General features: G+C 46.2%; 1 protein-coding gene across 5 annotated transcripts; it reads left to right on the top strand.

Moving 5' to 3' along the window:
- Positions 1 to 28,888: 28,888 nt before the first annotated feature.
- Positions 28,889 to 71,368, top strand: LOC142586882 (uncharacterized). Of its 5 annotated transcripts, none has more exons than XM_075697762.1 (5): positions 28,889 to 29,083; positions 46,672 to 46,805; positions 46,864 to 46,937; positions 63,104 to 63,134; positions 71,203 to 71,368. In XM_075697762.1, the coding sequence occupies exons 1-5, from the start codon at positions 28,973 to 28,975 to the stop codon at positions 71,219 to 71,221; spliced, it is 369 nt and encodes a 122-aa protein (XP_075553877.1). In that variant the 5' UTR covers positions 28,889 to 28,972; the 3' UTR covers positions 71,222 to 71,368. The 5 variants fall into 5 exon arrangements, 1 of the variants encoding a protein (XP_075553877.1); XR_012829274.1 differs by lacking the exon at positions 63,104 to 63,134 and adding an exon at positions 63,167 to 63,250 and having other exon boundaries at positions 28,898 to 29,083; XR_012829276.1 differs by lacking the exons at positions 46,672 to 46,805; positions 63,104 to 63,134 and adding an exon at positions 63,167 to 63,250 and having other exon boundaries at positions 28,892 to 29,083.
- Positions 71,369 to 72,089: the final 721 nt, after the last annotated feature.

Here is a 72,089-nt window from a genome sequence, read left to right as displayed (position 1 = left end):
AAGGATTACGGGCGCAATGTGCTTACTAAGTAAGCTAACGCGGCACCATTTTCCCTTCCACTTACTCGGGAAGTTAAGTTTATCCAATGGAACTAAACCTGTGATTGTTAGCCAGCGCTACCACTGATGGCCTCATCCTTTCTTGCCACAGGCGTCATGTGTACGTGGCCTTCTTGGCTGAAGGCAACTGTTGATTAAACCTACACAAGCTACCTGAAGGCAATAATTTTGCCGGATTTGATGCTTCGCTGTTTAATGAACTAGAAGGAAGGAAACGGAGGTTCCAAGGTTTATGAGTCCGTCTTTTTTTTTGTTCGTTCCCGTGATCTGGCTAATAAAAATGGGGGGCTGCAACTGATGCGGCTAGCACTGCGAAATCCCCCAGTGAACAGCCACGGTGTTGGAAGGACGGAGTGGATATACCCTTAAATCGAGCTTGCCTCATTCGAAAACTGAGTAGACCCTGGCTCGAAGCCGACGTGGCCCACTCCTAGAATTTACCTGCCCACTAGCAAAATTAACCTTGCCCAATTTGAAAAATGAGTTGACCTACGCTCTAAACAGAACTAGCTCACTTCCGAAATTCATTTGGTCCATCGCAAAGCTATGCAAAGGGGGAAGACAGCTGGGGAGGATCAGGTAACAGCAGACTTCTTGAAGGATGGTGGGCAGATTGTTCTAGAAAAACTGGCCACCCTCTATACCCAGTGCCTCATAACTTCGAGCCTACCGGAATCTTGGAAGAACGCTAACATAATCCTAATCCATAAGAAAGGGGACGCCAAATACTTGTAAAATTATAGACCGATCAGCTTACTGTCCATTGCCTACAAGTATTTACTAAGGTAATCGCAAAGAGAATCAAGACCAGCATAGACTTCTCTGAACCAAATGACCGTGCAGGTTTTCGTAAAGGCTACTCAACAATAGACCATCTTCTCACTATCAATCAAATGATACAGAAATGTGCGGAATATAGCCAACCCTTATACGCAGCTTTCATTGATTACGTGAAAGCGTTTGATTTAGTCGAAACCTAAGCAGTCATGCAGGCATTACGAAATAAGGGTGTAGACGATCTGTATGTAAAAATACTGAAAGATAACAATAGCGGCTCCACAGCCACCGTAGTCCTCCATAAAGAGAGCCACAACATCCGAATAAGAAGGGCGTTAGGCACAGAGATACGTTCTCTCCAATGCAATTCGCAGCGTGTGTACAGGAGGTGTTCAGAGACCTGGATTGGGAAGAATTGGGGATAAGAGTTAATGGAGAATACTTTAGTAACTTGTGATTCACTGATGACACTGTCTTGATCAGTAATTCGTGGGAACAATTGGAATGCATGCTGACTGACCTGGAGAGGCAAAGCAGCAGGGTAGGTCTAAAAATTAATCAGCAGAAAACTAAAGTAATGTTTAACAGTCTCGGAAGAGAACAGCAGTTTACGATAGGTAGAAAGGCACTGGAAGTTGTAAGGGAATACACCTACTAAGGACAGGTAGTGACCGCAGATCCGGACCATGAGACTGAAATAATCAGAAGAATCAGAATGGGCTGGGGTGCGTTTGGAAGGCATTCTCTGATTATGAACAGCAGGTTGCCACTATCCCTCAACAGAAAAGTGTATAACAGCTGTGCCTTACCAGTACTCACCTACGGGGCAGTAACCTGGAGGCTTACGATAAAGGGTCCTACTTAAATTGAGGACGACGCACCGAGCAATGGAACGAAGAATGATAGGTGTAACGTTAAGGGATCAGAAAAGACCAGATTGGGGTGTGGGAACAAACGCGAGTTAATGACATCTTAGTTGAAATAAAGAAAAATAAATCGACATCAGCAGGACGTGTAATGAGGAGGGAAGATAAGCGATGGTCATTAAAGGTTACAAACTGTATTCCAAGGGAAGGGAAGCGTAGCAAGGGACGGCAGAAAGTTAGGACGGCGGAGGAGATTAAGAAGTTTGCAGGGACAACATGGCCACAATCGGTACATGACTGGGGTAGTGGGAGAAGTATGGGAGAGGTCTTTGCCCTGCAGTGAGCGGAAGCAGGCTGCTGCTGCTGATGATGATGATGACTTGAGCAGCAGGTCAGATTTTTCACGACTGCCGACTGTGTTCGCCGCTGTCGCCGATCTTTAACAGTAGCCTATTTCTGAGGGCACACGTGCTCCCAATAAAAACGCTATTTGTGTCATTCCCAGTTTTGGTGCTTTCTTCACCATCACTACTACGCGACAATGTGAGCATACAATGAAAAAAAATGCAGCAGAACTCGTGTCGCGATGACATTGCACGGTGATGTGAATTGCATACGAAATACGGCAACAGAATATATTCCTGAAGTCCCTTTTGTATAACAGGCGAGGTGGTAACTGTGACAATGTTTCATTTGCTTCCTTGCAAATGTGATCAACATCTCATTTACCCTTGAGGCTTTGATTAGCGCTAATTTTGTCTCCACACTGCGCGGTGGCATAGCGGCTATTCTGGTCGCGGGGTCAAATCCCGGCCGTGGCAACCACATTTCTATAGTGGCGGCTTGCAAGACGATCGTGCCCCGTGCATTAGGTGCGCGGTAAAAATCCCCTGGTGATAACATTTAATCCTACTACAGCGCGTCTCGTAATGAACTCGTGGTTTGGCACCTAGAACCCAAGAATTTCACTCAGTGATTACTTTGTACATGGTCCACGCGAGAAGACAAAGATTCTTACTTTATCATCACAGAAACATTGTCATTTCCTGTTAGCCATCACTTACAGCCAAATAGCTTGTTTTGCGTCATGACAAAAATGCTTGGATGGCATTAGACCCAATTATGGGGACAGTTTCAGAATATACAGACGCGAATGGCTAGCACTGTCATCACACGATATCGCCGATACTACACTAAGGTCTTTCTGAACTTTGCTACAGTTTTCAACATGACACTCATAATGATCCAATCAGAACATATTCGTATTGTAAGATAGCTTAGTACTGCCTTGTCTTTATTTCTTGTTGTTTCTTTTTTTTCTAGGCAGTGATAGTACCGAGCTGCGAGTGTGGAACTCGTCCATTCAGACTGGCCCATCGAAACTATGTGAAAAACACTACGGAAGCATCGCAAGTCACAAACATATAATTTACAAACCCTACTGCCAGCAAATATTTTCGAAAAATCCTCCACCTCAGCAGGCGCACCAGCAGGTGCACGGAAAAGCGAAACTGCCTATTAAAGGAGCAAAAGCTTCGGGATAGCTCTTGCTTAAAATTGAATAATGATTTTGGTGTTGGAAAATAGAAAGAACATATTAAAATTTTTGAGCGCACAGAAGATGTGCATTGAAATTAGATACCGCTTGCAGTTGGCTAGGAGCAAAAGGGAGAAGCAAATAGCTTTAACGAAGAATAAAAAATAAACACATGCCGCATGATCTTCCTCTTGATGCCTGGGAGGGACGCGCAGTCTGTGGTTCGCCAAGTAAGAGCGGTGATATCAGTAAATTATTGCTTCCTTAAGCTTTCATTGGAGCGTAAACATCTACAGCAAGAGACATTGCTCCCTGAAAGTGAATGGCCATGAGTTTCGCTACAGTATCTTACTATATGAATGACTGCGCCATACAAATATAGTAGCCATGCGACAGACAGAAGCTTTGCTGTTTGTACGGTTCAGCTCTGTGCGCTACTATCACCGACGCCTTGGCCAGAAACTATTTCAGCACCGCAAGGACAACATACTGTATAGTGCCTCAATTAGAGTCCATCATGTTTATGGGAGCCTGAAAAATGTATGGTCCCTGTTCGCGCAATAGGTTTTACATGATTGTTCGCAAGGGTCAAGTGGAAGCCGTTGCTGCGTACACTCTTAGCGAAGGCATGTGGTGAATGGCTAACAGCCCTTTTGTGGAAAAGTATTTGAGAAGTGAACATGCATTCACGCAAAAAGCACTTGCATAAGAGATCCATAAGATCCACATACATAATATCCACAACAGATCCACATACATAAGCCATCTACACAAGAGATCCTTTACATACTTACCGAGTATGACCCAACCTGTCAGCATTACACTAACCATGGGGTGGCTCAGGGTGGAGTACTGAGCGCGATGCTCTTCAATCTAACATTCATTGGATTCGCCGACGTCCTTTTACGCACCGTTAGGCTGTCAATCTATGCTGACTACATTTGTATTTGGACGTCGGGTGTGACTTGAGAGCACCTCCGCGCACGGCTTCAGAAGGCAGCCACTTTAACATCATCCTACCTTCAACGAGATGTATTTCATATATAATGCGAAAATATGCAGTAGTGGCATTTACCAGGAAACCGATGTCTCCGTACACGATATCCGCCGACGGACAGCTGATCTCATACAACAGATGTCACCGATTTTGGAAGGTGGTCGTTGACAGAAATCTCTTCTGGACCTCTCATGGGAATTATGTAAAAGAACGCCCGATAGGAATTTGCCACAAGTTTAGGTTGCTAGCAGGAGAGACCTGGGGAGCGCCAACTGTACTCTATGCTCCAACGGTACAATGTCCTCTTTGCTGGATTCCTGCGCTACAGCCTACCGGTCATCTACAACATCTGCAGAAATAAACTAAGTATCATCCAAAGTATCCAAGCCCCATCCCTCAACATGTACCTTGGTCTACCACGAAGTGCGTTAACGACTGAAGTTATTCTAGTCGCTCAAAATTAAAGATTCGAATGCACGTTACCATTGAAACAATCCGTGTGCACATAAGACACTTCGCTCGAACCCATACCCAGCGCATCGCAAGTTTCCCAGTACAAAAGCCCTATAGGACATTCAGTGCAACGGTCTTCGTGCATCGTACTTCTCTCAGGCCAGGTTCCCCGCCTTTGGCAAAACCTTCGATTCCTCCATGGTGTGTGAGCCGTACTCAATTAAACGTTACAATTCCAGGAGGTTAGAAAAAGTCGGACTTTCTAGCATCCTCTTAAGCAACTTACTTTACTCTATTAGTACGAGAACTACAGCGACTGTACATACCTCTATACAGACGGCTCAACTACATCAACCAGTTACGGTGGCGCTGTAGTTACAGCAACAATGGGAATAACCCAGCTTTTCAAGACTTCCCATATCACCCCAGCTACAGCCGCAGAGCTCGCGGCTCTCCGCGACACGCTTCATTTCATAAAGCGGAAAGTCCTCGAAAATGGACGGTCTTCTGCGATTCAAGGTCGGCCTTGCAATGTGCGCAGTCGTTTCTTCGACATGGTACTCGCGATCATCTCACGTGGGTAATCTTGGAAGTTGTCCACCCCATGAGAGAAAAAGGGCGTGATATCTTATTTCAATGGATGCCAGGACATTACGGTATCTTTGGAAATAATGACGCAGATAAGGCAACTCGGCCGTCAAAGACCGCTGCGTCGCCGTTCCTCTTTCAAGGATGGGCGCTGCGAGACAACTTCGCGTTCTAGCACACACGCTCTCCTTAGTAGAGTGGAATGCCGCACATACAAGGCGCACCTTCACTTCACTAAAAGAGTTTTAATAAACCCTTCACTTCAACACAGACCTCCGGCCGGACTGCACCGACGCGAAGCGTCTCTTTTGTGTCGGTTGTGGCTAGGAGTTGCCTTCACGAAAGCTTACTCACCACTAATGGAATGGCTGATAGCCCTGCGTTACTGTTTGCGGAAGCTAGAAGAACATTGGCCACTTATTGCGCCACGGTCCTCCGTTTAAAGCACAAAGACAATTTTCGTCCAACAGATTGAGGAAAAACAATGATCGTACTCCAAATCAACACACAGTACTAGAGCACCGTCCCCACCGATCATCGGCTCAGAAGGCAGTGAAGGCCCTTTTGTGCTTCCTGAGAACGTCTGGTTTGCACGAGTGGTTTTGACTCAATGACAGTGTGTGCACGTCTCTTTACCCTTTCTCTCTTCCTTCTCTCTCTCTTCCCCTTATCTCGTCACCCAGCGTAGGGTAGCCAACAAGACTCTTGACTGGTTAATATCCCTGCCTTCCTTATATCCCTCTATCACTCCCCTCAATGACACTACCCCTGTGATTGTTGTTGGTGATGTAATAGTGAATGTGTAAATGTGAACCAAAAAGGTAGTGGTTTACGCGTTTTGTGCTGCAAACATATCGCTTGCGATGCCACGCCGATGCGGTTCAACCGACCACCCAACAGCGTGCATGTATCAATGTGACATTACCAAATAACGTGGCTGCAGTTGCGAGTAGGTCGATCAGTGTATATCACAGCGATCACAAAGCCATTGTGTCCGTCGTTACGAAGGCACAGTAAGTGATGCAACTACGTCTCTACCACAAGTTTTCTTATCACAACGTTGACAGCTGTGCTGGCCATCCACCTTCGCAGGGCGGTATAGCTTGGAAATTTTCCTTTTTTATTATATTCTTTCTTCCTTTTTTGGTTACGGCTTTGACGTGGTGACGTGACTTCATCACTCTTTCCTTAAGGCGAACAATAATTCGTTATTCTTATCAAGCTACTATCACATTGTGGGAATTATGAAAGCATATTTTCCCGCGCGTCTACGTGGGCTACGGAAGCGAGGAGAGTATAAGTTTCACTTTCACTTTCAGTTTCAGTTTATTATTCTTTAAATACAATGCATTGGAAAGATACAATATACAGACGAGGGTCCCAAAGTCCAAGACTGCAAAGGGACCCTCGGTTAATAATACCAATGTAGACATGTATTAAAGAAGAGCAACCTAACTAAAACAAACGAACACAATCGCGAAAATACAACATAGAGAAATAATATAAATGAAAACAAATTCTATTTATATAAGCCTGTAGTGCAAAAAAAACTGTCAGTACATACAACTGACAAATATAGTGTAATGAATTACGTAAACATAGTTACACATGTACAACATCTTAAGAGCATGACTAAATGCATGAAAGGATCAAGATTTAATGCTAACGGGCAAAATCATTCCACAGTTTTATAGCAGCGAATGATGATGTCATTCTTCCAAAGTTAGAATGAACCGTAGGTTGGAGAAAATTATAGTTACGTGCAAACCTGGTATTATTGTTATTGAGAAGGTGCCTGGAATCAATGAATTGGTATGAAAGCTGTTTAGTAAGTAATTTATAAAACAGAATTATTAGGTGATACTTGAACAATTTCGTTCAAATCATGAATTTAGGTTTTGAAGGAGTGATAAGTAATTGATTGGACGAACACCAAGCAGCAATATGGTCAAGCTCATTGTTTAGTTTAAGGATTAAGGTTCTTAAAGAATTGTTATGCAACGGGATAGTAATGTCGTCTGCGTATAGTACACAATGTGCCGACTTAAGACAAGTGGGTAAATCATTAATATAAATAGAAAATATTATGGGACCTAATATGGAGCCTTGTGGTACACCTTGGTTAATAACTTTAGTGTCAGAATAAGCACCTCCAAAAAAACTGTTTATTCTCTATCATATAGGTAACTTTTCAGCAGTTTTAGTACTGGACCGGTAATTCCCAGGGCTTCTAGCTTAGTAAAAAAGAATGTTATGATTAATTGTATCAAAAGCGTTAGTGAAGTCCAAAAATACCGAACCAACAATGTAGCCCGTATCAATCGAGTGACGAATGTAGTCGGTTAGGGATATTAAAGCCAAGTTAGTCGAACTGCCAGCGCGAAAACCACATTGAGAAGATTGCAACAAATAAATTTTTAAAGTAATTATTTAAGCGCTTACAAAATAACTTCCCAACAACTTTACTAATCGACGGTAGAATAGAAATAGGACGATAGTTAAACACCTCCGTTTTAGCACCTTTCTTGTGTATAGGAATAATCTTAGCCCTTTTAGGAGAAATGGAAAAAATACCACATTTAAAAATATTAGTAATTATATTACAAAGTGTATCACAAATAAGCGTTGCAACAAGTTAGATGAAATACAGAAATATTATCTAAGCCAGGGCTAGAATTCTTTAGAGTTAATACCATGGGACATACCTCACACCCAGTTACGGGAAAGAGAAAGAAAGCATGATTGCTGCCATTAATGAGATAAGTAGTAGTCATAGGACGACTCCTGTGTATATTGTAGAAGTAGTCATTGAACCTATTCGCTATGCTAGAAGAACTAGTATGAGCTTTATTGTTGTAGTTTATTTTATCAGCAGTATTACCGGACTTAGGTAAGTTCATGAATGCATTAAGAAGTTGCCCTTGTTTTTTGGAATTGTTCTTGTGTTTAGCAAATTCATTTTCGTAATACTGTTGTTTAGACTTCTTTAGCAAGTTATTCAGAATGTTACAATAATTTCATAGCGTGCCGCTAAGCGTAACATAAAAGGTTTCTTTTTAGGCTTTTTCTATGGGTTATCTTTTTTTCTCATACTAGTCAGTAGACGTCTCGTTGCCCAAGGGGTACCGGGAAACTTAATATTTTTCTTGCATCGGACGGTAGTGGTGTTAGCGCGAACAGCCTGTAGAAAGATAGAAAAAAAATTTTCAAGAGCTTGATCGGGATCGTGCAGGGAGTTAATTGCAGACCAATCATTATTTGTTATAGTGGTAACAAAACTGTCTCGGTCAATCTTGGAGGAAAAGTAGCAAGGTTCGGACTGAAGTATTTTGGCCTGAAAGGAGACGAATAATGGGAAATGGTCTGTGATCTCCGTATCTATGACACCAGGGTTTGGAGTGTGTGCGATGTTAGTTAGAGCATGGTCAAGAAGTGAGTTGGTACCATGAGTAGAACACCTAGTAGGAGAGATAATGAATGATTTCCGTCCGAAACGAACACGACAGTCTGTATAGGCTGTTACACTTCCGTTGCCGACGTCAAGTAAATTGATGATAATATCACCGACAATTAGCACTTGCTTATGTTCAAGAGAATTTTTTTTCAACTATGAACCGAAGCTTTGGGTCCGACGACAGGGCAACCTTCGTAGACGCGGCTGAATACCCAGACAGAAATAGCTATGTAGCAGTAATCGTAGATCACACAAAGAAACCCCTCACAAGCGTATCAATTAATACCAAACATTCCGAGACAGCAGAGGAGGTAGCCATTGCACTAGCATTGGTCTCCACGAATGTTCAGTACATCATTAGCGATTCCCAAGTGGCCATTAGAAATTATTCAAAAGGTAGCATGTCGCCTGAGGCATGGCACATCATCAGAGTCAATGAAGCGAAATTCTCCAATGCAGAAAGAACGGCAGGCAACTGCTCTGGATCCCAGCGCACACGACTCCAGACATTCACGCAGTCAACCTCAACGAGGTAGCACACCGCGTGACTCGAGGTCTTAATCGCCGAGCTGACCACAGAATGACTTCCATCGGTCAGGAGAACGCGGAGGAGGAAATCTGGAGAGAAAAAGATATATTAACAAGATTTAGCGATATTACCAAATTCTATCCAAATCGGAGGCGAGTATTACTACCGCCTCACACTAAACTGAACACAGCTGAGTCCGTTACTTGGAGGTGACTACAAACAGAAACCTACACGACTTCCATGCGACTAAAAACTTTCCACCCCGATATTTACGAGAGCAATATGTGCTAGCCATGAAAGTCTCTTAGAGCCACCCTTCAACACATGTTGTGGCGATGTGAAATATACCAAAATAAAATGGCAGTCTCCCCAGAAAATTTACGGGCGTGGTGGTCGGCCGTGCTGCTCAGCTCAGAACTCCAAGACCAACTTTGGGCCGTCCAGCGAGCCAAGGAAGCCGCACGGGAGCAGCAGCTCCCAGGGGCCATCTAGGCGGCCCCAGGCCCGGGCCTCCCAATCGCCGGATTCCAAATAAAGTTATCACATTACATCTACTATGCAGAGTTCACCCACAAAATCAGGAATAGATGAAGGGGAGCGGTATACACAACCAAGAATAAAACTGTTATGGTTTTGAGAATTCAGCTGTAAGTCAGTTGCAGTCCACACCAATTCACAGTGATTTACCATTAAGAAAACGATCAAACCTACGCTTATATTTATTACGAGGTGAAAAAATATGGCGGAACCACCGTATCGATCCGAACTACGATGGCAGTATTCTGCTTGGTATGGATGAAAACCGTATAAATTGCTATCAGCATTGTCAAGCCATGTTACCGAAACACAATTAAATGAAAACGAATGATTAAGTGAGTCAGTAAATGCAGAAATGGTATCATGGTTCTTGCGTAAACTTCGCGCGTTGATATGGAGAATAGAGATATTAGAAGATGTAAGGAATGGTTTGACTTCGGTTGGTGATAGCAAAGACATGATGAAGAGTATTCAGGAACGTATGTGCAATCAGTTCGCACGACAGGAAATGTAGCAGTAAGCTACGCCTGTGCAAAGATGCGAAAGTCAACCTCTGAGTTTATTCGGAAGACCCTGCTGTCGGTTGATTTCCGGGCTTTAATCTGGCAATTTTCAGTCCATAAGAACTGCCAACTGTTCTCTTTCTTCAGTTCAAGGGCCTTGCTGAATAAACATTTGTTGATGATTGTGAGGTGTTCGTCAATGTAAATGGGATTATCATTACTACCAGAAAAGCCAATCTGGGAGCATCGCGGACGATTTTTGCGACCCTTGCGAAGAAATTCATTCTTCTTGTTCCGTATTACTACGCGAGAAGACATTGGAGGTCAAACATTAGCGTGGTTCCCGGCGCACATGAACGATGTAACTAACCAAGCGGGTTGCAACCCTAACGAGCGGGCCAACTGCCTGGCGCGTGAATTCACGAACCGCGCTCGAGCCAACGGTCCGGCTCTCCCGCAGGATTGCCCCTTCAAAGATAATCTTACGACCTTTCATGAAATTACATCACATTACAGACACAGCAGGAGAAAATTCCCTCCCCCAGCCCGAAACTGAACAGGGCTCAGGCTGTTACTTTCAGGCTTTTACAGACGAGATCCTACCTCACCCCGAGAGCGCTTAGTTGGATAGACCCGAACTTCCCGCAATCGTGCTCCAAATGCGGTCACGCGTGCTGCTCCTTCGACCACATGCTCTGGCTGTGCCCGTACAATGCGGGCTCCGACTTTCATAACAAGTCCAAGTGGGACGCCTTGCTGAAGAGCTCGGATTTCGGAAACCAACTACAGGCCGTCCAGAGGGCCCGCGACGTCGCGGAGAGTCAGCACCTCCCTGTCCCGTCGTGGGAGGAGCCACCAACTTGATCGGGGAGCCTTCGGTCCCCCCAATGGAGTTCCTCAGGACACTCTAATAAAGTTCTTGTCACTGTCACTGTCTTGTTCCGTGAACAAAAACGAACAATGATGCTCCTGTCCGACATCTTGCTGGCCACACGATGAATTATATCAATGTATCCAGAGTAAATTGGGCAGTGAATTACATCGTCAACCTTCTTCAACATCGCAGAGCATTCCTCTCCTTGTGATGATGGAATGCCTTTAATTTCAAAGTTATTCATTCTGCTGTACTGTTCCATGTCTGCGATTCTCTTGGTTAATGCTTGATTCTGAGAAGTTAATGCGTTGTTAGCAGTTAGCAGTTCACTGAATGTCACTTTGAATGATTCATACTGTTCGCCCATGAAGCGCACGTTTTCAGCTAGAGCCAATTGCCTGGTCTTCAAGCCTCTTCCCAGTCTTGGCAGCCAGACTGTCGACAAGTGCATCAAGCTTATCATTAAGCAGCGATTTGAGATGCTCAATTTTGTTAGCGAGTTCAGTGTTGGTTGGCATCGCAGAAAATAGGCCAAGAACAACAAACACACTTGTGAGCAGCAGCAGCAACAACAGCATAGGACGCAGTGAAAGGTAGAAAAAACTAAGCGTCGGTAAAAATATAGGACAGTTAGGCTGAGTCCTGTTTTGTTGCAGCCGCTGCTCAACAGTGAAGCTGGTGCCGCGATGGTCCCCTATATACGGCTCTCCAGCCGATGAACTGCAGGCGCCGTAGTTCCAAATCCACGGAAGCCGCAGATTCAGCCTGCTGAGTGTGCGCAGTATGCTCTGCTGGGCAGCTAGCAGGATGAGGCCGTCTGCTGCGTCAGAGGGAGGCACGGTGATAGGGATTGCAGACAGCAGGGAACACGAGCCGCAGTAAAAATATCGGACGGTTAGGCTGCGTCCTGTTTTGTTGCAGCCGCTGCTCAATAGTGCAGACACCTGAATAGTGCAGACGCTCAATAGTGCAGACAATAGAGCAGACGCCTTCTTCTGATCTTCCCTTGCGAAGAGCCAGACGGCCTTTTTCGTGGTAGGGAAACACTCCTGCAAAGCGGTTACAAATGTAGGTAACAAGAAATAGTTCATTCCCAAGTGTGTACACATTCAAGCCCCCTTCACGAACTGTTGAAAAATGGCATGGTTTGGGAATGGCGGCCGGTGTAACGACAAATATCGCCATCTTGGTCAGGCCATCGCAGACGCAGCCTCACTAAAATTGCCGGATTTCAAAAGGCATTGGGCTATGCAGACAAACACCTGCGATTTCGAAGTTGCCGCACAGCTTCTTCAGACCAAATGGACGGAGCTGTGTCCGCTGGCAATTGTCAGCCGCGCGATGGTACCGGCAGAGCACAACTACTCAGTGACAGAGAAAGAATGTTTGGAAGTCATCTATGCTCTCGAAAAATTCGAGATGTATGCAGAAGGAACAAGGCTCACGGTCTAGACAAATCACAAGGCCTTGACGTGATTGACTCGCCTCCGCAAGCCTAGCGGGAGGATTACGGCGGGTCACGAGGAGGAGCAGGAGGAAGCGGTGGCGGCCGAGCCGCTCTCATCGCGGGCGAACCGGGGAGAAGGTAAAGCCCCGTCGGTAAAGCCACAAGAGCACTTGCATCTTGGCGGGGTGAGTTCCTCCCTGGAGATTGTGTTCAGCAGCGATCAACTCATCAGGGCTCCAGGTCGCCATTCTCCGGGAAGTCGCACCTAGTCATCAGTCTCTGGGAAGAGACAGGCCCGGAGGGTGGAGTAAGAGAGCTCCAGCTAACCACTGAAAAAGCGGGGGTTGCGGACTCGAGGACAGCTGGGACAGCTGCAGGTGATCTAGAGAGCTATCTTCTTGATGACGATGTAACTTTACTGGAATGCGCGTCAGGCAAAGAAGACTCGAACGAGAGATTCAAAGCTGTCATCCCGCGCCAGGTCAGATGAGCGAAATTGAAGCATTACCACGACAACGATGACCACGGGAGCGCACCAAAGACATGCACGGTGTCAGTTCAGTACCTGGCCTGGCATGGTGCATGATATATGCAAATATGTACAAACCTGCCCCGTCTGGTGAGCAAGAAAGCAGAGCAGCTGGAAGCTACCGAGCTTTCTGCAATCTATTGTGAACACAAAGCCATGGGAACTTGTGGCGTGCGATTTGATGGGGCGCTTAGCAAACAGTAAGAGAGGTCGCAAATTTGTGCTAGTCATCACTTGTCACTTCAGTGGAGCCGCTTAAGTCTACCTGTTACGAGCAGCGACAGCATAGGAGGCCCTGAAAAAGCTACGAGAAGCTTTTTTTTCCGCTGTGGGTTCCCAGAGCGACTGATCGCTGACAATGCGTCGTATTTCACGTCGAGATTATTTGGAGATATGTGAGCAGCAATGAGTGTCTGGCAAATGAGGAGAACGCGGTACTATTCTCAGTCGAATACAACAAAGCGCCGTAGGGTGCCTTTAGTTGTCAACGTTGCCTTTAGTTGGCCCGTCTGAACAACCCTCTTCCCTTCCCCACCTTCCCTGTCGGGCAGTTGTTTCCGTTCGCCTATCTACGTTCGACGTTCTCATCATTGTAGATGTATCTGGCGTCTCGAAAAAATAATCTTCAGCAGTAAGTCCCACTGTATACGCTGTTTTTTGTTTCGATATATGTACCAACTAGGCTAACAGCAAAGTCTTCTTCAGCACGGCCAAATGTCAAATGGCTTGTGACCAAATGTCAAGCATTTGGTCATAAGACATCATATAGCATGAAAAAGAAAGACCATACAGAATATCCGGTAAAGGCGACTGAGATTATAATAAAACGGGCAGCAGAGACACTACCTCGCGATCCGACATGCTACTTATGCAGATAATTATTAAAGAACTCAGTCATCCCGAACCACTTGCATTTTACGAGCGAGAAATCATAGAGCCACTACAGCAAATCAGTCGGCAACGGTATCGCCGGTAAGTAGCACAGATTATTGCGCCATCAACTCATGGAGTCTAATTAGATTAACTATAGGCCGCATTCTTTGAAACAATGTACATGTAAGCACACATGTTCTACTAGTATACCCTCATGAATTTGTTAATGCAACAATCGAGGATGCAAGGGAGAAGCAGGCATCGAGAAGTTTATAGCGCAGTGCACTTGCACCACTTTTCAACAACATCCGATCAAACGATACATGAAGTGACGTTCATTCTAACAGCGTATGAAGTAAAACAAAAAAATATGCTGATTGTACATAAGAAATTGTAAAGAATGGCCAGCGGGATCTCGCTGTAGTACCGTGATCGGCAAAAGAATGTGTCCGACGATTACGATAGTCTGTAATGCGAAATTTGAGCACAGATGTACAAGTGTTTTCATTTCGCCATATACTGAGGCAAGGAATTTGAGACCCAAATCACCGCACTGACTTGTAGTGGGCCAGTGCCGTCCCAGCATTAGCAGAAAGAGGGGCAGTGTGGAAACGCTGGCGTGGTGGACGGAATCGGGCCCAGCTGTGGAAGAAGACGACAGCGTACGCGCGGGCTGTGGCACGAGCATTCTCGCGCGTTTGCGCCGAATGGCATGGACGCTCAACGCAGGAACGGGTGCCTAAGAAAGGGCGCCTATGAGCTGCGCTCTTAAGTTATATAAATGTAGCGTGGTGCATTACGCATATACTGGGAAATGGCCAGCGTATGCGGCTGGGAACGTATACTGACGTGCCAGTGTGGTTGAGAAGTTGGTATTTGAGCGGGTATTAGAACTGAGACAATGTCGCAATGCCTATAACACCTAGTGGACTTTGTTAACTTAAATTTCGAGACGCGCAGGCAATGACGGTACCTTAATGGAAAATCAGGCTCAGGATAGCTGGTTGTGCCACCCGGCTTAGCCATTAGAAGACATTCATCGGCAAGGCAGCACCAGTGCTTGAGGCCTGGCCAGGGGGGTGAATTTCCGCATGGCTGCGATTGGCTGTTTTGGAGCAGATGCTCTTTTCACACTAGCGCCAAAGTCCCCTGCAGTTACGGCCCTAAACGCTGGGCGACGCAGAAGCAGAATGGCGGCGCACAGGAGTTTTTACGTTGTCATGGCAACAGGAACATCAGCCGCGCGGTGCCTCCTCTGCCAAACATGTTTCTTTTTTTGTATTATGCCGACCCGCTCCGCTCACTTTCCCCCATGCCGCGTGCGCCGCTTACTTTTATTTGTTCTTACCATTACGCGGCGCGTTTATTTTTTTATCGCGCGCGTGCTACAGTGCACCACGCGCCAGCTCGCAAGCAATGCGCGCGCTATGCAGCGCATTGGCATTGCTTGCGACCTGGCGCGTGGTGCGCCGCTGGCTATGCGTGCGCACGCACACAGTCTTGCCCATACTAATATTAAACCCCCCCCCCCCCAGCATGTGCCGGGATATAAAAAAAATTCCACTTCCAACACAACAGACTTTGGTCTCGCTTTATTGACTTCGTTTCCGAAAACAGATTTTTCTTATAACGTCGTGTGATACACACTCAAAAAACGAGCAATAGTGAAAGGTGCAAAACATATAAAGAGTACTAAACACAAAAGTACACAGAGGGTGAAATAACAAAAGAAAGCGCTAGAAAACGCGACGGTCGTTTCATGTACACAAACATAAAAAAACAATATTTTTCTATAACGCCCTCAAGACCGAAATGCAGACGAACATCTCGTATACGCAATAAGATATTGCACAAAACTGGACGACTTGTATGGCATAGTCATGACAACTATAAAACGGGAAAACTCACTGGTAATGACAAAAACAATGACACTCAAAATACCTAAAAAATAGAATAAAATGCTAACATTGTTTGATTGAGAGCTATACCAATAAAAGAGCTGACTTATAAATCTGCACGAAACTATACGAAATGCGTGACATGTTCATTACTGCTCAACAATTTCAAGAAGACATGGCAGAAAAAAAATTACATTGTACTAAAAACTGAAATACACATTATCACATTATTTTGCACTTGACCAAAACCTGAGTAACGGTGGCAAGGGGAACAGAAGGTTGTCGGCTTTTGCAGCAGCACATAGAAAAGATTCACAGAAAGGCTTATTCCTCAATCAAACACCACGTAAAATGAGCCGACAACACGACTTTTCTTTCGACTCGAATGCAATGCTTAGCAATAAAATTACGTCACTTAAAGGGACACTAAAGGTTACTATTAAGTCAACGTGGACTGTTGAAATACCATCCCAGAAACCTCGAAACGCTTGTTTCGTGCCAAGGAGAGACTTATTTTAAGAGAAAATACGTTCTTAAGCGTCCGCGTACCTCTAGCGCAGTTCAAATCGCCCGCCCTCCGATCGAAGAGTACTGACATCATGGTCTCATAGTGACGTTGCGCCATCGGTGAGTAGAACGGCGTCCGCAGGCGGCGCTACGGCTTTTCTGCGCAAAACGCAAACGCGCGGCCGGAAACGGAGCCAAGACAGAGGCGACAGCAGAGCGAAATCGGGAGTATGGTGGCTAGCGGAAGGAGAAACGCGCGATCATAAGCTGATACTTCATTCTATGACGCAAACTTCGACGCTCGTCGCAATGGACCCTGACAACGACACATTGGCTCGCGATGGTGGGCTCAACTTCAGCGATTTGAGCACTGACTAGCGCCACCTGCTGCTGAGGGCTCGCACTGCCGGTGTCGTTGCGTACTACGACGGCGGCATCGACACCGGCTCTCCGGAGCGGGAAAGCAACGAGGGCTTCCCACGACATCACATGGACGTGGCATTCGCGCTGCTTGTTCCACGTGAAAGTTTCGCGAGCCAGCAGAACCCTCACAGTACGAAGCGATAACGAAACTACTGAAACTCCAAAGCGTGCGCGGCGCAGAGTCAAGCGAAAACGAAACTTTTCAACCACCCATATTACTGAAGGGTAACGTCAAAATGTTATTTTTACTTAGAATCGAATAGACGTAGACAGGTAGCATTTTTTCCGTCTTATAATCGAATGAAATGATATTTTTAATACGAGTAGTTGAGTATTAGTAACACAAATTATGAGGAGTGCTTTCGTCATCGGGCTAGTACCGGGGGTCTCAAATCATGTCATGCATTTACCTCAATTTCTCGGTTACTAAAGCTCTGTTCGCGATTATATTGACGCCTTAGACGTTCTGGAACATTGCTCTACCACTTTCACTTGAGTTTCTGGTAACCTTTAGTGCCCTTTAAGGCACTAAGTCATACCTACTGGGCACTCCTTTGTATCATAAACACTAGCTGCAAAAATCTGCATGCAGGACACTTGCAATGCTCATGCTTTCCAGAAGAAAAAAAAACCCTATCATACCTACACATGAAGGTCGTTCACGCGGTTTTCACATCGGCGGTTACTGAGATAGTGAAGAAACACGAACAGCAATTCTTGAGCCGTTAGTACGTTTGTAGAACGTGCCACACAGAAAAAGCACTCAGGGCTGTATGGAAAGCTTGGAAAGCTACTGAATTTGCAGAATGAGACTTGGCACAGAAAAGCACAACTCATAGACCAAGTGACAATGAGGAGGAAAATCTATTTGTCAGCTATCTCTACCGGGAAGAGGCAAGTATAGCACAATCAAGGCGCGACGACGTCCGAAGCCTCCTGGAGCACACACATGGACACGGCTGTGTTCGTGTACATGCGCCTTCTGATGTCCTTGGGTCGGAGCGCTCACCTGTTGCCTTTAGGCACCCGCCACAACCTTGCAGGGCTTGTTTCTGAGGCATTTGTGCACCATTGCACGATACACGAGCGGTACGAGTCGTGAAACGGGTGAAATATCGCGGAGCACAGCCACACACCTACCCAGGACCACGAAACTGACGAAACTACCCACGCCGGTCAACGCACAGCAGCGCAGGCTTCTCGATAACAGCAGATAACGAAACATGAAACGTTATGCTGCGGGCTGAGCTGGCGCCGGGCTGGCGGGGCCGCACGGCGTGCGCGCGGAGACAGTCGAAGGTGAGGGAGTGGCGATGGAGTAACGAGGGAGGGCGATTCGAGAGGAGTTGGGGGCAGGGGCTCGGCCACCTGGATCGGCGCGCGTGCGGGCGACGATCTACGAGGCCATGCAAGGGGAACGGATTTTCGGGTTCGCCCAATACAGAGATGGCGCCAATTACCTCTGCCACCGAAACCGCGGAGTTTTCCCTCACTGGCCTGGCAAAGTGGCTTTGCCAGCACTGGCAATGCAGAGGCAACAGTGGCCTTTAAAGGTGCAGCAGTTGCCAACTCAAAACAAACTCTGGCCCTCGTCGGCCCCATGCAATCCGCTGACTTGGTATATAGGATGTCCTAACTATCAAGCACCAAAATTTAAAAATAAGCAAATGCCAACTAGCTGGGCGGATCGAAGGTAATATTGTTTGCCACTACTTGGAGATCCTCAGAATATTTTTTTGCATTCTCTACATTTACATAATTAGTTTAGTTCACTCAACTTTTGAGACATCGTATTTAGATGAAAAGTGTCATTTGAAAAATTGTAGAGCAACATGAAAAACTCCAAACACAGCTTTCTGTTGCTCAATGCGTGCTAAAGGTGTTTTTCTGAGTGCGAAAGGAGCCCGCGAATGGGGTCACATTGCCGGTCACACGCTAATGTAGCTTGTATTCCCGGGCTTCTCTTAGGCTCGCAAAAAGAATTTTTTTCGGCAACATGAGACTTTCGCCAATGCCACCGTCATCGGAGCTTGCACTTCGTGACGATATTCGAGGGCCCCATTGTTCAGCACTGTGTCGCATTTCCCGGTCCTTCCTTCATAACACAATGCTGTACTTTGACGCTGTGCGACATATACCGACGTAGGGTGCGGTCCAAGTTATAAAGGAACATTGTAAGAAAATATAAGATGTCGCACCACCCCATGAATGCTGTTGTCATCGTCTTCGTCTCGCTGCAGTCGTCACACATACGCTCATATCACAAATGTAGTTCTCAGACCTATACATTTCCCATTCATCTATAGGGTAACACCCTGGAAAACACAAAGCAATACAGGATTTCAAGCTGCCTGGAAAACATTATCTATAACACGAAATTCCACAGTACGCGCAATCTGCATGCATTTTATTGTGATAAGTGGTTTTTAATACTATAACATCAAATGTTTTAAGGTAAATTACAGAATGTTTTGGACAGCCACAGTGGTGTGGACGGTACGAAATGTTACATTAAGCACAGCGAGTGACACTGCATGCGTCGAAAGTATCGATGAGAGCGCGTGGCCAGATGCCAGCGAGCACAGTACTTTCTGCCATGAAGGAATATTCGTCGGATATGTCGTAGCGTGTAGACGTACCAAGCTTTCATATATATATATATAGTCACTTGAAATGACACATATTTAGGGGTGGTAATCAGTGCAGAAATTACCGATTTTGTTGACACTTCTGTTTGTTGACGTTAGGTCGCCTTATGGCCACAGTACGCTGCTCTGTAAAAAAACTACAATCGCTCGACTGTACAAGGGATACCCGCCCAATTAGCCCCACAGAGCAGACATACGCCCTTGCGGAAGGAAAAAAGGCTTCAGGAGCGTTAGCCGCGTTTCGAGAAATCTACAGAACGTTTGTGCTAGCGCCCACTGACGCGGTTGCGCAGCATGTATCCACCAAGAACCACAGTATATGCAGGAACCGTCCATACGTGCGTAGGCGTCGTTCTAGCAAAGCAAGTTCAATTTATTCTTGTTTTTCTTGGGACCAAAATTTGCGGCCTAACCCCGGAAATCCTCAACTGAGCTTCTATCCCAGGTAAACGAAACTTTTCACCTGGAATCGGAAATTGAAAATGAACTAATCATCTCTGGTGCAACGTATATACTTGTGCGCACAAAGCCCGTGAACATTGGACTACCCGTAAAAGCTGTACCCGCCTATGTGGGCGGAAAGAAACTATCGCTAATTCTGGCTGACAAAGAAAACTGGCTCATGGGGTTCCCTGATGTAGTATTAGCAAGCGCGTTACGGCACTCATGATAGGAGTGAAGTGATCTAAAGTAAAAAATCTAATGATCTGAAGTAAACGCTGAAGGAGCAAATCTCTGCAAGAAGTTCGATCTGAGCAGGATGACGCATAGTAGTGAGAGCAGCAAAGCGCTCTGCTTGCAAGTGTTTTTCACTAGTGAACCCATAAGACTCATTTTTCATTGCGTGTAACGGTGTCACAAAATAGGAGTTGTAGAGCGATTAGCTTTTTTTATACAAAGGAAATTGAATGCATTAAGCAGGGGTGACCCGTACTTCACAAAAAGCTTTACAGATGTAATCGTTTTTCTTTTCAGTGAGCCTGAGTAAGAGTTTCAGGTGTTTTAAATAGATATAAAATAGGTACACTACCCGGTACCTTATCTTAAGATCTTGTCTGCTATTAACGCGGGCATCGATTGTGATGGGTGAGCTTCTTCTTTGCGTGAAAATACAGTGGAAGCTAGCGTTAGTGGTTTCTTTGAATTTCTTGCAACGTGCCGGAATTCAACCTGCGCTAAATTGAATAGTGGAGTATACCTTCAAAACCAAGGTGTCACGTTAATGCATAGACACGATGCTCTGCAATATCGTCTCAGCTGAAGGCGAGAGGAACATAAGTCAGTAGCCGAGACATTCTGCGAACTAGGAAAAGTTTACAATGTGCTGACGGCTACCTGAGTACGATGAACTACAATAATCAGCTAAATAAACATGTGACAAAGCCTAGCTGCGTTTACACTGACACATGAGGTGCCTGTTTACAATATAATATATTTTTTAGATTTAAAGCTCCGAATTACTAAAACTCGGCTTTCTTCAAAACATAAACCGCACAAACAAACACCTATTTTCGCATAGAATGCTACCAACAAGAAATTCGTTTAAGGAGGATTTCTGCAGTTGTGCTTCAAAAACGCGCTTACAGAGAACTGTTGACACATTGCTGAAAAAGTTTTCAGAGAACAGGTTCACCATCTGGGGCGCGACCGGATATATATTGTTCGAGACGCGTTCTGATGAGTTGCTGCAACGTCACAAAGTTGTAGTATATAAAACTTGTGACAGCGCGGCGGAGAGAGCAGCCAATCAGGAAGCGGTGACCACCCCGGAAGTTTACGTCCGTAGTTTGTCGTCTGCTTGCAGACAGTATACTACAAAACGAAATGTTTCTCGTCTTCCAAATGAATGAAATCTTTATCTAAAGGAATGTATTTTTTCTTCTCAAGCCCAAAAACGTTTTCAAATAGTAGTACGTGTCACTACTGCAATTTATAACTATTAGTTTCTTTGCGTCATCCCCAGATGGTGTCGCGCACAGCGAGAGGAAAAAAGGAAAAAAAGAGGCGCGAAGAGTGGCGCACTTTTCAAGAGGCAGCGACAACATTCCAGTGGCTCGCTGGCACTGATGATGGGGTCGATTTCTCTGTACAACCAACAAATTATTTGTTTCGAGAAACAAAAACAACGCAGGAATTCACTTTCTGCCATTTCTTCAAATGCGTCTCGCACCACCACCCGCTCTCCTCCTTCCTCTAGAAACGCCAGCGCAACAACCTCAACCTCAAGTTCCCAACGGAAGCGCCATTTTCTCAAATTAAACTATAGATTGGATTCAAACGTGCCATGCCGCAGCCGCCTGTTGGATCCAATTCATTCCACCAGACGCGCCATGCGAAGCCGTATGATCGCTCGAAACTTCGCAGCTCCCGTCGGGTTCGGCGCCTAGCAGGCGAAATGTTCGGTGGGAGGATGACTGACAGGAGCGTATTGTCATTTAGACGTCACCAAAAACGTGGCCGAGCCGCGCGGCTGGCGACGTCGGCGCGGAGTAGGCCAATCGCGCGCGCCGGTAACCGAACGAACGCGCCGAACAACCATCTCCGATCGCACCCCTGGTGACTTCCGTGTAACGGAAGCACGTCGTGGTTTCTGACCCTGAGGATCTCTTATGAGAAAAAGAGATGCGCGATGAGCAAGTAAATGAGGACAAGAATCCAGCGAAATACACTACGGCAAAAGGCGGCGGTTGTCCTTTATATCCACAATGTGTCGGATGGCCTGGAAAGGTCAGGGAAGAGGATGGACATCAGAGCCTTGATCTCGGTTCATGACATCGGCTGCATTTATGCAATACAAACGAGATGGACGGCATTTCCTGAAGTGATTGCGAAACCAACCATACACAAAATCATGCGTCACATACGCTGAAGGTATTGTAAGAAAATGCTCCACTTGCGCGAGAAATACTATGTGGGGCATGGCAGACGCTGCTTCACTGACCGTTCGCTTGAACATCACAACAGCGTGAGGCGAGGCAGAGAAGGTCAATTAGCAATGCACTAAAAGGAGTTTGGCTGCAGACCGACTTTTGAAAGCTGCGTGGTTGTAAGCAGATGTGGCTCCAAAACAACAAGATAAGAAATTGAGGCCGCTGAGATGGCAACCGGCAGGAGCAGTTGTGTTAATGGGCCATCACTTGCCCTAACCGCCATCGAACTAGACAACTTGAATGTAATCAGTGTATTTGATATTAGGCATAACTAACTTTTTTGGCGACAAGATGACCACAGTGGTTCGGCGCTTGTATAATTATGGGAACCTATCCCGTGCGCTTGATATCAAGAGTAACTAATGTTTGTGCGATTAAAAAACGGCAGTGTGTCTGTGAATGTACTTAATTCCAAAAATGGATATAAGTGTTTACTCGGTCATTAGCGATTCGGTAGCAAGGGAGCGCTGCCTTGTCCAAGTCCTTTTCATCCTCATGAAGTCTTGCGCTGTAAGCATAACTAAAGATGACCCACCAAGTTACCGAAACATTTAATTTGGCAAGTAATATTTACGTGTACAGAAAGTCTTGAGTAGTTTATGCAGTAGCGAGGCATGGTCCAGGCATTTCTAAAGGGTGTACAGCTAATACATCTTCGCTCCCTAAGATGTCTCATTAGCTAGGATCCGCATCCATGTGCGAATTCATTTTGCAATGAAGGATAGCAAGCATATAGGTATGCATGCATATGTCAAGATAGCGCGCGGAACTCAATTTACGATGGCTTCCATTGGTAATGCATTAGATTGAATCAATATAACAACGCAACCTGTCGCCACTACCAAAATGAATTACATATGACGCGTGCACTGGAGCAAGACTCCTCTGTCGCGCTTTTCTAGGAACGCTCGACGCTGTAGACGCTGCGGTTACGAAGCCTGCACATGGCCTCCGAAATGCATGCGCATCGGTGTATGTGAGCGCTGGGAAACACGTCATCCGGTAGCCGGGCTCTTCTGTCACGGTTCATTCTGCAGACGCTGCGCTATCTAGTAGCGCTTCCGAGAAGTCCGCGTGTGGCCTCAGAAACTAGAATTGCAGCACACAAGTGCCTGGGCACGCTGGGAATAGCTCCCTCCCTTACCGCACACTCAGTGGCACCTATTAGGTCATCTAGGATGGCGAGAGGTTCGTTGAAAAGGAGCACAAGCCCATTGCATTCATACCACAGCTCGCTAAACCACTGGGGTGAAAGGCGTTCTTTGAAAGCGGCACATACCCAGTGCATTTGTGTGGTTGCTCTACATGAGGATTCTTTGTGACGTGGGTTCGATTGCGCTGATCATCTGATCAATATAAGAGGCCTTGTTCGTGTTTAAAGAGCGGAAAATTCCTAGCGACACCTACCTAGTTGCCTAAGTGGGCGTCGAAGAGGTTCATCGAAGAGCAGCACCATCTGTCAGCACATAGACAGTTACCCAATTTGGCAAAGATTAAACTGAGCGAAGAACACAGGACATGAACATCAACATAGCCGCACACACAAGCGCTGACTTCCAACTGCCTTTATTTCGTGAAGGCAGGAAATTTATAAGGTTCTACAAAATATAAAGAAAAGGAACAATCGTTATGTCATTGTGCCAGAGGTCGTGACGAAAAATAGCAAAGCGGCGTGTGCTTAATGGTATAGTCTTAATGCGCCCACCGAAGAATCTAAGAACGCTGTTGTCACCCCATTTAGCAAAGTGGAAGGCTTCGGTGACGTTTTTTCTGTTTTTTACTTTGCCTTTGGAAGGAATTTAGTTTGCTCGAGATAAGGAAAACAGCTTTTCTTGTGGCATCACTTGCACTGCAAGGGGAGAATACTGCCCGTGCGCTTAAATTACTGGTGTTGCTCTGCACGCTCATTGAAATAGCGGCCCATTTGACCTATGTAGGACGGACCGCAGGACAGAGGTACCTCGTAGATAACATTTAAGATGCATTTATTGAACTTATTCCGATGGTTCTGCTTGCGTGACCTATATTCATTTTTCCATTAGTCAGTAGCGGGAAGACATTATTAGGTTTATAAGGCGCTGAAGAAATCAAGCAAATCCCATATGCTTCTAAAAGCTTCCTTATATTATGGGATCGACAATACAAAAATGCCATGAAAAAATGCAGTTTCTGTTTCAAGAGTTACTTTTTTTCTTTTTGAAGATTTTAGTTTTTTTAAGCAGGCTCTCGGACGTACTGCAAAATAAGTGATCAAAGAAAATAAATTCTTAGATTGGCACTTAAGGCCGAGACGGCAAATGCGTGGGCTTTTGGTGCTTCTGTTCGGTGTGCGGGGCCGAAGAGCACAGGAATGCGCGTGGTTGGTACGCGTGCTGCGAGACAACAGCTGCAGCGACGTGGCGGAGCAGCTGACAGATCTGCGATACCTACCCAGTCCCAGGTCCGACTGCGACCCACATCAGCGTGAAAGTGCTTCATTGAAGAGCGGCGCATATTTACACATTTCCATATACTCGGTGAACCAAGTTGATCCCATGGTTAGGTTTGAATCATGTTACCTTCGCAGAGCACTCTCCTGCGTGGTCCATTCGAGCACGAACAATCCAGAGATCCACATAGGCGGGAAAGGGTTAGATACAAACATGCAAACATACATATATATATAGCCTCGGGAATGTGGGTGAAGAATGCGAATTCATTAATACCAAAGCAACAGGAATTCAGTATTGTAACGCATACAGGGTGTGCCAGGTAGCCAGAGTAGCTAGCTAGTGGTAGCTAGCCAGAGTTTAAAAAGATGCGAATGCCCTTTAGTGGGACAGAACAACGGCAATATTGTTTGGCGTCACTATGAGACACTCGAAATATTTTTCATTGCGCCTAATTACATATTTAGCCCTAATTATTTATTCACATTCCTAAATTATATAATTCAATGAAAAGTGTCAATGAGAAAATTGTAGAGCGACATGAAAAACTCTGAATATAGCTTTCTGTTGCTCAATATATGCTACATAAAGTTATTTCGACCGTGAAAAAATCTACCAGTGCCTGCAAGATTGCCGCGCGACTGACCACTCGAGGCACTTTGTGCGTATTCAAGCTCCACACTTTATATTGTGACCATAGCCTCTAGATTTGTACCCACACACACCATGGGCGGCGCGATGGCGTCGATAAAATGGCGCAGCGATTCTCGATAAAAGCACCAGAGAGAACTCCGGCTCCATACACGCCTCATAGGTGACGTTCTTAGGCGGGGTCGACAAGTGGTTTTACAAGGTGACTTCAATGCTAATTTGTCATCAACATATTTTAAGTGCACTGCAAGACCAAGGCCTCCCCCAGAGATCTCCAATTACTCCTGTCCTGCGACTACCGATTCCAGGTAGCGCCTGCGATTTTCTCAATTTCATCACCCCACCCAGCTTCTTGTCGTCCTCGACTGCGTTTCCCCTGTCTTGGCACCCATTCTGAAACCCTAAAGGTCCACCGGATATCTAACCTACAGATTACCTGACCTGACCCACACCATTTCTTTCTGTTTACGTCGATTAGAATGTAGGCAATGCCGGTTGCTCTCTGATCCACACCCCTCTCTTACTACCTCTTAACATTACGACAATCATTCTTCGTTCCATTGCTCCTTGGGAGGTCCTTAACTTGCTTTCGAGCTTCTTTGTCAGTCTCCAAGTTTCTGCCCCATATGTTAGCACAGGTAGAGTGCATTGATTTTAAACCTTTCTTTTTAGTGATAATGGTAAGCTTCTAGTAAGGATATGAGTATGTCTGCCGTATGCGCTCTAACCCCATTTTATTCTTCTGTAAATTTTTCTCTCGTGATCAGGATCCCCTGTGAGCATTTCTCTTAGGTAAACGTATTCCTTCGCATAATCTAGAGGCTGACTGGTGATCCTTAACTCTAGTTGCCTTGCCAGGCTATTGATCGTTATCTTTCTTTTCAGCATAATTATCTTTAACCCCACTCTTACACTTCGACAACTTCGACAACAAATTTGACAAAGGCTGGTCCACCAGCCGAAACGTCAGGCAATATAATGTGCTTATTGAACCTACGTCGTACTCTTCTTCTTCCTTTTACTACCGGGGCCAGCGTGACTTCCTCAGCCATAAGTATGTATATATATATATATATATATATATATATATATATATATATATATATATATATATATATATATATATATATATATATATATATATATATACATATCTATGTATGTATGTATGTTTCGTGCTGTGAAATTACTACGTATCTTCACAACCTGAGTCCTCTCCCAACACCTAGAATCTGGCGCCTCTCGGTGGCGTAATCCTTTCCTTCGTGTTTTTCTCGTATAGCCCGCTATCACTAATACTGCTTTGCCTTTCCGGTGAAACTGCAGCATCTCTGTATCTTTATTTTTCTTTTTCTGTGAGACCTAGTGTAAGCGCTTCTATATATATATAAGGAAAAAACGTTTATGTATTCGGGCTAATATATACAGTGAAGCAGACGCGGTAGGACGCGATTTGTTGACGTATCGGCCATCAACGTAATGGTCAAGGCTGTCGTCATAAAAGCTACAGAAACATACAGCGTGGCTTTCTTTCAGTGTCAACTGCAGGGGACACCTGAGCGCACTGCATTGCCTTTAGCAGTCTCGCGCTCACACCAAAGTTTGCATACAGTGCTTTCCGCAATAACAGCACATAAATGGTCATTGTCAAGAAACGCATAGTTCCTTGGTAATGTTAGTATTTGCGTGGCATTGAACACGACGAGCTAGCTGAGGATGCTGTGCCTCGTGCTGGGCCCTGTTGCCGGGATGCGTTACCGTGTCGAGGAAGCACATGCCGATCGCCGCAAAAGCCATGCTTCTGAACAAGCTTCTTTGAATTGATGTTGTTATCAGCTCTAGCTCCTGATGAGCAACAAAACACTCTTACGGCACTATATGACGCCAAAGGTGTGCACGTCTAAGCAAGAAAAGCTAGGTTGTGTAGGCAGTGGGGCTCGATTTGGCAACGGAACGCATTTTTTTTAATTAGGCGAGCGTGGATACTTGCGCTAAAATTTGGAATTCCGCACGCTTTTTGAAACGCTTTAGCTGCTTATGGCTACATGCTGGTGAAAGCGAAATTGGCGAGTGGCACGCCACTAGCTCATTTTAGAAAATGAGATTTCTCTGAAAGAAACTTGACGCCAGCGCCAAATGAGGCACACAATTTTTAATATAAAAAGCAGAAATTTCACCTCACATAAGAACAATAGATCAAGAAAAAAATAAAATATTTCTCACGCTTCTTTGGCTCGAAACACTAGAGAGTGCTGCACTATGACAGCTGATAAACGTTGTGGCGTGTTTCTTGTGAAAATAGCGGTTGGCTTGACATTCAGGGCAAATTATTGTCTTCATGGTGGCCGCCAAATTACACATAAAGTATTATGGTATAAAGTTTGTGAACAGGGATAAGGTGCCTCAGAAAGGCTGGCCCCTTATCTCTGTTTACAAACTTTATACTACAGTGTGATATTCCCTCTGTCAGCCCCTTTCTTGATTTTGAACATAAAGTATTAGTGCGACAAGATTACATCCCGGGCGCCTAATAATGTCCGTTCGTCACTCGTTGTGGCCGTCTGTAAATGCCTTAAAGAATTCCATGCAGGAGGCGAATATAGTGACTCAAAAAACTAGAACCGAAGTTTTTTAACCATAGTGTGCTGTAAAACGAATAAGCTTTTTTGATGATTTCCCTAATGTTTAATTCAACTAATTACCAGGGATTTAAAAAGACCCCCTCAGGAGTGCCAGACGACAGCAAACAATACATGCTTTGTTTCCTCAGCTGCAATTTCCCGCTGTTTTAAAACACTTGGCTCAAATTGCATGATACACTCTCTATTTTCCTGATGAACAGAGGAATGGAGGTATACAAAAAGCTCCCCGAACGCTAACGCACATAAGAGGTAAATGTTCTGCTGTGAAAGGCATAGAGCAACGGAAGATAGACCAAGGAACCTCTTCCGTAAAGAGGAAGTAAATTACATTCAAAAATCTAATTTGTCGAGAGAAATATTACGGTATATCCAACTGCGAAACGAAATGCTCCCGGGCGAAATGAGAGATGCCTGATACATTCACTTTTTGCGAGTTGTCAGATAATCGCACCACGGGCAGGTTTAAAAGAGGCTAGCGCTGCTTGTTCTCTCTCTTTAGACATCACTACTCCACTGCTCCGCAATACTCAACAAACACATTGTACAGCGCCCTCCTGTGGAGAGAAAAGAATGGACATATTTCTTGCTCATGAAACTAGACACTGAAAGCGACAAGGAGACATTGTGAGAAAGAATAACATGCTAACAATAAACTTATGCACAACCTTAGAAATTTTCTCGATGCGCACAGGCAAAGTTTGCGACACAATAGTGAGTTCTGCCGAGGCTGAATAGTAATACATCAAGGCTTTAGGCAGAAACAGGTGGCCTCTGTAGCATAGAAGCTGCTTACATTATCAGAAGCGCCTTCAGCCATACCATGGGCGAAAAGCAGATGATTGCATGTTTTGTGCTTTTCACATCGGTGACATCGCTACAAGGTTTATTTAGATGTGGACGTGCCTGTTCAAAAGAACTAGACTTCAGAAAGGTAAATGTGTTACGTCAATATTCATAACCTTTGTCATTCATGTTTTATGATTGTACAGGTGCACAACTGCGGTCATAGCTCTGTGGCGAATTTTACACGCATAAGTCAGTAACGTGTATTTTTCATCAGAGCAGGCCTTAACTATGCCCATGCTTCTAATGCACCTAAATTGTGCGCTGTTTGTAAATTGTAGTCCGTGTTCATAAGATAACGTCGTGATATCGTCACGTGGTGGTGACGTTGAAGAACACAGTAGCAATACTGTGAAAGACAGAACGAACTTTCATTGGGCGAACCTGTGCCCACAAAAACAGGCTACACTTATAGCACAACGATAGTGGCGAACACGGTCGGCGATCGTCGAAAATCTGATGACCGGGTCAAGCGCGTCGGCTTCTATAGATCCGTCGTCGAGTGTTCCAGAGTAATCGCTGGGACCCGCGTGCCTTCCCCAAAGTTCTACATTAATCGCATCGCGCACACATGCAAACGGATTACACAACATTCGGTCACAGACAGCGGATGGAAGCATCGATAACATTCCAGAATCTTCCCATACATGCAGGCGCGTTCTGCGCTGTACGATAATATTTGTTAGGCGGTCAAACATGTCACCCGATAAATACATATAAGTACACGTGTGAATACCCCCCTCTTAAAAAGCATCGACCCGATGCTGCAAACAAACGAAAGTAATAAAGAAAAGCACTCGTAGCAAAGAAAACCACAAAATAAGGAAGTTCGTCAGCGTCCGTAAAATGGTTTAAGGCGCACCACGTGGACCACTTGAGATTGTGCGCTGCGCCGCTGTGAATGACAAATGCCGTCTGGCACGACCTCATAGTCCAGTGTGCCAATACGTCGGATGACCTTGTAGGGGTCCGAAATAGCGTCGCAGCAGCTTCTCACTGAGTCCTCGCCGGCGTATCGGGGTTCACACCCAAACACGGTAGCCAGGCTGCTGCTCGACGAAGCGTCGTCGGTGGTTGTAGTGTCGGCTGTCGGTCCTCTGCTGGTTCTTGATCTGCAGGCGGGCGAGCTGTCGTGCTTCATCGGCGCGCTGGAGATAGCTAGCGACGTCAACATTCTCTTCGTCAGTGACGTGCGGCAGCATCCATGGCGTCGAGCGTCGTCGTCGGGTTCATGCCGTAAACCAACTTGAACGGCGTGATCTGTGTTGCTTCTTGCACCGCCGTGTTGTAAGCGAAGGTTCCGTACGGCAGGACCGCGTCCCACGTCTTATGCTCGACGTCGACGTACATTGCTAGCATGTCGGCGAGGGTCTTGATCAGGCGCTCCGTGAGACCATTCGTCTGCGGATGGTAGACAGTTGTCCTCCTGTGGCTTGTCTGGCTATTTTGCAGAATGACTTGGGTGAGATCTGCTGTAAAAGCCATTCCTCTGTCGGTGATGAGGACTTCTGGGGCACCATGTCGCAGCAGGATGTTCTCGAAGAAAAATTTCGCCACTTCGGCTGCGCTGTCTTTTGGTAGAGCTTTAGTTTCAGCGAAGCGAGTGAGATAGTGGGTCGCTACGACGATCCACTTATTCCCGGATGTTGACGTCGGAAACGGCCCCACCAAATCCATCCCGATCTGCTGGAATGGTCGCCGAGGAGGTTCGATCGGCTGTAGTAATCCGTCTGGCCTTGTCGGTGATGTCTTTAGTCGCTGAAAGTCTCGGCATGTCTTGACGTAACGGGCGACGTCGGTGATCAGACGCAGCCAGTAATACCTTTCCTGAATCCTCGACAGCTCCGGGAGAATCCGAGGTTCCCGGCGGTTGGATGATCGTGTAGGACGTGCAGTACTTCTGGACGGAGCGCTGACGGTACAACAAGAAGGTAGCTGGCGCGCACTGGCGAGAAGTTCTTCTTCCCGAGCTGGATGTATTGTAGCGTGAACGAAGACAACCCACGCTTAAATGCCCTAGGGACAACGTCAGTGTTCCCTTCCAAATACTCAACGAGGCCTTTTAGCTCCGGGTCTGCTCGTTGCTGTTTAGTGAAGTCTTCCGCGCCAATTATTCCAAGGAAGGCATCGTCGTCCTCGTCGTCTTGCGGTGGGGGATCGATGGGGACGCGTGATAAGCAGTCGGCGTCAGAATGTTTTCGTCTGGACTTGTATATTACCGTGACGTCATATTCTTGGAGTCAGAGGCTCCACCGCGCCAGCTGTCCTGAAGGGTCCTTTAAGTTAGCTGGCCAACGCAACGCGTGAGGGTCGCTGACGACTTTGAATGGCCTGCCATAGAGGTAAGGGCCGAATTTTGCTATAGCCCAAATCATGGCGATGCATTCCTTTTCAGTCGTAGAATATTTGCCTTCCACTTTTGACAGCAACCGGCTTGCGTAAGAGAACACCCGTTCAAGTCCGTCTTTCCTATGGACTAGGACGGCACCGAGGCCTAGGCTACTGGCGTCAAGGTGGATTTCGGTATCGGCGTCCTCGTCTAAGTGTGCAAGTACCGGCGGCCACTGCATGCGTCGTTTGAGCTCTTGAAATGCGTCGGCCTGCGGCGTTTTCCACTTGAACTCGACATCACATTTGGTTAGATTTGTTAGCGGCTCCGCGATGCGTGAAAAGTACTTGACAAAGCGCCTATAGTAGGCACACATGCCAAGGAATCTGCGCACTGCCTTCTTGTCGATTGGCTGCGGGAACTTTGCGATGGCAGCTTTCTTCTGCGGGTCGAGGCATACTCCAGATTTGCTGATGACGTGGCCTAGGAACAGAAGCTCATCGTAAGCGAAGCGGCACTTTTCCGGCTTCAGAGTGAGCCCTGATGACTTGATGGCCTATAATACTGTCGCAAGCCGCCTATGGTGATTGTCGAAATTTCCAGCCAAGGCAACGACGTCATCCAAGCAAACAAGACACGTGTACCACTTCAATCCTGCTAACACCTTGTCCATGACGCACTGGAACGTTGCAGGCGCCGAGCACAGTCCGAATGGCATGACCTTGAACTCGTAAAGGCCGTCTAGCGTGATGAAGCCGGTCTTTTCGCGATCTCTCTCGTCGACTTCTATTTGCCAGTGGCCAGACTTCAGGTCCATCGACGAGCAGTATTTAGCTTTGCAGAGCCGATCCAATGCGTCGTCTATCCGTGGAAGGGGGTACACGTCCTTCTTTGTGATCTTGTTCAGTCGATGATAATCGGCGCAGAAGCCTAGGGTTCCGTCTTTTTTCTTCACCAGGACTACAGATGATGCCCATGGGCTCTTCGACGGCTGGATGATGTCGTCGTGCAGCATTTCGTCGACTTGTTGCCTGATAGCTTCACGTTGTCGCGTGGAAACTCGGTAAGGGCTCTGACGAAGTGGTCGAGCGCGCTCTTCGGTTATTATGCGATGCTTTGCAACTAGTGTTTGTCGAATCCTCGATGAGGTCGGGAAGCAGTCTTTGTATCGTCGAAGACTTCCGACCTGTTGCTGCTTGCTCGTCAAACCAAACTTTGACGCGATTCGCGTCAAAGTTTGGTTCGGGGACTATGCTCATCGGGGTTGCTGCGGCAGAATCCGAGAGGACAAAGGCTCTGGTGGTTTTCACAATTTCCTCGATGTACGCGATTGTCGTGCCCCTTTTGGTGTGCTTGAACTCTTGGCTGAAGTTGGTTAGCATAACTTCCGCTTACCCTACGTGGAGTCGAGCGATCCCTCTTGCGAAGCAAAGTTCACGGTCGAGCAGTAGATGTTGGTCGCCCTCGATGACGCCTTCTACGTCAGTGGGTGTTTCAGTGCCGACGGAAATAATAATGCTGGAGCCCGGCCGGATGCTCACTTGATCTTCGAGTACACAAGGCGAGGCGAGTACGAGAGCTCTCCGGGGGTATCGCTTGAACTTCCGACGGCGTTATCGATTTTGACCTATGTTCTGTGATTGCGCCGTGTTGGTTCAGGAAGTCCAATCCGAGAATGACGTCTCGTGAACACTGTTGGAGGATAATGAAGGTCGCAGGATAAGTCCGGTCATGAACAGTAATTCTTGCCGTGCAGATTCTAGTCGGCGTAATGAGGCGTCCTCCAGCGGTACGAATTTGGGGGCCTTCCCATGTAGTCTTAACTTTCTTCAACTGGGCGGCAATGTGTCCACTCTTGTACAGAGTAATCGGCCCCTGCATCGACTAAGGCGGTCACTGCGTGGCCGTCGAGAAGCACGTCGAGGTCAGTGGTTCTTTGTCTTGCATTACAGTTCGGTCTTGGCGTCGGATAACGGCTGCGTCGCGTTAACCTTTGGCTGGTACGTGACGTAGTCAGGTCGTCTTTCGTCGTCGTATTCTTTGCTTCCAGGCTTCGTCGGGACGGCGGCGTTGCGTTATGTAGTCGAGGTAGTTTCTTCGACGTCTTCGTCGGCGCCGGAGGATCTTGGCCAGTTCGACGAAAAGCAACCGCACCTCCATCGGTTGCTGCTTTTAGTTTTCCGGATATGGGCTCGCGGAGCGGCTCCGGGCTGGGCCGGTGTATAGTCGGCGTTGCGGCGACAGGTAGCGGCCTGGTGACGGCGAACGGGACGGTCGTGAAGAGTTCCACTGAGTGGCAGCGAGGTATTCGGCGATATCGCGAGGCCGTTCGCCAATCTGTCGCCGCGGCGCGTTAACGGCGAAACCCCGCAGTTCCATCTCCCGGTATGGGCATCGGTGGTACACATGGCCGGCTTCTCCGCAGTGGTAGCAGAGCGGGCGGTGGTCGGGGGCGCGCCAAACGTCAGTCTTCCTTGGAACTCAGCGTGGGTTGACGCGTTGGCTTGCTGGCGGGGGGGGGGGGTGGTGGTGGACGACGGAACGGCGTCGTCACTGGGCCCTGCCGTGGGCGCGGAGGGGGTGCGTCACAGCAGGCTACAGCGGCGTATGTGATGGCTTGCGGCTGAGGCTGCGGTGATTCAGGGGCTACTCCGAGTTGTTGTTGGAGCTCCTCACGGACGGCGTCGGCAATCGAAGCTACTTGAGGCTGTGATGACGAGAACAGCTTCCGTAGCTCCTCCCGCACGACAGCTCGGATAGTCTCGCGCAGGTCGTCGAGGGCCAGTAGACTGAACTCCGGCGTAGCCTGTCGAGTTCGTGCTACGGTTTATTGCCGGTTCCGCATTTGCAGTGTCTTCTCGATGCTAGTGGCCTCGCGAAGAAATTCGTTGACAGTCTTGGGTGGGTTTCGTACCATTCCGGCGAAAAGTTCCTCCTTTACACCACGTATCAGTAGGCCGTCTTTCTTTGCCTCGGCCATATCCCGGTCGGCATGGCGGAACAGACGGCTCATTTCTTCCGTAAAGATGGCAACGTTCTCTTTAAGTAGCTGCACTCGGGCGACCAGCATAGCTTCGGCCCTTTCCTTGCGCACGACGCTCGTAAAGGTGCGCAGGAAGCCGCTACGGAACAGGTCCCATGTTGTCATGGTCGACTCCCGATTCTCAAACCACGTTCTAGCGGCGCCTTCTAATGCGAAGAATACATGTCGCAGCTTGTGATCGGAGTCCCAGTTATTGAAAGTCGCGATTCGTTCATAGGTCTCCAGCCAAGATTCTGGGTCTTCAGTAGCTGCTCCATGAAAGGTCGGTGGGTCCTGAGGTTGTTGCAGGATAACAGGGGACGCGTAGGCAGCCATTGGGGTTGTCTTGGTCACGATCTTCTTTGTCGTCTCAGGTAGAAGTCCATGCCCTGGGTGCAGTCCTTGCAGTCGGCGGCTAGCACGCTGGTCTTGGCAGATGCTGGTTTTGTCCTCGGGCTTCGGGCTTGGATCGCGGCTTTTCGAGGGCGTTCGGTACATGAACGCACAAGCACCTTCACCAGATGTCACGTGGTGGTGACGTTGAAGAACACACTAGCAATGCTGTGAAAGACAAAACGAACTTTTATTGGGCGAACCTGTGCCCACAAAAACAGGCTACACTTATAGCAGAAAAATAGCGGCGAACACGGTCGGCAATCGTTGAAAATCTGATGAGCAGGTCGAGCGCGTCGGCTTTTATAAATCAGTCGTCGAATGCTCCAGAGTAAGCGCTGGGATACGCGTGCCTTCCACAAAGTTCTACATTATTCGCGCCGCGCACAGACGCAATCAGATTACAGAAGGTTCGGCCACAGACAGCGGATGGAAGCGTCGATAACATTCCAGAGACTTCCCATACATGTAGGCGCGTTCTGCGCTGTACGATAACATTTGTTAGGCGGTCAAACATGTCACCCGATAAAGACAAATAAGTAAACTGGTCAATATATAACATTTCATGGCAGAATAGCATTGAGGGCCCACGTGCCATAATTTTAATACCCCCTTGCCTCGCAACTATTTTCTAAGGTGGGTGGGATCCTATAGGGAGTGCTCTTAGAGACAAGTGTGCGGCCCAGTTGCCACATTTTATAGATTTCTTGTCTTCTAGTTGTGGCAGACAACCGCAGGCGACTAGAGCGCACAATCGCCGCATTGCGTCCTAAGGAGCACAATACCTTAAATATGATTACTGCAGTGACACAATTAGGACAGAATGTGAGTGTTGGCGCCGTGTTTCATTGTCAGTGAGTGCCTGCTCGTCAGTACCAAGTTCCTTCCCTTTAACGCAAGCGTTCATGCCAAGTCAATGACTTCAAAGACCCCAGAAATTTACATAAACGGCCTCAACACCGGAAACTACCGTATCGTGCGATGAATAAGTTGTCCACCCTACTGCACTGCATGCATCGAACACAGCTCATGCAAGTTCGGTGGTGGTGGACAGACTGCCTGCATCGCATGCAATAAAGTATCCCCATACAAAACTCGCCTCAAGAGGAACACTCATATGACTGCCGAAAGCGGAAGAAAAGGTAAAGCTAAAAATGCATAGACACGTACTTAGGCTGATTACGTGCTCAAAATTCACTAACATATGAAAACATGAGCAATTCGCCTTCATGCCACTAATAGCAACTGGCTGAAGCTAAACCTGGGTGAGTTCGTGATTATTCATGGTAAAACACTAGCCTAAAGAACGAAGGAATCAGGTAGTTTACAAACGAGAAGCAACTTAGCACTACATGGCAACGACACTTTGCTTTCTGAGAAAAGGAAGCTATGAAAGTGCCCAATAACCAAATTACCAACGAGTAGCAAGTTTGCTTCTATTCTCCCAAAGCAAGAGAGCAAATCGCGCGAAGAATCAAGGAGGCTAGGCAGAAGCTCGTACACAGGCACGAAGGTAGCCCAAATGCGATCTTCATTGACGCTGCACTCGAAGATCAATGACTGCCACTGGTTCCATACAGGGCAACGACAAGAGAGACAAAGAGATAATAAAGTACTTTGCATATTGTCACATTGGAGCAAAAATAATTAACCGCAGACTCGTCCATACTAGGGAAAAAAGGAGATCAGGGCCCACCTTCACCGACTCCTTTGCTGCCTATATACCGAGGCGACAGGACGCTACAGCTACGCGCATCTGGTTAATCCGTGCAAACATAAACATGAACATTGTTGCTATGGTGGCCTGAGCACCCGGATATGTAGACGCCCAGAACGGCGAAGCCAACAAGGATGCAGACAATGTATCCACCCATATAGGCCGTGAGATGTAGCTGTTGGTGGCAGCGCCGTAGCCGCGTTAGTGTGGATAGGCGGTCAGCGGCACGCACTGAAATGTGCGCAGCGATGCTTCTCTGCTGGCGATTGTGGCCGATTGTATGCTGGGCCCTATAACCTAAAGCTATTGAAATATGTTATATTCCAATCTCCTGACGTCAAACTTGCGTAACCACCGACGCAAGCATAGGGCGGTCACCCACAGGGTTGTCTCAAAAGACCAATCAAGCGCTCGCCACGTTCGTAGGAGGTCACTTTTGTTTCCTTGAAAAACGAATAACGTTGCCTACACTGAGCGGCTTGTCCTATCTAATTGGCTCACATGAGGCGACGAGCACGCTCAAGCGTAGGGGCCGAGCCACTGCACTGAATATCGATAACCGGATGAAGAGGGCGGTGCCAGCATCTGCCATTGGTCCGCTTTTCTTACTTAGCTTGTGGTGGCTCGTCGACAATCGAGACGGCATGCAACGGAAGCTTAAGAATGACGCTAGAACGGGTCCTCAGCAAAGAAAAGTTGGCAGAACGAGGTCTTAAACATGCCGAAAGTGCTCTAAAATGTAACACAGCCAAGCAAAAAGCTTTATTACATGCAAATAAGCCCATGCTCTCTGGCAGATGCGAGTAGCCAGTGGCTGAGCGATCGGCGGCAGCCATCTTTTATTACTTGCGGAACGGGGCAGCCTGCGGCTATTCAGAAGAAAATTCAGTTTTCTTCGGCATATTAATGCATTTTTAATGTGCACACGTCACTTTGACCTGGTGAGTTCTTGCGGTTTTGTGACGTCGGGTGACAGGCAGGTGAAATGGCTGCAGCCCGAAAACTCTTGACCAATGGCCGAGGGCTAATGGCGAAAGACGTCGAATCATAAATAACTCTTTATCTTTTGTTCGGTCATATCATGCATAATAAGTGTGTACACGTCATATCATATGGTTAGCTATCGCGGTTTTCGTGACGTCGCGTGACAGACACAAGAAGTGGGGGTGGTCCAAAAAGTTTTTGACCAATCGCGGAGGGCTGATTGCAGAATTGGAATAGAAAAGTTTGGAATAGTTTTACGTTATAGCGCCCCTAATAACACGCGCTGACTGCGGTTAACTGAGCATATATCGCCCTCCAGTGCCTCAGTTTCGCCCGAAAAGCACGAAATGTTCCTAATTAGCGTAAAAATTGCGCAAACCATCGTTCAACAGGGCCCTGAAATTCAGAGACACTGCTGTCTGTCTTCTGGCACGTTTAGTTGTGCTTTCTTCAGTGTTCCCTTGATTTCTACATACACTCTATTGGCACTGCTCTTACGCAGCTCAACTAATGCACCATTTCACACTAACGTTGCACTGGCGTAACAAAGAGTGTCACGGTGCACTCTGCATCATCTCGCGTCTTGTGTTTTTTTCTTTGTTTAAATGTGAAACGGGTATTACATATATTAAAAAAATTGCACCATCAACGGACGGTGCGTCAGCGTGATCGCCATGCTGCTTCACAGGCTGTTTTATTTATCTTGGTAACAGTAAAAACACAGAACATAAGCAAAAAGCAGGTCTACTATGCATGGTAAAGTTCACGCGAAATGATGGAGCAACTTGAAATTACATGTAGCGGCAAGATATACCGTTTCCTTTAAAAAAATTATTGCCGTTCCTTGCGTTCCTTGCGTTTTTTGGCTTACATATATACTTAAACACAAATGAATGCGTATATTACAAATACCACAAGGAAAAAGATACTAAATGCAGTAAATAGTAGCTGGGAAAATACAAGGTAACAACCTAAAAATGATAACAAATGCATAAAAGGCTAAATGAGAACACAAAACCTCTCCAGGTAGTCTATACAAAATACGTAAGTAGATGTGTACATACGACATAGTCTTGACGTGATGCCATCTAATTAAGAATTCTCAAATGCAGACGAACAGGTGTATGACGTCAGACTTCACTTGAATTATGAAAGCAATAGTTCAGTATTGATCTCATAAGGTAACGTATTCAGTAGCTTAATAAGTGAAAGTCCAGTTGTTTGAATGACATAAATACTTCGGCCTTCTGGATGAAGAAGATTATATTGTAATGAGAATCTGGTGACATTGTGGTTCTAGTTCTATGGATGAATTGAAGATTTTGTTTATTGACGAAGCGATAGGCAAATATTCCGGCATTATTGTTATGTACGTCATCAACGAGGAATATATTGAGAGGATGACAGAACACAGAGACATCGCGATCACGAGGAATCTATACAATGGCACGGATGGCTTGATTTTCGCTGAAGCAGTGTTAGGTGGGCTTTGTAGGTTAGTCCCCAAGATGTAGCTCAGTAATTTGAGAGTGCCTGAATGCATAATTATGTCTGATTAGGGTATGTTGTTGGAAGTATGGTCAACCTCTATTAAGATTTCAGATTATATAATATATCTTATAAGGCAATTTCATAATGTGGAAGTGAAATTTTAAGGGATCATCGAGCTGTATAATTGTTTTGTCCAACTATAGTGCACAAAATTGTACAATGTATCAACAAGTTTGAATAGAATCTATTATGTGGCTACAAAGACAACTTTCACCATATTAAAATATGCACACAGTGATTACTGAGCGGTGTATAAATCGAATGTTAAAAGCTCGAATTAATAAGCTTTGGGTGATGCTGCCCACTTGAAACTGACAGAAACAACGACATACAGACAGTAACAGCTATATTGAGGGAACGCTAGTGCTTCTTTGTCTGACACTAGCTGATACGTGTGCTGTTGGCAATGGCCCGTTGCAAATACAAAAAGCAGAACCACAAAACCAGTTTCATTTACTGGCGAATTCGTAGCAGGAACGGTGGCAAAGAGTGATCAAACTTTCTCATTCCGTAAAACTTATCATCAATACTCTAACGATACTATAAATATTCATCTGCATTGTGTCAAACAGAACTTGTGCGCGGGATGCCGACAGAGCATGAGAAAATCAATGAGCATCATGTGCCAAAATGTCTCAAAAGCACATCGCAAGAACTGAAGAGATGCACACTTGTCATATGCTTTTCGGGGTGCACATTATGCACAATCCCACTCTATATAGGCGACAAAAATCAAATACGTCATGTTCAGTGAGGCAAAACAGGGAAAGGATTCAAACTCCAAATGACCAAAGCCTCACACAGTAACTTGGATTAAACATTGATCAGCAAAGCTCTTCTTACATTTCATCTGAGTTTCATACATTTATAGTGTAGCATATTCTTGTATTTGTGCATGCCCTGAACAAGACAAATACAGAAACACTTTCTCAAAGCGTTGACACGTCAAGGAAGCATATCATTTGTAGAAAATCATTCGCAATCATTATCAGAACATTTTTCGATAGTACGACCGGTCTTACAATTAGTGTCGATGGGCTAAAAGCGACAAGTTCATCCAGGAGCACAACCGCTCTATCCAAAGGTTTACCTCACGCTTTTTCTATCTACCACCATGGAACCAAAGCCTGACGGATATACGGCACTACCACACTATCGAACAATACCGACGTGCGCCCATGACTTACAAGAAGCAGTCTGAGCGAAAGGTGGATAGATGATGCTCAATGCCAAACGCGTTGTCGTCAACGTGCATACCAGAAACTAATTGCAGCGCACACTCTAAAAAAAGAACACTTCGCTAAATTCACAAGTGAAACGTGATAGATTGCAGATTTGTTAAATGTTCCTGTATTTTTAACCTTAAATCACACACATCACTAGCCCAGCATGATGTAGTAGCTATATTTAGGTAGCTGTATTGTCGGAATAATCCATAAAGAAAGTGTTGAGAAATATAATGAAAGAAAGCTCGGATGTCCGACCCGTCCGCTGAGGCACTGTGGCAAAGCCATGGATACATACGCGGAAAAAAAATATCTGACAAATTGAACCCGTTCATCGTGACAACAAATTGTTCATCTGATGGAGATGGAGAACCTAAACTAGACCATTCGAGAAGCATATGCGCTTGTGCGAGACTTTTGTGACCTAGATCCATGCGGCCGGTAGAAAATAATATCTGTCTCTTCGCTAGCCCTGTCTCTACAGTAACTGGATCGTGTTCGTGTTAGGCTGCATTTCTGCTCTAGTTGAAGTAGCGGCGCAGAAATTTGCAGCTTAAGTTCACTAAGCGTGTCTTGTTAAGGTAGCTGTTTTGCTTGCGGCTTTGATCTCCACATCTCCACCCTTAGGCTTCCCCAGTGAGTGGGATGTACGTTATTTTGAGGCGAATGATCAGAAGGCTATCTATGCTGAGTTGAGTAAATGCGTGTGTGAAAAGTACGCTGCTCTGTACCCTTTCTATGTGATTGTCTTCACGCTGTTGTCATTCTAGTGACCTCATGCGTTTGTAATTGCACCGTCAGCTCATGCGTCATTACAGCGCCGTTGCCGACGCACTGCCATTGCCGCTATTTCTAGGGTCATTCCACGCCAAATCAACCAGCGTTTTTTCGACCATCACAGATATAGCTGGAAAAATTTCCACATGTTCGTTAGAGTTCAAAACACATCCTCCATGTTTATTTTTCCTTGCAAAAATTGTGTAGAATTTTGACGACCTTTTGTTTTTCCGGCCAAGCTGAGCTAGACGGCATAAATCAACATTTTTTCTCAAAGACACACTGTGTGATCCACTCCTTCAAATTGCGTTTGTGGCAACCCAAAGATGCGATGTGACTGCAAAAATTGCAAATGTTATAAATATTCAAATACTTCAATTGGTTCTGGCCCTAGCAAAAGCGTGTAAAATTGCACAGTTTGAGTTTTTTTCTCGGAACGTAGAAAAACCTGGAAGTCAAACATAGAATATATGCCGGTAGCCCAGTTAACATAGTACAGCTAAAAAATATTTCAAGTATCGAAGCTTTAGCCGTTCGCATGAGAAAAAATTTTAAATTTCCATTTTTTTGCAAAAAGCTCCATATTCAAGGTAAAAAAAGGGGCCTTGGTGGTCGGTCTAAAAATATATGCATTACATCATTAGATAGCCCTACGTGTCTGCTATGCATGTGGGAAGTTATAAAAAGGTATTATTTTTTAAAGGCAAGAAATTATTTTTTGAATTTTCGTGTCAGCAACGGCTTTTTTCCGACGCGAGAGTCAATATAGGTAGAGCACTGACTCCGGTGCTCCGCGGCCCAGGCTTGCTGGCCTGGGATCCAGACGACAAAGCTAGCATCGTCTGCAACGCTGACGCAAGGCAGACGGTGTGATCATCTGAATTTCATTGCGAAGAGACGCACGCTTCAGTGCAATGCGGCTTGTGCTTGGTGTGTGCCAGGTAAAGCATCCTCCAATTGCACATGGAACTTCACGACCGCTTAATTTCCCCAGAGAATCCTGCAAATTTGCAAGGTATGTTTCATACATTCATAAATTGAAATTTACAAATAAGTATAAATTAAACGCAGAAAGAGCACTCGCATCATTCACGCAACACATTATAAATAAAATCTAGCCCTCAAATCGGTGAATATATTTTCTGTTTTCAGATGAACACCTTTTGCCCTGCTCACTGGGACGCAAAGACTGTCATAAGACGACACAAGTGAAAAAGACCTGCCTGATTAGAACTGACAGCCTAGATGAACGTGAACTGAGTCTTCTGGTATTGCGTGCGAAAAGCGACAAGGACAGTTTAGAAACAGTATGTGCACACCATTATTACGTCTATATTAAGAAGTTCACGACACTATGTGCGTCAAAGATGTGCTCGGACCCTTTCTCCGACCATGGGTCAAACCGTCGGGGTACGTGGGTCATATCTCTGGGCCTCGCTACAGCAGTGTCTCTCTTGGGGCTGGTTCCTGGTGAAAGACTCTGTCCGCAATGTAAAGTCAGGTGTTTCCAAATGCGGGCGATGTTAGACGCAGCCAATAAGTGCTTGGCAGATTGTGAAACAATATGCGAGTCTACATTTGAAGGGAATGCATCCACCTCAACAAGCTGTGCTGCATCACGAGATGGCACTGGAAGGACCTCGAGCAGAAAACGGAAGCGCCATGAGGAAGAAGCGGATGTTGCAGGCGGCACCTTGCCCAATGATGACAGTAAAGATGCTCAAGTGCAAAGCGTAGCCTATGAAATGGCACCAACCACCGCACTTGCGGAAGACTATAAAAAGCTTCTTGAAGACGTGAGAGATCGATTCGTACGAGAAAGAAAACGGTCGAAAAAAATTTCTCTTCTGGCATTGGCGCCTCGTTCATGGTCCCGAAAGAAAGTTTCTGAGTACTTTGGTGCATCCGAAAGTCAAGTTCGCATTGCTATGAAAATTAGGCAACAGGGAGGAATTTTGGGCTCTCCTACATCAAAGTTAAGTAGACCGCTAGACGACAGAACAATAAGGAGCATAATAAAGTTCTATGAGGATGAACATACATCCGTCTGTCTTCCAGGCAAGAAAGACGTCGTCCGAGGCAAGCAAAAAAGATTGCTGCTAATGAATCTTAAGGAAGCGCACGAGGAATGGAAGAAAAGTCACACAGAGCTGAAGTGCGGCTTTTCTAAGTTCGCCTACCTGAGGCCACGCCACTGTTTACTTGCCGGTGCTCCGGGAACGCACTCCGTTTGTGTTTGCATTTACCACCAAAATGTAAAATTGATGCTGCAGTCCTTGGGCATTTTACAAACAATCGATTCGCTCCTTCAGATGACTGTGTGTGAGATAACGAATGAATGCTGTATGACTGGTATATGCAGCAATTGCCCAGGAGATTCGTCGCTCAAATCGCTGATATTGAGCTCTCCTGCACTGAACCGGGATTTGGCAGCAAGTATTTCTGTCCGTCAGTGGGCTAGTGGAGTGCGGTGCCGCTTGGAAACAATGTTGTTTACCCATAATGACTTCGTAGACCGTCTCCTTGAGATGATAAGCGACTTAAAATCGCATCACTTTGTCAGCAAGCACCAAGCTCGGCACCTACGCAATTTGAAGACCGCTCTCACGCCTGCAGAAGCCATAGTTATAATGGATTTCTCTGAAAACTACAGCTTTCTCATTCAGAGCGCCCCACAGTCAATATACTGGGACAACTCTCAAGCAACAGTACACCCGATTGTAGTCTACTCTCGCTCGACGGACTCTTCTGATGAACCACATGTGCAATCGTACGTGGTGATATCCGACTGCCTCGACCATACGACTGCCGCTGTTTCGACATTTCAGCAGGTGCTGATGGAACAACTTAAAGTAGACATGCCGCTGGTAGAACATGTGCACTACTTTTCGGATGGGGCTGCTTCCCAGTATAAGAACAGAAAGAACTTTGCAAACCTGTGCTACCACAAGGAAGATTTTAGTTTGGATGCTACATGGCATTTTTTTGCTACATCACACGGAAAAAGTGCCTGTGATGGGGTGGGTGGCACCCTGAAACGGTTGGCTGCCAAGGCAAGCCTACAAAGGCCTTTCTCAAGGCAAATTTTGACACCGTTTGAGCTGTACAAGTGGGCACGTGAAAGCCTTTTACATATAAAACCAATTTGGTTGCCGGAGAGTGCAATATCTAAGCGGGAGGTCGAACTGTCGTCCAGGTTTGCGAATGCTATGCGCATTAACGGAACCAGGTCTTTACATTATTTTCAGCCGACGTCACTTTCTCAACTAAAAGTTGCATTCACGTCTTCGTCGAAGACAAGAACTGTTAAAGCTTTTCGACAGCCGGCACCTGCTTGGCCATAAAAGTGATACGGGCTATGTTCAGGCTAATGTATTCAAACGCGGTTGACATAAAATTTTCGTAGCCATGGAAAAAAAAGTCAGGGATACGGCGTTGGAAATCGCCTGTCTTGGTTTGCATACAATAAAAAAGCCACAAGCCCCTTCCTGAATAGTTCCTTGGGCTCACTTTGTTGCCAATATGTCTTTGCAGGACGGCTACGCTTCATTATGTACGCTGTTTAGGTGATCCACATACTGATAATTAAAAAAAATAATTTCTTGCGTTTAAAAAATAATACCTTTTTATAACTTCCCACATGCATAGTAGACACGTAGGGCTATCTAATGATGTAATGCATATATTTTTAGGCCGACCACCAAGGCCCCTTTTTTTACCTTGAATATGGAGCTTTTTGCAAAAAAATGGAAATTTAAATTTTTTTCTCATGCGAACGGCTAAAGCTTCGATACTTTAAATATTTTTTAGCTGTACTATGTTAACTGGGCTACCGGTATATATTCTATGTTTGACTTCCAGGTTTTTCTACGTTCCGAGAAAAAAACTCAAACTGTGCAATTTTACACGCTTTTGCTAGGGCCAGAACCAGTCGAAGTATTCGAATATTTATAACATTTGCAATTTTTGCAGTCACATCGCATCTTTGGGTTGCCACAAACGCAATTTGAAGGAGTGGATCACACAGTGTGTCTTTGAGAAAAAATGTTGATTGATGCCGTCTAGCTCAGCTTGGCAGGAAAAACAAAGTGTCGTCAAAATTCTACACAATTTTTGCAAGGAAAAATAAACATGGAGGATGAGTTTTGAACTCTAACAAACATGTGGAAATTTTTTCAGCTATATCTGTGATGGTCGAAAAAACGCTGGTTGATTTGGCGTGGAATGACCCTCTAGTATGTGACGTCGTGCATTAGAACATGTCAAAGTTTTTTTGTTATTTTAACGTGGTATTTTCGTTACCCGGCCATTACACATCCTGTTCTCTATCTGTAGTTATGCAGAATCCGTTCTGTATGAATGTTGTTTCTGTTTTATTTTTTTCCTTGTTTATGTTTCCTTTGTTAGGCGGTTCATGAATATTTGGAGGTTACACATCATCGTCGTGCTAATGTGTGCTTTGTCGTAGTAATGTGTGCACTCTGTAAATTATGTTTCTGCATTTAGTACTGCTGCACTTCATTAATTAGGTTGTGTGAATGTACTTGTTATTTTGTCGACGCTATTGCGTGTGCTGTGCCGTGTGCTTTCTCTTTGAGATAATTTCGCATGAGATTGGCACTATTTCTAAATGGTGAATAAAGTACAGTACATCTTAAATTATTGCATCCCTCAAACCCTATTCAAACAGTGACGCGTACTTGAGTGTTAGTCCGTCTACTTTTTTTACTTCGTCTTCAACATGCTACCTCATGACACGAGGTGGCATTACTGCATTCTAAAAATTAGATATGAAGAAGGCATTCTGTGCCTGGAAAGCTCTTCACAATGCACTTGTAATATTTTGTTTTTTGACAAAAGCCTTAAGCAGCTAGTTGCAATGGGTCATACCCGAAAAATTCGGCGTCTAGTCCAGTAAGAGAATAGCTATAATGATCAGGAATGGCTCATATCACGTAAACACGCGCATACATAATTTCTGAATATGAATGAAGAAACGACGGAAAGAATAAATGAAGGAAAGAAAAAAACAAATTAGAATTAGAAAGAATGAACGAAAAAATGAAATACAGGAGTAAAGACGAAAAGAAAGAGAGACAGAAAGAAAGGACGAAATAACCTTTAGCTACTGGATTAGGTGCTCGCATGAATAATTTAGGAGGTCGATGTACAGCGCCACTGGTTTACTTCAATTTGTGATTCCTTATGTCTTGCAAGAAATTTTACCCCTCCTATCGTGTCACTTAATACACTATCTTCACGTTTTACAGTAGCATAGCATGCTGCAAATGTTTTCTTGCGCTTAACTAGTGTACGCGTTTGCTATGTTCTCATTTTGCTGTAGCTTCTTTGACCTCCCTCCTGCTCTCTTGGTGAATCAAAAACATTGTTAATGACGCTCGCTCACTCTGTATTCTACAGAAGCTTTAGTTCGTTCGGTGCCCTTAAGGAACCCCAGGTGATTAGGCGGATTGCCTCATCATATTTTCATATTGAAATTTCACATTCCATAAATATTAACTCTGTTAGCAGATATAAATTGAAAGATATATTGATGATAAATGTATATAACAGAGCAGTGGTCAGATAAACACAATCATATTGCCCAATTTTAACATTTGGTTCTTGGGTTCAGCTGAACACGCGTTCAGTAATAAATGTACATCTATTCTTGCAGTTTCTAGGAACTAAAGATAATATATGGACATACAATACGTCGGCTATGGAACATGCAATGTGTAAATTCGACCACATGAAGAGCATCTCAAACAAAAGCATTTTTTTCACACGATCATTTTACGAAGAGAAAAGGTAAGGCCTTCATATTTCCTACAAAATTGTTGCACTGCATCTTCTCCTTCTTTATTAGGCATTGGACTGTTATGAAGCTGGAGGGACTGTTTAGAAAACAAGACAAACACGTGATGCAGATCTTCAGCCGAGGTACGCAGAAAAGCTAACATATTTTTCTTTATTTTGAATATGACATGATTAGGAAAGTTAGAAGTTAAATGGAGCAGAGATGTGCCAAATTTAATTTTTTTAAATTTGGCAATTTCATGCGAAGGTTGCAGACTATCAACTCAATATACAGAGATCAGCCGTATTGAATGTCTATCTATCTATCTATCTATCTATCTATCTATCTATCTATCTATCTATCTATCTATCTATCTATCTATCTATCTATCTATCTATCTATCTATCTATCTATCTATCTATCTATCTATCTATCTATCTATCTATCTATCTATCTATCTATCTATCTATCTATCTATCTATCTATCTATCTATCTATCTATCTATCTATCTATCTATCTATCTATCTATCTATCTATCTATCTACGCAGCCTCTTACACCCGCCTTGTGCCTCAATTTGTCCGCCAGCTTCAGCAGGCACGTACCCAGGATTCTTTTCGGGGGGGGGGGGGGTATCCATCCAACCCAAGATAACCTTATTAGACAAATCAGAGGGTGTATATTTACCAGTACAAATGTGAATAATTCCCTCATTCGACATAAAACGCCTACGCTCACAAACGAGAATTGAATTAAGGGGTATGGTACATGTACGCCTGTGAGATACACCTCTCATTTACATTGCAAACAAGGAGCTACGTGAAATGGACTCGCGCTTGAAAGAAGCACAGGAAAGGACAAATAATTGCCAAGGACAAAAAAAAACAAGCGAAAAAAGTAAAAGAAAAATTTCTAGTAGCGTTCTTTTTTAATTAGCTCCGGAAGAATTATAGGGAAATATATATTTGCGGAACAATCACAGTACATTCGGATCCCTTGTTGACTGCCCTTCCAAGTGCCAAAACCGGCTCATGTTGTTATTTGGGAAGTTCCGTAGCGATGTGTGGTCACCACTCCTGCGCAACTGTGTAGAGCGCAGGACGCTGCAGTTCTAGACGTACTGCGCCCACCACGGAAGGCTAGAAAAACACGAGAAGTGGCTACGTCAGGCGGCTCGACTGTAAACTGTAGAAACGTCATGCAGAACACACGAAATTATTCTCCACTTGCCGCATTATTCTCACTCACTCACTTATTCCAACTACTCTCCACTTGCTGCAACTATTCTCCACAAAACTGCATTGCCGACTGCTGCAGCCAATCCTCTGTCTGTGCCAACAAGGAGTGTAATTGACGTTAAAATAGACGGCGTACCTCTCCAAGCACCCGTCGACATCGGAGTCCACGCATTTGTGATGAGTGCTAGCCTACGTAGACGTTTAAAGAAGTTCTTCACCCAAGCAGCTGCCCGAGTGCTTCGTGTAGCCGACGGCGGCCTGCTGGTTGTTCTTGAAATCTTTAGTGCGCGTTTAAGCATAGCCGGCCGCGCTACTTCTGTTCTCTTTGCTGTGATCGACAACTGTCCTCACGATGTTATCATTAGATTCGACTTTTTATCCACTCATTCTGCTCTCATCGACTGCACGACCGGCGTTCTTCAATTAGAACTGCCAGAACGCGCCGACGCTCCGAGTACCACCCTACCGCGCTTGTGCTCGCTCCAAGATGTGTGTCTGTCTCGCGAGGCAGTTACGTACGTCACTTTCACCGCCCTGCCACGGGTTCCTGACGGTGAATATGTGCTTCGCCCCGTCATGGACGTAATTTTGAAACGGCACGTTGCTGTTCCACGTGCGTTAGTCACGGTTACTGATAACGACGTCATGCTACCGCTTCTGAATTTCAGCCTGTGCACTCAAGTGCTTCCGGGCGGCATGTCTTTGGACAGCGTTTCTAGTGGTTGCGAATTTCACAGTGTGAGTGTGAATGTCGAGAATGCGAGAATGGCTTATTAGCGCCAATTGCAGCTGACAGCTCTGGTTTCTTAACGGATGACTTCGCGAAAATGATTGCACCTGACCTCAGCTCTGCACAGGCCATGGACATACGCCTCCTGCTTGAATTGCACAGTGGCACCTTTGATTTCAGAGATAGGCCTTTAGGCCAAACATCTCTTGTTCACCCCCGTATAAGCACTAGATACACGAATCCTATTCGTCGGCGTCTCTATCGTGTATCGCATGCTGAAGGTCGAGTAATCTAATTAGAAGTGGACGAAATGCTGCGCAAAGGGGTCATCGAGCCAGAACCCAGCTCTCAGGCTTCGCCTGTCATTCTTGTGAAAAAGAAAGATAGTACGTGGCGCATTTGCATTGATTATTGCCACTTAAAGAAGATCACGAGAAAAGACGTCTACCCACTACCACGTATCGATGACGCCTTGAACTGCTTCCACGGGGCTCAATACTTCTCGATCATCCATCTTCGGTCCTGCTACTGGCAGATTTCAGTTGATGAAATTGACGGCAAGAAGACGGCCTTCATCACGTCGGATGGCTTATATCAGTTCAAAGGCATGCCCTTTGGCCTATGCAATCATCCTGCAACATTTGAACGTATGCTGGACTCTCTTCTGCGGGGCTAGAAATGATCCACCTATCGTTGTTACCTTGACGACGTTATTGTTTTTTTTTTCTCCCACGTTCAGTAGCCACGTTACCCGACTCGCTGCAATTCTTGCGGTTCCGAAAAGCCGGCCTTCAACTGAACTCCACGAATTGTCAATTGGGGCGCCGTCAGATCGCCGTTTTGGGACACCTAGTTGACGCATCCGGTGTCCAATCAGACCGGGAAAAATTTCGCACCGTACACAGTTTCCCTGTGCCACGTTCTGCCTCTGACGCGCGCTGCTTCGTCGGCCTGTGTTCTCACTCTAGCCGTTTCATCAAACACTTCGTCGACGTTGCTCAGCCTTTGACAGATCTTCTAAAGAAGAACACGCCGTTTTCATGGGGCCCGGAGCAGGCTTCCGCGTTCGCGGCTCTCATCAGGTTTCTAACCACCCCTCCCATACTTGCCCACTTTGATCCGTCTGCCCCGACTGAAGTCCACACTCACCCAAGGGGCTATGGCATCGGCGCTTTTTACACCCAACACCAGAATGGTGCCGAGTGCGTTATAGCTTACGTGAGCCGCCTGTTGTCACCTGCCGAGAGAAATTACTTCATCACCGAGCGGGACTGCTTGCTTTAGTTTTGGGTATCGCCAAGTTCCGGCCAAAATTGTACGGCCGCATGTTTTCGGTCGCCACAGACTACCATGCACTCTGCAGGCTGCCTTCCCTACGGGACCCGACTAGACGGCTTGGTCGCTGGGTATTGCGGCTCCAGGAATTTTCATTCAGTGTCCAAGGACACTGACTGCCACCGCGTCACCCCGTGGATCCTTCCGATACTGTTGCGCATGAGTCGGTGACCTGCGTGATGGCTTTGACTGACGTGACCGACATGTGCACTGAACAACACGCGACGCATCCTTACAGTCCGTCATCGCCGAAGTGCAATCAGGTAGCACCGACGGCCCGTGCCGCATGTTCGTGCTGCATGACGGTATCCCCTACTACCGCAATGTCAACCCTGACGGTCCTGAGTTGCTTCTTGTCCTTCCTCGTCATCTGCGTCCCGTCGTTCTCGAACAACTTCACGATGCACCGACGGCGGGACACTTTGGAGTCGTAACTACGAGGTCTTACTTAGGACCTCGTACGACGCTGGTTCTTCTGGCCAGGTCTCGATCGCTCTGTGCGTCGTTATGTCGCAACTTGCGAATTGTGTCAGCGCCGGATGAAACCTCCCCTGGCACCTGTCGGACGACTCCATCCCATTGAAGTTCCCTCTGAACTATTCCTCCGCGTACGCCTTGACCTGCTTGGCCCTTTTCTGACAACGAATAGAGGGAACAAGTGGATCGTCGTCGCTACGAATTACGCGACACGCTTCGCGATAACAAAGGCGCTGCCGACTAGTTCAGCTACTGACGTCGCCCATTTTCTTCTCCACAGCGTCATTCTCCACCATGGTGCACCTCGACAGTTACTCACAGACCGTGGCCGCTCGTTCTTATCTCGAGTTGTTGACGACCTCCTTCGCTCTTGTGCCACTGAGCACAAGCTGTACCCCTTCCACCCACAAATAAACAGCCTAATGGAACGTCTCAACCGAACAGTCACAGAGACGCTGTCGACGTACGTCTCCAACGATCACCGCGACTGGGACGTCACGCTGGCTTACTTGACGTTCGCGTATAACTCGTCCCGACATGACATCGCAGGATACTTGCACTTTTATCTCTTGTATGGTCGCGACCCCACCCTGCCGTTTGACACCATCCTACCTTCTGTACCGCCCGTTGCAACTGAGTACGCTCATGAAGTCATCGATCGCGCTCACATGGCCGACCTCATTTATAAGTCTCGCAGCATATACAAAAAGCGTTACGACCGCTGCCATCGCGATGTTAAGTTCGCACCAGGTGCTTGGGTGCTTCTCTGGCACCATATGGTCGGGTTGGCCTCTCCCAGAAGCTTCTCTCTCGCTACGCAGAGCCTTATGAAGTCCTACGCCAAGTTAACGACGTAAATTGCGACATTTCACCGCAACACTTTAATGCGTCCTCAAGTCAGACGCCTGTCGGCGTCTTGAATGTTTCGTGGCACAAGCCATACTTCGCTCAAAATTCTTCGCCTGCCATGCACAGAGACGGTGCTTCGCCACCCGGGGGTCCTGTTAGGGATGGATGAAAGAAGAGAGAGAGAAAGAAGAAGATCGTAGACGCTGGCTGCTGCGTGTTGTTAGCGGTCAGTCATCTTAACTATTTTGACTGATCCTGTATATATATTGTAGATGTAGTTTTTCTACACTTGCAACATCCCCGTAACAATGTATATACCGGGTGATAGTGCTAGGCTTGGCAGCAGTTTGTAGAATTCATCCTAATAAAGCATAAAAGAATTGCCAATCCAGCTCACAGCGTTCTACTGCGTAAGAATTTAATACATCAGAAATTTATCAGCGCCCAAATTCATGCGGGCAAAAAAGAAATAAAATAGGAGAGGAGATTTAAGTCGTGTTTTCGGGTCGTCGCTTATATATTATGATAGAAACATTTTCCACTAGTGAAGATCGCTATTTTATTTTCGATTGCCTTTTTCATGAAGTAATTGCGTTGCGCCACTACGGGGAACTTGACAATGGTCATGCGGTTATATGAAAATGTATTGATTTAAATAAGGTGTATTGAAAATATATATATTATCACATTGGAAATATCATGATTAGACATAAACAGCTCGTTTGAACTTCTAATCAACCTATACGTATGATCCGTGCATCACTGCCCCAATGCAGACAAACGCAACATAATATTGGCATCGCCACCACACACTGAGCTGGAGGCCGTCTAAAATCAACAAATTAATACAACGCAGAGCAATGTGAATGGGAAAGAAAGCAACCTTATGGAAGCAACAAAACTTTTGAAAATGTGAGAACTTGAACGCTTTTATACACACTAATGCACACAATGTGACAAATAAAGGCACCTGAGCAGCCGCACATAATTTTTAAGGCAACAGTATCCTGAAATTTAGTTCACTGAAATAATGATGCTCCTAAAACGCACACAACATAAAGCGCCCTTTACTAATTTAGTCTATCTGGCACCTTGGAAAATTCAAACCATGCGCAAAACAAATGCGCACAAACAAACCTTTGTGCGATCCTCATGCCTGTGTTTCCGAGTTCATCCCAAATCGAAGGCGGTGGCCACGAACGCTGACGTTTTTTTTAATTTTTGCCTTTGCCTAAAATTCTTTCTAACAACCACAATAACCTGAGGCTACTTTGCTTCGTACATTGAGATGTGGGCTTCGCCGTTAGAATGGAGACCGCAAGAGAGCACCTTTCACGACAGCAGTGCGCTGACAAGAACAGACAAGAGTTCAAGCACTCACGCCAGCTGTCGGTATGCTAGCTATGCCTAGAAGGACAGGAACGAGGAAAGGTGAGTGAATAAATTGCCGTAAACGCCACGCGCTACCCCGCAGTAGCTAGCCCCCACCGCTTTCTTCGAGCGACCGCGACGGAGGGAGACAAGAGGGGGAATAGTGCCCCACCACATTCCCCTGTGCGGGGGCGCGCTGCCAATTCGACAGAACAGCATGTAGTTGCCTCAGCGCTGCATTCATAGTACAGACGAGGCTCATTTGGGTGTGAGTGGGGGGGAGGGGGAGGGTTTAACGACGGTATATTAGGATATAAAATTAAATGTGCACTGTCCCAAAGGCTGCCAAGCACGAGAGCGCTTTGAAATGGACAAGCTCATAATAAATTTTAGTCCTGTCAGAGGCGTGCATGGACAACAACGGCACCGCCCAGTGGCGCTGCCGCGCTGATGTGAGAGCGTCGTATGCTGGCTAAAATTTCAACATGCGGATGTACGTCTCTCCAATCTCTCCACTACACGGCCTCGGTTGCTTGGTGCACTGCACATGTCCTCGCAGGTTTCTGACCACGCGCACATGCGTGTGGACGTTTTATGCGAAGGACATCTGCACGACGTACACGCTTCTATCTGCCTTGAAGAAGATCTGTGTGGCTGATGACTATTTGCGCGGCTGCAACGAGATGAAAGGGAAGTGTTTGCTTAAATTTGTAGCTGACGCGGAGCAGCTAATCGGAGGCGACATCGTATGTGCTGCCGGAAAAATTTTCGGCACATACGACGCTTGTTGTCTAAAGTCATTTTTGCTGTTTCCCACAAGAGGTCTCCTTTAAATCCGCGTTATCTCTGCTGACGACCACGGACTTTCATCGGCACGGTGCGGAAATATACAAAATATATCTCTGCATAGCACAAATACAAAATATCTGCACAGCTTTGGCAAGTACGTCCCTTGCAATATTAAATAGCAGCAGCAGCGTAAATAGCTTGGTGATTTTTTAACAGCCATCAAGAGATAGATGTTTATAGCATAAATATTAATTTGTGTTTCACCAATGCTGGCGCGGCCGTTGCTTAGTGGTTATCGTGTTGGCTACTATGCACGAGGTCGCGGGATCGAATCGCAGCCACGGCGGCATCCATTCGATGGGACCGATTTGTGGGAACACTTGGATACTTTTGTTTAGGTGGGTGTGAAAGAGCCTAAGGTGGTCCAAATTATGCAGGAATTCCCCACTACGAGGTGCCTCATAATCAGATAGTTGTTTTGCCACGTAAACCCCCATTATATATCGTATTTTGATAAATACATTTCGATATTTGTCGATGAAGGACACAGCGAAAGAACTGCTTTCGTCACTCCAGATGGCCTTTGCAAATTCAGAGTACTTCCTTTCGGTCTCTGTTCGCAACCAGCAACTTTCCAGCGAATGATGGACTCCGTTCTCGCTGGTCTGTAGTGGCAGTGCTACCTCGTCTACCTCGACGACGTGGTTGTTTTTTCGGCGACATTTGACGACCACCTGAAACGACTGCGGCAAGTTCTCGAAGCCATCCGATCGGCTAACCTCCCCCTTAAGTCTCACAAATGTTATTTCGGCTACAAGGAGCTGATGTTTCTCGGACATGTGGTCAGCGCGGACAGCGTTACTCCCGATCCCTCGAAAACTGCCACTCTAGCCTCATTTCCAACAGCGACCGACAAGAAAAGTGTCATACGCTTCCTGGGCCATTGCGTATAATACAGGCGTTTCATGGAAAATTTTTCGAAGATGGCGGAGCCGCTGACTCGCCTCACGAGGGACGATGCATCGTTCGTCCGGTCCTCAGAGCAAGAGACTGCTTTCACCGAGCTTCGACAGCACCTTGTGTCAGCACCAGTTTTGGCCCATTTCGACGAGGAGGCGGACACGGAGTTCATACAGACGCCAACAACGTTGGTCTTGGTGTGGTCTTGTACAACGGCAGGAAGGTATTGAAAGAGTGATCGCCTACGCAAGTCACAGACTATCGCGTGCAGAGACCAACTACACCACCACGGAGAAAGAGTGCCTTGCCATCGTATGGGCGCTGGCCAAATTTCGACCTTACCTTTACGGCCTCCCATTCAAAGTTGTAACTGGTCATCACTCGTTATGCTGGTTTGCAAATCTCCGGGACCCTTCTGGACGACTGGCACGGTGGAGTATAAGTTTGCAGGAGTACGACGTGACCATCGTGTATAAGTGTGAGCATATACGACGATGCTGACACACTGTTGCGCGCCCCTATCAACACTACCGACCACGACACTGAGGACTACGGTGCTTCCATTGGGGCTGTAAGTGTTTCTGATTTGTCCACAAAGCAGCGCGCAGACTACGCACTACGGCGTACATTCGAACATCTGGAAGGACGAAACCCACCAATACCCCGGCATAGTGCTCGAGGATTGTCGTCTTTGTGTTTATGACATGGCGTCTTGTGCAAGAACTCCGCTGCTACCAGCAAGACCTACATCATGGTCGTTCCAACAGACCTCCGTGCCAAAGTTTTGCTCGCCTGTCGTGACGAGCCTCCGTCTGGCCATTTGGGTTTTACGCGAATGCTTGATAGAGTGCGCAAATCCTACTACTGGACGAAACTTGCTGAGTGTGTTAAGCGGTATGTCCAAACCTGCCGTGAATGCCAGCGCCGAAAGTCGCCAGCTGTGAAGCCTGCGGGATTTCTGAATCCGAGTGACCCACCTTGCAAACCTTTCGACCAGGTCGGGATGGATCTTCCGGGCTCGTTTCCACTGTCCTCTTCTAGCAACAGGTGGATAATCGTCGCCACGGACTATTTACCGCGGTATGCCGAGACATAAGTGCTGCCTCGAGGCACAGCTTCCGAGGTTGCCCAGTTTTTCATAGAAAACATCGTCCTACGGCATGGCGCCCCATGTCACGTCATCACAGACCGCGGCAAAGCCTTTACAGCACAGCTCATTGAAGACGTTCATAAAGTCATCTGCACGACCAATCGAACGACAACTGCCTATCATACGCGGACAAACGGCATGACCGAACGACTGAACAAAACGATGACTGACATGCTGTCTATGTACGTAGACGTACAGCACAAGACGTGGGACGAGATACTCTCTTACGTAACGTTTGCCTATAATACTGCTACGCAAGAAACAACGCGCTTCACGCCGTTTTACCTCGTTTACGGTCGGAAGTGCAGACTATGGGCGCTATAACATAAAACTATTCCAAACTTTTCTATTCCAACTCTGCTATCAGCCCTCCACGAGTGGTCAAAAACTTTTTTCAACCACTCCCACTTCACCTGCCTGTCACGCGACGTCACAAAAACCGCGATAGCTCCTCATCTGATATGATGTGTACACACTGATTATGCATGATTTGACAGAAAAAAGAAAAGCAGTTATTTCTGATTCGACCCCTTTTCGCCATTAGCCCTCGGCTATTGGTAAAAACTTTTCAGGCTGCACCCACTTCACCTGCGTCAAAGTGACGTGTCAAACTCACCGCGTCAAAGTGACGTGTACGCAATAAAGATTCATTAATATGCCGAACAAGACTGAATTTTCTTTTGAATAGCCGCAGGCTGCCCCATTCCGAAAGCAATAAAAGATGGCTGCCGCCGATTGCTGAGACGCTGGCTACTCGCAACTGCCGGAGAGCATGGGTGTATTTCTGTATAATAAAACTTCTTGCGTGACCATGTAATGTTTTCGAGCACTTTCGGCCCGTTTACCACCTCATTCTGCCAACTCTTCTTTGCTGAGGGTCACTTTTAGCATCCTTCTTAAGCTTCCGTCGCATGCCGCCGCGATTTTCGACCAGCCACCAGAAGGTAAGTAAGGGAAAGCCGACCAGTCGCAGAAGCCGGCACCACCCTCTTCATACGAATATCGATTAGCAGTGCACTGGCTCTGCCCCAGCGGAAACCTCTCCTATTGAGCGTTCTCCTCGCCTTTTGTCAGCCAATTAGATACGACAAGCCGCTCAGTGTAGGCAATTTTATTCGTTTTTCAAGCAAACAAAAGTGACCTCCTATGAACGAGGATAGTGTTTGATTGGTCTGTACAGACAACCCTGTGGGTGACCGCCCGGTGCTTGCGTCGGTGGTTACGCAAATTTGATGTCCGGAAATTGGAATAGAAACATATTGGAATAGTTTTACGTTATAGGGCCCTATGTGAGAAGCAATGGTGCCGTGCGACAACATCGATCATCTCGACCTCGCCCAAGATGCCAAACTTTTCGTGCAACGCGCGGAAGAAGCCCGTCAGCTTGCCCGAGTGCACGTAAAGCAACAACAGAGCATCGATGCGCACCATTACAATCTCCGCCATCGACATGTGGAGTTCCAACCTGGTGATTAAGTTTTGGTCTGGACTCCCGTGCGCCGAAAAAACTATCCGAGAAGCTTTTGAGTCGCTACTTGGGACCTTACGGAGTGTTGCTGCGAATTAGTGACGTGAATAACGAAGTCCTTCCTGACGGAAGCCAGCCTCCCCGACGTCGACAACCGCAATTTGAGAATGTGCACATTGTGTGGTTGAAACCGTACTATAACGCCTGATATTCGACGTTTTCAGCCGCTTCGGTTAGTTTTTGTTGTTGCTCGTCCGTCAGTGCCTTGTGACTATATTTCACACCATAGTGATTGTGACTATAGCCTATGCGTTCGTCCTAGACCATCTCGGCGCTTTCAGGTCAACCCTATGTATGCTTTCCTTCTTTTTTTAAGAGGGGGTAATGCCACATGGCGTGGCGCAGCAAGGGACTGAAGAAGAGGAGAACGAGGTTCGTCATGGCATCGCGCGTCGGCACGTGCGTTTTCGTAAAGTGCGACCCGCCTGTATCTTCATTCAACTTGTATACTCCAGCAGGGTATACGCGACAGTTTCAGACAACTTGGACGACTAGGTCGGATTGGAAGTCGCCAGGAGGACCGAATCACAATAGTCAGAAAACGAAGCTGAAATGACGAAATTTAACGACCCCGACGGCACTCCTCTAGCATTGTGACAACGAATACATGACGACTACATGCCGACAAGGGGGTGACGACCACGTCGTGACGAGTATTGCATAACACAGCTGCAAATCACGTCCCTACGCAGAGTGGCGTACACTATTACACAATTTTGGCAACGTGAGTCTGTGTAGAAAACGTGACAACGATGTCATTACGAGAGTAGAGAGAGCAAAAGAGACAGATAAAGGCAAACGAAAGACAGGGAGAATAACCACAGATAATCTCCGGTTTGCTACTCTGTACCTGGGGAGGGGCAAAGGGATGCGATAGGTGAGAGAGAAAAAAAACATACAAACACACGCACATACACACGATACGGAACTGTTTCTGTGGGTACTGTCACGCAGTCTGCGAAGAGGTCCCTAGTGTTAAGCAGTGCCACCGTCCAATCCTGCGTCACACAGTGGGCAGTCACAATTTGTCACAAAGTCCCGTGTCTTTAAGTAGCGCAGCAGCGCAATAATAGCGGATCGCGCTGATGTTCGCGCAGGCCAATTTCCAAGGATGTTTTCCGTTCGTGGGCGCTTGTCTAGTTTGTCTAGGGTGGGCGAGAGGGCTGCTCTTTGCGGGTTGAAACGAAGGCACTCACAAAGACGGTGTGCGGTTGCTTTATTGCACCAGCAGAAGTAAGATCACGAAACCGGAATGACCACGAACTCAAGGTACGTTATCTCATTGTCGTGGTGCCTTCGTCGTTATACTGCCTTCGTAGCTCCGCAGAAGTATTGTTTTTCGGCCATACTATAGCATTATCAAACAGTTGTCACTACATATCGGACACCTCTTTGTTGCCTTGCCATTGCCGTCACTGAGTCGTCGTCAGCTGTCCTGCATTCGTTTTCAACCTTTGTCATCATCCCTCTTGACTGCCATTTTCATCCTGCTGTCGTCATGAAGAAGTCATGGCGGTTCTATCGGCGTCATTCAAGCTTCGCCAGTCAATTTTCGTCATGGTGTCGTGGTTGTCGTGTTTCCGCGACGAACGACGCCGTCTTGAACATGAACGGGAACGAACCCCCGCCTTTATTGCTCCGTAGTATATAGACATATGTTTGCATGTCACGCATGCGCAGGGCATCGCATCAAGGGCCGTGGCATGACAAGAACTAAACACGGTAACACAGCAACGATTATGACACATCTCCCCTTTTCCAACAGAATAACAACCAACTAAATAATGATAAACACAGTCAAAAGAAACGTACTGCATTACATTCAGAAATCGCGTAACGGTCTGATTTTCTTACAGCTCTGCTGAATCGTGTAACGTAATCGCCTGGTACCTGCGGCGAAACATTACCCAATCCTGTGTGGGGTCACTTTGCAGGGCTTGGAAGTTAGGCTGATCGCTAACTTCTGCATTTTGCCGGCTAGGGGGAAACTCGTATATCTCGTTGTACGAGTCTGGAATTCTGCTTGGCGCTTGCTTGACTAGAAGTTTCCTGTTGCGTTCGATCTGGATGCCGCTCTCCAACGTGACGACATACGACCGCGGCCGTTTTGCCCGCTAACAGATGATGCCTTCCCTCCTGCAGTCCTTGAACCAGACAGAATCACCGGGTGCCAATGGGACAAGGTGACGGGCTGCATGACGCCAATTTTGCCGCTGCTTTTGCCGGACAACTGCATCCTTCTTCAGGTGCCTCTTTCAGGTTGGGTGCCTTCGGTACCAGCCTGTTCGGATGGAGAGGCAGGGTTGTACGAAACCGCCGCCCCATGAGCAGCTACACTGGCGTCTTGCCTAGTGGTCCTGGGGTGTCCCTGTAGGCTAACAGAGCCAAATAGACATCATGAGGCTTTAGCAGTAGTCCTTTTACGTTTTCACCATTCGTTCTACCTCTCCGTTTGCCTGCGGGTACCTAGGGCTACACGTCACACCTTTGAATCCATATGCCTTCGCGAACTGCTTAAATTCTTCACTGACAAATTGAGCACCGTTATCCTCAGTGATAAGCACTTCGGGTATGCCGTGCCAAGCGAAGACGTCTTTGACGTCACCAACAACACAAGTGCTGGTGAGCGATTCCAGTAAGCACAATTCTGGAAATCGAGATAGAAAATCCACTAAGAGCAAGTAGTTACAGCCGTTGAGATGGAATGTATCTGCTGCGACCCTTTGCCAAGGTCGAATAAGTGTCTGGGTTGGGATCATTGGTTCACTCGGCTGTTCTCGGAACTGCGAACAGACGCGGCAATTGACAACCAAAGTAGCAAGTTTAGAGTTCAAGCCCGGTCACCAAACATTTCTCGCCCTGCATCTCACAATACCTTGATGACCTTCCTGAAGCAGACTTAACATTCTATTCTGGAGCGAGAGTGGCACAACGAGGCGAGTGCCATGCATGAGAACCACTTTACACACGCTCAATGTTGCGCGATACTGCCAATATGGCCCCATAGCGCTTGATAGCGGAGTTGGGCCCGGTCAGCCTTCACGGAGGTAATGGCACAACGTACGGCATGTCTCGTCCTTTGCCTGCTCTTTGGCGACAAGTCTAACATGATCCGATTCACCCAACTGGTATAACGCACCAGTAACAAACGAGTTCACTTCATCCACAGAAAGGAAGTTCTTGGTTCTTTGCCCTCGCACTGGTGCTCTAGAAAGTGCATCAGCAATTTCCAAATTTTTCCCAGGAACATATTCGACATCAAAACTGAATCGCATCAGACGCATTCGGAATCTCTGAATGCACGGCGGTATGAAATCTAGGGAGCCATTCCTAGCAAAGTCACTAGCGGTTTGTGATCCGTCTCCAGCGTTATGTGTAGTCCACGCACATAACTTTCGAGACGCTCAGTCGCCCATGTTAGAGCTAGGGTCTCCTTTTCAATCTGCGCGTAGCGCATTTCTGTTGGAGTCAGTGATCTTGAAACAAATATAACTGGCCGTCTCTCTTTGGTTGTACCTGAAGTAAAACTGCACCTAAACCGCATGACGACGCGTCTGCACAAAGAATGTTTCGATTCCGTGGATCAAACTTTGCCATACACAAATCAGAACAGATAGCGCGTTTTATGCTGTCAAACGCCATCTGCTGAGGCGTAGCCTAAATCCACTCACTGTGCTGGTGCACCAACTGACGTAATGGCGCAGACTTCTCAGCTGATTCTGGAATAAACCGCGAGCAATGACTTGCAAGACCAAGGAATCTCCGCATATCGGCAACATTTTTCTGCCGACTTCATATCAGTAATCGCTCCAACTTTTGCAGGATCTGGCAGTACGCCATCTTTGCTCACTCGCATCCCGCTTCTGACACCATGTCGTGTTTCCACGACGAAAGACACTGTCTTGAACATGAACGGGAATGAACCCCCCGCCTTTATTGCTCCGTAGAATATATACATATCTTTGCATGTCATGCATGTGCAGGGCATCGCATCAAGAGCCGTGGCATGACAAGAACTAAACACGATAACACAGGAACGATCATGCCACAGTGGTCACGCCATTTTCCTTATAGACTGATCATCCCGCCATCATCGTCTTACACTCGACGTCATCCAATTGCCATCGAATTGTCACGTCATCGCCATCATTGCGTGCTCATACCGTCGTCCAACGCATCTCTGTTCATATGGTTGTCATGGTGCCGCTGTGATTATTCCATCATCGTCATCCCACATTCATCATGCTGTCGTCATACACTAATCGTCATCTGACGGCCTCATGCCTTTGTTGTGACGCCATTGTCGTTATAATATCGTAACAATTACAGAATGAATGAAAGCTGTCATGCTACTGTTATCATACCGCTTTTATGGTTCTATCGACAAGACTTCGCCATTCCACCGTTGCCAATGCGTCGTCATTATACAGTTTTTGTTTTGCAGTCATTGTCATGCCATCATGTTCACCGACTACCTAAGAAAGCATGTGCTATGTCAGAATGACCCCATACCGTCGACAGTGTGCGTCGCATATAGTCGATGCAATGGACATCTCGCAATGACACTAGACATTTTAAGTAAACAGGAATTCAGCGATAAGCCGTGTCATGGCTTGCCTGTATATGAATAGCATTACAGCCGACACGAATTGTCGGAGAGGTTCAGCCGTAAATTTCCCTATATTTTTTCTTGCTACAGTTTTTATGAAATATACTTATTAATTTGTAGCTTAGTAATGACTCTCCTTCGAGTGTTCCTTCGAGTGACCTTCGAGTGTTCGGAGGGGGGGGGGGCGAGTGTATTTTTAAGTATCCACCTAGCAGACATGTCCATTTCTTCAGCTGTCAAAGTGCTGATTGGCTGCGCTGAGGAACACCTCAGAAGGAGACAGGCACTCCCAGCCAGTCTACACTTCAGTAGCATACGAGATGTAGATGTCCACAAGATGAACACTTAGAAAGTACCCATCCTGTTATTTTCCAAAATTTAGCTTCCAATCAGACTATACTTTTGTGCGCAAGCTGGCCTTGACCCGTCACCTTTCCCATCAGGTCAACGAAGCACAGGGATAACATTTTGTGAGCACTTGCTACATATATAAATCTGTTTCCTCGCTTTCTTTTGCGTTGTGGCTGCTTTGGATTTGATAACTGCTTCGTCAAAATAAGGAACTCCAACAGAACTCTGTAGGAGGCGCAATTTTCTGTAAATATCATATTGCTGCAGAAACAATTTCGTCGCTGCATCCCACACAGGAAATTATTGATACAATAGAGCAGGCGTCCGCACTATTGCTGGAATATGGCCTTATATATGCTCAACTTGAGGGATTTAAATAGAAAAAGAGAATTGTCATTTTATATAGCAAACACTATTTTGTTTTGTTATGAATTATGTTTGGGGAATGTTTTTGGCCTATTAAGGCTTCAGGTTATCTGAAATTATAATTTCACTCAAGAAATAATGAACCACTTTTCTTTTTGCGTCACTAACGTGACACTCGAACGGGATAAAATTCATATTCGGCTTTGGGACTCTTGTTACCATTACAATCTTTACCTCTTATTTGCCGTTACAAATGAAAATTATAACGGCGTTTAAATAGTTGAATAAGTCAGCATGACGCCAAATTTGCGCTTTTCTGTAGCTTCATTATTATTAGACTGCTTGAGACGGTGACAAGCAGATAACTGGGCGTCATCGCAAACTTTACAGTGGGCTAATGTTAGAGTGCAATAGTTAGAATTCAGATGGATATGCAATATTTCCTTAAACAGGACTCCACATCATCTCGCCGCAACTTTAAGTTTTATATAAGCATGACTTTATGGTAACTGATGCATGCCTGACATAGAAAACTGCTTTTTCACCATTAATTCAGAAAAAGAACTCTCAAACCCTCCAGCTGCTCGGTGAGTGACTGTTACCTTCACTTCTTTTTCAGATATGTTATTTGCCAAGGAGACAATAATTTATATGAGTGAAAGTTATCGCTGCGCAGTGATTTTAGTTGCGCCATCACTACAAGGTGCTGAATAGTTATGCATTGATTCTTTCGAAATTTCTAATTCACTTGCAAATACTTTTAGGGAGACTTCTCTGACTAGAAGAGCAGTCTTATGTGTCAGGAGCATCCATATGCTGAATGTTTACTTCCTTTCTATTTAGCAATATAGGTAGGAATTTAGGCGCATAATTATATTGGTATAGAAAATTATGAAATACATAATCAACCGATAATACAAGGTGAAATCGCACCAAAACGATCACGTCAATACAGGAGTGCCCAACAATGTTGCAATAGAACGGACCTGTTCAAGAAATGTAGACCATAATCAAGAACGATGAAATAGTTCACAGTTGAAGGGAGCCCAACAACACCTCAATATTCTCTTGCTCTTCTTTCGACTCCTGCATTATAAATAATTCGTCCAATTGGGAAATTGCTAGAATACCTCGTAACTCATAAGGTTTTTAAATCATGGGGTGTAAATCTGGCAAGGGAAAAAGTGCAAATACAGTACTACCGTTGATGTTGGAGATTAAGGAAAAAACAAATTAATAAATTTTACCTAAATTCAGATGCATGACGACAAAGCCCCACACTTCCCATCATATGGTGCCCAAATTGAAATTGGTGTATTTTCAATGAAAACTAGAATTAGGCATAGACTAAAACTTCAAAGACTTGTGGCCAGATTCTGCTAAATTTTCGACTGCCTCCTTGTTAAATCTTGTTTCCTTGAAGCACAATTTGTGATTCCGTATAATCATAATTTTTGTCCCTGTATACATTTTGAATGGAGAAACATTTCCCTGTTTATGATAATTTTTTTGAAATCTTCGATTGTGGCAAACTAGCACTCGGCAGTTCGTTCCTTCCATTAAACACACAGGTACTAGTTTTTGTCAGTATTCAGCATCCTTGTAACATCCCTGCCTGTAGCGCCTTTTCACGGCAATCTCGTCAGCAACACCATGTTTTATCGCGTGGTTACACGTCCACTGGTTGTATCAGCTACCTCCGTTGTCTCCGTGCTTGCACTGGACGCGAATGATGCCTGTACGTCTACGCAAATTCTTCTTCCAATGCACATCATTGACGGCGACTAGGTGATTGACACGAAACTTTTGCCATAACTTCAGAGGACATGCGCGCACTTTTTAAACTCATTATGCCTTGTCCTTAATGTTCGAGCCGCGTATGCGGTGCTTTTACTTGAACAGGGGTTAAAATGTAGTCAAAGTTGTCGAAATTTTCAGCTTCTGAATTAAATTAGAATCAGTGTCTTTTGCTATTGCTTTCTGTATTTGCCACTCAATTTTAAAGAGCAATTTGCCACATTTCTAATTTGGTAACGTTCCTTGGTGCGGCCACTATATTGTAACGGCGTAGGAGATCTGCACCGGTGTTTAGTTAAACGCAACTGCGAGGGCTCCAAGCCGCAGTATCGGAAAACAGTCGACCTCCTCTTATACCGTTCTTGCGCTGCCGGGACATACCATACTGTAACATAAATCACCGGGAACAATAGTGCCATCCCGGTGCTGGCTAAGGTATATGGTGTGAGTCCGAGTGGTAGGTCTTGAGAATTGATATGTGTGCAAGTTTTGTAGCTGGCGCCACTGACAGAGGGGAGGCAACTACGGGGAAGGCCTCACATGTCAAATCAATCTCTTAAAGCACCACGTGATAGGGCCCAACTTAACGGCGCAGAAGTTTTTCAAAGAGGCCCACGCGACGAGAAGGCCTCCAGTGGCGGACCAGTGAGCCAGGATCAAAATAGGCATCTCAGTGATGGCCACCTTAGAGTGTTTTATGAACAGTCTTAGCAGCTAAAAGACAGTCACGGGCAATGCGGCGGGAAGTTTAGTGTGGGTAATGGCATCCAGGGTGCAGAAGCAAGTGGCAGATGAATCTGTGCGAAGCGAGGTATCAAATGGCATGACTGCGTTGCGGTCGAACAAAATTATAAACGTGAATAACCCGCAGTGTCATGGCGCAAAGGGTTATAAGCGAAGCTAACAAAGGGCCAAAGCACTGTCCCAATCCCGATGATCTTCCGACACATACATAGCGAGCTGGTCGGTAAGCGTGCGGTTGAGGCGCACAGTCAGTCCATTTGTTTGGGGATAGTAAGCTGTCGTGAACTGATGACGGGTTTAGCGGGATTGTAGAAGATCGCCAACGAATTTCACGAGGAAGCAATGGTCGCGATCCGTTCGGAGCTGACAAGGAGCACCGTGTTGTATAATCGATGGTGCACCTCATGGGGAGAGATCTCGTGATAGCGAAGCGAGTCGCGTAATGCGTCGTCACCACAATACACCGGTTCCCAAGTGCTGACACAGGGAAAGGTCCAAGTACGTTCAAGCCAACATGGAAAAATGGCTCGCCGGGAATGTCGGACGGCTGGAGTAGGCCAGCTGGACGCGAGGAGGGTGTCTTGTGGCATTTATTGCTCTCGTAGGTTGCAACGTATCGTCGAAGGGAACGGTGAAAGGCAAACCAAAAGAAGCACTGACAGGCGAGGTCATAAGTGTGAGCGAGCGACGCCTGAGTGGCTAACCGTGGTGGCATCGCGAAGCTACGGAAGCACATCCGAGCGCAGGTGTTCCTGAACGACAAGAAGCTCGGCGCCTTTGAATAAAGGTGCGCCTGTACAACAGACTGTCCTTTGAAATGAAGAGCTGGAGTGGGGGGTCCGAGGACTGTGCCATCGATGATCGATCGTAAGAAGGGGTCACAGCGCTGCTCGATGGCGATGTTGAGAAAGTCGGTAATGGTTAGAACACAGACATCATTGTCGTCGTAGGCGAGATGTGGGAAGGTCCGATGTTGAGACAGCGAGTCGGCGGTCTGGTGCAGTCGCCCTGATTTACACGTCACAGGAAGGGAGTATTCCTGTAACCGTAATGTCCAGCGGCCGAGGCGTACCTCAAGCTTTTTCAGCGAAGACAGCCGACAGATGACATAGTGATCCGTAATAACACAGAAGTGTCGACCGCAAAGATACGGGCCAAACTTCGCAATCGCCCACTCGAGAGCAAGGCATTCATGTTCGGTTATAACGTAATTCTGCGCAGAACGAGAAGGATGTCGGCTAATGTCGGCATTTACGCTGGGCAAGCAATTCTGCATTTGAGCAAGATAAGCGCCGATGCCATGACCTCTCTCACCGGTACAAAGTTCGGTTTCGGCGGCCGGGTCAAAAGGAGCCGAAATCGGTCCAACACAGGCCAAAACCAAATACATCGTTCGATGAACGTGAAAACGGGAATTCTTTTACAGCACGGACCTTGTCGGGATCAGGCTGTATGCAGGAGGCGTCGACTGGGTGGCCAAGGACATTGATCTGACGGCCCTCGAAATGACATTTAGTTGAGTTGAGCTTTAGACCGGCTTTCACGAACACGGCAAAAATGGTAGAGAGGCGTAGGCGATGGCTTTCTAAGTTGGGCGAATAAACAAAAACATCATCAAAGCAACATAGGCATATGGATCAGTTAAGACCCCAAAGAAGTAAGTGCATCGTGCGTTCGAAGGCGGCAGGGACATAGCCGTGTCCAAAGGGCATGACTGTAAATTGGTTAAGGCCACCAGACGGAATGAAGGCTGCTTTTTTGTTGTCGTGTTCATCAGCATCAGTTTTCAGTACCCAGAGCGGAGGGTAATGGCGGAAAAGTAACTGCCATCGTGCAAACACTCTAATTCATTGCCGATCCCTTCAATTGGGTACATGTCTTCCTTGGTGATCTTATTGAGATGGCGATTATCGGCGCAAGACATAGAAGGGTTGTCTTTCTTCTTCGACAATATGACTTGGGACGGCCGAGGACTGGAACAAGGCTCTGCAAAGTTCTTCTCAAGCATGTCGTCAAACTAAATTTGCAGGATGGCGCGTTCGGGTACTGACACAGAATAAGTTCTCCAGTGAATGGGAAGGGTATCGCTTCTTTTTATAGAATGCGAGAGCAGGGTGATCTGACCCAACGGACGAACACCAAAATCGAACATATCTTGGTATGAAGCTACGAGGGAGCAGAGATCATCTGAGTAATCAGGTCGCAGGTCAGTGCTGGGTAGTAACGAAGGTCGAAGATACATGCACCTCGGATTTTATCTTAGATACTCTTTGGGTATTTTGTATCGCTATCATGATTCGCCTGGCAAGACGTGTTCCAGCAACTGTATTTCCGATACACGGAAGAACGTACCGTGTATCTTAAGATGCAAGCTACTGCAATCGCAACGTCCCCGTCTGAAACTGTATACGTTGGCGGAACTCCGCTTCTCCAGCTCATGCTGTTGCTACTAGCCACCTGCGTAAAATACAAGGGATCGACGTTCTTTTATCCTTGCGCCAGAACCCTAGAGTGAGGGCGGGCAATGTGGTCTTCCCTTCCCTATTGGTTGAGCAGAGCCACGTGATGGCGCACGCACCATCTCGACAAAAGCAAGCGCGCGAAGGTCTGCGCGCAGCCGACCTTTCTTTTCCGTCATTTTTGTTTATAGTTGCGTTGGTGCCATGACACTTGCTCGTAGCCACCGCACTAAGTGACGTACTTCGCGTAAATTCTGATGCCGCTATTGTGTCGTTATCGAAGTTTCTCTTGCGAAGTATTTTGTTACAGACTCTGAAGAACGCAAGAATAGGGTTGCCTCATGTCTACTGGCTTTCATACTTCAGTGATTTGAAGGATTTCGTCGATGTACACTTCACTGTTGTGAACCAAAGCGTGGATGGGGCTCCTTCCAGGAGATTTCCACATCTGCTATTATGTTTACGAGACTGTCACTTGCAATCACGAAATGCAATAACGGCAAGCAAAAACCGCTCACAGTGCGGCGTACGAAGTGGATTCAAGTTAAGCAACATCAGGATACCCAATAGATTGCTTCAGAATGAAAAATTTTATAGTTTGAGAAAGGAAGACAACGTTTTTTATTCTAACAGATATTTCATTCATGTGAGACAAGTTAGGTCCGAATTAAGAAATTTCCAAACATATTTTGTGTATACGCGTTTGCTGCTACATAATATAGCTTTATAATAAGGAATTTGCGCATTTATCGAAGTAACTTAACATACAAATTAAAAGTATGGTATCGGATACAATAATTGCGGTAGTGTCCTGTATCTGTATCTCAAATACTTTTCTCCGATTAGTTTGTATTGTTTCATGATACAATTTCAAAGTATCCTTGGCGAGCGCGGTTGCAGGTCAGGAAAGATCATTCGGCGTAATGGGTCCTATACATATAGGTTGAAGTCCACTCTGCAGCACTGAAGTCAAGTTGAGGTTCAGTAGCGAGGCAACACACTACAGTGCAGCATGGAATGCCGCGCCGGTAGGGAAATACCCGGGGTATGAACTTGCGTCGATGAACTGAAGTTCAGAACGATAAGGCACGCTTGATAATTCCGAACTGTAACAATGGTGTTGGGTAACGTAACATGGCCGGTTAATAGATCATCAAGAAAGGTTGTGCCACGTAGTCTTCGTCAGGGAGAGCAGGAGATGGTGCCATTGAACGTATGTTGCGGCATGGGACGGCAGACGAACGAAATAACCACATCTAAAGCGGGGCTTGTCTGAGACGTCGTGAGCTGTACATTGGGGTAGTATATATTGGGGTAGTATACAAGCGTAAAACGCCGGAATAGCAGCCGATAAGCGCAGAGTGAATGTCGAAATGTCAATACGTAGAATCAGGTCATGAGGGCAGTGGTCGATGACGGCAAAGAAGTGCATCGCGAAACCGTGGATCGTGAAGTGCCGGTCACTTATCCATTGCTTCTGTAGGAATGGTCCGTGAACATGTTCACACAGATATCTTACTTTAGATGATAGTCACTATTCCTGTGGCCAACTACGGCACACCTCCTCCCTTTTCCGACTCGACGGGGATCCACCCTTCTCTGTGCCCCACCAAATTATTGTATTTGATGCAAAAGCGTCAAGTGGTTCAGTGAGCGAAAAATCCAGCGTCCAGTGCCTGTGGCAGCCTGATTTCTCATTGGCTTTGACTACACGTCACGGGCACGCCTCGACAGAGCAGAGCAGGTGAAACGGATCACCAGCGCGCCAGGTGTGGCATGATTAGAAGGGCATCAACACGACCCTACGTCAACCTCGCTATCGGAAGCCTGTGTTATCGTCGCGTTCCTTGTCGGTGATAGTCCTCGCCTTCGCTCTAACTGCAGCTCGGTACGGCCAAATAAAGAAAATGGCAGTGGCTTAGCTCATATACGTAGCGAGAGCTAAGGCATCGCATGGTTGGCCTTCGTTAATCTTGATTGCAAGTTCAGGTTAGTCTGGTTGTCTAGCTATGTTGCGGCGTTTAGCCATTCGTTCGGCGCGCTGTTCGTCTGATTCCTGTGCGATTCATTTCCTCTTCATCTCGTTCCGATGTCGATTCCAGGTCTCCTCCTGCTTATCAAAATTGTCGCCGTCCATAGAGTTGCCTCAACTGTGGATGCGGCGCACGCGAGCTCTCTTTTTCAATCCTCCCACATGTTATCAGGCATGCGACACAGCTGGCGAAGCGAGCGAAACGAGCGGAGGCGAGCGTAACGACGAGGAACCGGTGTGACGAAGGTGGGGCGCTGCGCAGCGGCGCAGAACCTGTAGCTCGATGCTACTAGGGGCGCATACGAAGTAGTGACTAGGGAGCGAGACAGAGAAAAATATCCGCGGTGAGGCGCGCGCTCTGACGTCATGTACTTCCTCCGAGCACCGCCATGGCGAAATCGCGAGTACGCGGCGAGTAAAGCTTTCACTTTAAGATTAAGAGGATGCTTAAACTTCGACTTTAAGAGCGGAACACGACAGTACGCAAAGATCACTGGCCGCTTCTCACGCTTCCCGACAACTGCAGCTGATGTAACCGTAAAGTTTACCGGGATACGCCGGGAGATGACGCTATGCACGGAGGCGAGCATGCTGGTAGAATCGCGGCCTCTTGCGTGGGTCACGGACGCGCGGAGGCGAGTGCCTTCCGGATGGTGCTTTTGCAAGGAACCGAGGGCAGCGGGCCACTCTATGAATGGTAGAAACGCTGCAATGGCGGTTTATGTTTCAGTTTCGCGCGTAACAGAATTACATTTTGTAGGATATTCAGATTACAATCCTACGCCATCATGTATGTTGGCTGTGTTAAGGCTGTACGCATAATACTTTCAAGAATTAAATTTATTCAGTAACGCATCTACGGCACGCGGAGGACATGCGTGGTTGTAGTTCGGTATAATTTTTCCCTAAGCATCCAGTATATAATTTTTCCCCAAGTAATTTTTGTTGAAAAATGACAGAGGTGCAAATGAAGAGTGGTAATTGAATTGTTCAAGAGGTGGTCGAGTAAAGATTGCCTTTGGAGTCAACGTTTCGACGTGAGGACATATCACCTTCAGGGCAACTGCTTTCCTTTACAGGTACAAACGCTGTCACGAAATGTGGGTGTTGGTCGTGGCAATTATAAAGATAAGTTGCCGTGTAAAAGTGTGTGTCCATAGATGTTCTTGGTTAGGCCAATTTTATTTCACCTCCAAGCTCAACAAGTAGTATTAAAGAATACAGCAGCAGAGCTTATGTGGGTTATCCTAAATGACACGTTTGTTTGTAAATGATATCAGCTGTGTTCCGAAAACTACCAACCCATCCTAGACTGTTTTAACACTATAGTACCAGTATTACAGCAGTAAAGCTTCCTTTGTTTTCCTTAAACAATGAAACCTTGCTCTCCGCCGAACCACAGCCCTGGAATCATAATTAGGCTTTGCCATAGACAGGGATAAAATTTCGTTCCGATACCACTACTTCCCGAACAGTTGGATTATATACGTCAGCTTTATGGATATTTCTATTTTCAGTTAATTTGTAGATGTGCTTTGAGCCTACTCCAAAAATATTGCAATTTGATGTTTGCGTATTTTGTCTGATGTGATGCTTCCTAATATTTATTTTCTTTCTTCATAGGTCATCTACCCTTTTATGACCTCCGTGTTTGGGACGCATTCGTTCGAACCGGCCCTCACGAAAAATGCATTACGCGCTTCAGAAAGCTAACGGACAAAGGGCACGTTATTTATGCACCGAAGTGCCAGCACATTCGCAAGAATAAATAAAATGTTAGAAATGAAGGAAGTTTTATGTATTGCACAACAGCCCGAACGCGTCTCTGAATATGGTCGCCATGCGAACGGTGCAGATGTTGCTTCGTGAAGTCTTTTAAGGAAATAGAGCAAATCTATTTGCTCTATTTGCCGCAAAGTGCCGCAAATGACATTCCACTTTATGAATGCAAATTACCTCGGCAAGACTTTGCTATTAGGCACATTATCATTCAACACTTACTTATATATTAGCTCCTAAGAAGCCAATGTGTCTGTGTAGGCGACACTGTGCATTCGAAAACACTTTTCTGGCTTCTTCACTCTCTATGAGAACATCCCCAATGCATTCTAAGAAGTTGTACTCAAATATTTTCCTTTTCTGTATCTCAAATGTTGCAATCCCCCCCCCCACATTCAGCTATAATATACCAAAAGATTTGCCAACAAATTTTCTTGACGTGGTCTATTTCCGCTTTGGTGCTTATTTACGCTAAAACACTAAAATTTCCTGCGGCATTTTCGATGTCGGCTTTTCATGCCCCTCAATTCCACAGTAAGATCGGCTATTCGTGACAAACATTTCCACACAAGAAGTGCACACTCTGTGACATTCTGCTTGCTAGTTGCGATCTAGGCATCATGTTCTCACAGCATAAGTGAAATATCATGGGGCAGTAGGGGGCAAAACAGAAACGTGCTCGTGGACTTACGCTTAGGTGGATGTTTTAAACCTTAGTTTAACCAAATTAG

The sequence above is a fragment of the Dermacentor variabilis genome, chromosome 7 (genome assembly GCF_050947875.1).
Source record: "Dermacentor variabilis isolate Ectoservices chromosome 7, ASM5094787v1, whole genome shotgun sequence".
Lineage (NCBI taxonomy): Eukaryota > Metazoa > Arthropoda > Arachnida > Ixodida > Ixodidae > Dermacentor > Dermacentor variabilis.
Note: the sequence above shows the minus strand (reverse complement) of the source record. Positions and strands in the feature narration are given on the sequence as shown.

Coding starts and splice junctions, on each gene's coding strand:
- LOC142586882 (XM_075697762.1), top strand. CDS start 28,973: ATGGGCGAAAAGCAGATGATTGCATGTTTTGTGCTTTTCACATCGGTG. Junction 46,806..46,863: donor TCATTTTACGAAGAGAAAAG/GTAAGGCCTTCA, acceptor CTTCTTTATTAG/GCATTGGACTGTTATGAAGC. Junction 46,938..63,103: donor GATGCAGATCTTCAGCCGAG/GTACGCAGAAAA, acceptor CCATTAATTCAG/AAAAAGAACTCTCAAACCCT.